General features: G+C 40.4%; 3 protein-coding genes and 1 long non-coding RNA gene across 9 annotated transcripts in view; all 4 read right to left on the reverse strand.

The window, feature by feature from the left end:
- Positions 1-11,617: 11,617 nt before the first annotated feature.
- LOC146559391 (von Willebrand factor A domain-containing protein 5A-like) lies at positions 11,618-46,338 on the reverse strand. 6 transcript variants are annotated; one of them, XR_014888334.1, is made up of 24 exons: positions 46,212-46,338; positions 43,841-44,027; positions 43,630-43,677; positions 43,264-43,466; positions 42,952-43,174; positions 42,472-42,638; positions 42,274-42,388; positions 38,143-38,318; positions 37,974-38,062; positions 36,993-37,137; positions 33,626-33,705; positions 33,435-33,549; positions 31,572-31,730; positions 31,393-31,496; positions 30,457-30,677; positions 28,982-29,023; positions 26,157-26,189; positions 23,991-24,020; positions 23,175-23,195; positions 22,191-22,235; positions 17,241-17,395; positions 16,106-16,274; positions 14,406-14,521; positions 11,618-14,315 (listed from the first exon to the last, which is right to left on the reverse strand). XR_014888334.1 is itself a non-coding variant. In XM_085245314.1 (24 exons), the coding sequence occupies exons 2-24, from the start codon at positions 43,869-43,871 to the stop codon at positions 14,236-14,238; spliced, it is 2,406 nt and encodes an 801-aa protein (XP_085101440.1). In that variant the 5' UTR covers positions 43,872-44,027; positions 46,212-46,338; the 3' UTR covers positions 11,618-14,235. The 6 variants fall into 6 exon arrangements, 1 of the variants encoding a protein (XP_085101440.1); XM_085245314.1 differs by lacking the exon at positions 16,106-16,274 and adding an exon at positions 16,350-16,354 and having other exon boundaries at positions 14,406-14,524; XR_014888330.1 differs by having other exon boundaries at positions 31,393-31,730.
- A 1,156-nt stretch (positions 46,339-47,494) lies between these two features.
- Positions 47,495-49,163, reverse strand: LOC146559392 (uncharacterized). Its single transcript, XR_014888272.1, has 2 exons — positions 48,972-49,163; positions 47,495-48,845 (listed from the first exon to the last, which is right to left on the reverse strand). It is a non-coding gene; the product is annotated as an uncharacterized LOC146559392 (long non-coding RNA).
- Positions 49,164-54,237: 5,074 nt separating this feature from the next.
- LOC146559393 (uncharacterized) lies at positions 54,238-57,843 on the reverse strand. Its single transcript, XM_085245306.1, has 8 exons — positions 57,657-57,843; positions 56,263-56,917; positions 56,091-56,151; positions 55,909-55,989; positions 54,875-55,825; positions 54,707-54,763; positions 54,468-54,596; positions 54,238-54,384 (listed from the first exon to the last, which is right to left on the reverse strand). Exons 1-2 carry the CDS (start codon positions 57,730-57,732, stop codon positions 56,307-56,309), a joined length of 687 nt encoding a protein of 228 aa, XP_085101432.1. The 5' UTR covers positions 57,733-57,843; the 3' UTR covers positions 54,238-54,384; positions 54,468-54,596; positions 54,707-54,763; positions 54,875-55,825; positions 55,909-55,989; positions 56,091-56,151; positions 56,263-56,306.
- Positions 57,844-70,203: 12,360 nt separating this feature from the next.
- LOC146559394 (uncharacterized) overlaps positions 70,204-72,089 on the reverse strand; it is a 2,192-nt gene continuing 306 nt past the window's right edge. Inside the window, exons 2-5 of the mRNA XM_085245323.1 lie at positions 70,803-71,457; positions 70,631-70,691; positions 70,449-70,529; positions 70,204-70,365 (exon numbers count right to left, since the gene is read on the reverse strand). Coding sequence (XP_085101449.1) covers positions 70,847-71,457 — 611 coding nt within the window. The 3' untranslated portion in view covers positions 70,204-70,365; positions 70,449-70,529; positions 70,631-70,691; positions 70,803-70,846. The remainder of the gene's footprint in view (positions 70,366-70,448; positions 70,530-70,630; positions 70,692-70,802; positions 71,458-72,089) is intronic.

Genomic DNA, 72,089 nt, shown 5'->3' on the forward strand with positions numbered 1-72,089 from the left:
GATTCTGATAGTTAGTATGACTCCGGGGTTTTGAGAAGAGAGGCATGTAAGACTGCAAGTCTGCTTCTTGGTCCCAACTCTGGATAGTCATGTTTTTAATATGTGTTTAATAAATTTTATTTAGAAATAAATTTCTAGAAATGAGAGCGGCTCCATCTAAGGAATGTTGTCTCTCCTAACAAGACCGGGTTTCCTCTGGAAAGTTTCCCAATTATCTATGAAGCCCACATCGTTTTTTGGACACCACTCAGACAGCCAGCAAGGAGAACATGCGGCTAAATATGTCACTCCTGGTCTGACTGGGGAGGGGACCGGTGAAAACTACAGACTCCAATATTGTTTCCAAAGTTACACACGATTCAATATTCATTTTGGTGACCTCCAATTGACGTAACTGGGTATCATTACTGCCGATGTGAATTATAATTGTACTGAATTTACGTTTACCCTTAGCCAGCAGTTTTAAATTTTCCTTGGGCAAGACACTTCACCCGTTGCCTACTGGTGGTGGTCAGAGGGCCCGGTGGCGCCAGTGTCCGGCAGCCTCGCCTCTGTCAGTGTGCCCCAGGGCAGCTGTGGCTACAATGTAGCTTGCCATCACCAGTGTGTGAATGGGTGGATGACTGGTTGTGTAAAGCACTTTGGGGTTCTTAGGGACTAGCAAAGCGCTATACAAATACAGGCCATTTGTCATTTGTCATTATTCTACTTTTTGTTTTATTCTGTTGTTAAGTGTCCTTGAGTGTCTTGAAAGGCGCTTTTAAAGTAAATGTATTATTATTATTGGTAGTAGTGTTAGTAGCAGTAACAGTAGTAGTAGTAGTAGTAGTAGTAGTAGTAGTAGTAGTAGTAGTAGACCCCTCCCATGTTTTAAATGTACTTTAGAACAGCAGACAGCAACATCACAAATGAGTGGGCGGAGTGAGTTATGGGGTCTTCACACCCCTTTTCTCTGTTCGCCATTTTGGGCAGAAGGGCTGAGAGGAGAATATATGGATATACTGGCTCACTCCCGGTGGCCCCTGTGGCTTGATCAGGCCCCTTCCGGGATGTGGAGATATTTATTATTTACTATAACTTGTGCTTATGTTGGTTTTTGCTGTGGTTTCGCTACTGTGTTATTTCCCTTTTTTTTTTTTTTTGGCTTGTTTTTATTTTTCCAGCAGGTGATCAAACAGATTCCAATTTTCTCTTATCTCTGTGTCTCTCTTCTCCTATTGTTTTGCTTTCCATCTCCTTCTGTTGAGCATCTTCCCAACTTCTCTTTTCTTCAGCTCAGTGTCCAATCAGGAGTGAGCATCTCTATATATGTATATAGAATATATATATTTCAAGTTTTTGTTTTGAGTTTTTGTTGTTTTTTGTTTTTGTTTTTTAAAGCAAACACTAAAACTGTCACCCACACCTCTGAAGATAAAGATTACTAATCATAAATAAAGGGAATATTATCACGATGAGGACACTATCAGAGGTAGTTCAGGGAACTGTTATACTTCATACCAGAAAAATCTTTTTTCTTTTCTTGTTTTTTTGGCTTGACTTCATGGTAGGCAAAATGAAGAAGAGTGCTTGATTGCGCCTAAGTAAGTAAAAGCTGCATGGCAAAACAACACACACCTTCACTGCAGATGCATGCACAGAAACCAGTATTTTTTGTATCTTAAATATTAAGCAGTGTGTGTACAGTAGTCAATATAATGGGATGTGTCCTAAAGCAGTGAAAGAAGAACTGAGTTCTTGCAGCATTTTGCAATATTTAGGATTTTATTGAAAACTTTTACCTTTCAACATTTGTAACATTAATGAGTAATGAAGCATTGCAGAATAATCCTGTGTTTTTGATTATTTATTGTACACTACAAGTAAACAACAATAAGTTAAACATCTGTCACATCTGTCAGAAGCTTGGATACATTTACTCCTACAAGGATTTTACTCTTATGAAATGTAAAAAGAACACTGAAATTATATTTTACAGTTTTTCACATAAACTGTTTTGCTTTGCTTACAGTTTTATGCATTACAGATGTCATCTTTCACTTGTGTATTTTAATGTGTTTCAGAACAATATTTCTGTTGTGCAGACTTACGGTTGGTAAACAGCAAATATCCAAGTCATTCAAAATAATATCTGTCATGTAGCTCCTGACTCCCTAAGAGTCAAAAGCTTTACAGTATTTTATGAAGACATACAAACGTTTAGCTTCAAACTAATAACTGAGTTACAGGGTCAAAAATAAAAAATTAACAGTCAGTACTTTTGTTGTTCTTTTTGACAAATTCCTGTTAAATGTATTGGACCCTCTGTTTTTAGGTTTCATTTTTTTCATCTTGACTTCCTTGGAAATGCTAGCAAGAAGTCAGTTCAACAGATGTAACTTATAGTGAGATTCGAGGCAGTGCAGCATTAATATCAGAATTACTTAGTTTTGATTATTAATCCTCTGGTTGACCCCATATTGCATTTTTTCATCTTAAAATGATGCACAGTCTTTATGTGAAATGTACTGTCTTCTTGATATTTATCAACCCATCAGTTTGTATTTCTGGGTGTTAATAAAGTTCCAACTTTTGTATTGTAACATTTGTGTGCTTTTCTTTCTTTAGTTTTTCAGACAACTCAAACTTTTATACACTTGTGATGAGCTGAGTGTGTGTGTGCGTGCGTGCGTGCGTGCGTGTGTGTGTAAGAAGTAGAGATGGACCGATCCGTCCGATACTGACGTAAATTACTGGATCGGATATCGGAGAGAAATAAAAAAATGTAATCCGATCCATTAAATATCAAAAAAGCACCTCACAAAACTTGCAACACGGCGTAACTCGGCTCATAACCGTAGCACGTCGGAGCAGTGTGTCACGTGATAGAGCGGCTGTGTGTATTTGTAGCCTCGCTACCAATCCAGCATTTCATCTATGAGGAAGTTATCCCAGAGAGAAGTAAAGCAAGTGTGTAAGTTCATCTATGAATGTTTGTAAAGCATTCCCACGTTAAGCTTAACATCCGATATATGGAGCGACTGCCTCTTCTCTCTCCGTCCTTCTCCTGCTGCTACTTCAATCGTGAAACTGATCAATGATCAGCTGATCGGCTTTTCTGTCGCGAGTCCGTCTCTCTTGTTTGTTTATCGCCCACTTCGCGCCAGAAAGAGGAAACCAGCGGCTGAACAACAGCAGCACGTTTAAGCTTGATAAACTGTTGTTAGAATTTATTTAATATTACTTTATACACCAGGATCCTTTTCTATGCAGCTGATGGCTGGTAACTGTGCAGGGGCGGATCTAGCAAAGTTTAGCCAGGGGGGCAGATAGGACATTAACAGGGAAAAGGGGGCACAAAGACATGCTTTTCTTTCTTATTCTCATTTAAAATGTCTAGCTTTCAATAAAAAATTATCCGAATCTTACACCCAAAGTTTTAATCTGATGTAAAATGTATAGAAGTCCATTACTGTATATAGTAACTATTAAGTCTAATGTACCCTAGTAAGCTATAGTACTTTGGGAAGATACCATCAGTGCAGTCTGCAATTCTGTTGAATAAAGATGTTGAATCTATTTAATTATTCTTGAAAGATAATTGATTTCTGTGCATTTTTTTCACACTGCATCAAATTAAAGTAAAACATCGATTAAGCATCATGAGGTCGAGGGGGGGGTTCCCTATTTTTTTTTTTGCTGGGAGTTTTATAACCCTATTGGTTAGGTTGCTTCTCTTTAAAATACAAGAATAGGGTGGATGGAGTAGGTTTAAGTTTATTAGATTGATCAGTATTGCTGAACTATGAAATTGTCAGGGTTCTGGGTCTGAGCGACCCAGGATCCCTGGGCAGTCATGGACCGGTTATATTATATGTATTTTTGGTGTTTTGTTGCCCCCTCTTCTCCGTCCTTGTAGATATGAATGTGTGTCTGTGTGTATGGGTGCAGGTGTATCTGAACCCTTGTTTACAGGCGCCTTCAGGCATGGTGGGTGTGGCCCCGCTAGGGGACTGGCCACACCCGAAGCCACGCACCTGCTGCTGATGAGGCCTCGTCGAGGGAGCTACTTAAGAGAATCTTGGAGCTCCCACCGACGCGGGATCATTCCATGAGACTCCACGTTAGTCATCCTGTTGAGCTGAGTTAGTGTGTGTATGCCCGCGGTTATATGTGTCCTGACGGCTGCGTCTATTGTGTCCCCACGAGAAGTGTGGAGCGCCAGACAGCAGCCAGCACGAGGAGTGCTGAGACATGGGAGCGGAGAGCACTGAGACACGGACTGTTCACGGAGAGACACGACACGGGAGTCAGGGAAAGCACGGGGATTTATTGTTGTTTTGTACCATGTAACAAACCTGGCCAGAGACCTGGCTTATAAAGTGTATTGTTGCTGACGGCGAATAAAGGTCTGTTATTGGATTTAACCGACTGGCTTCGTGTTATCCAGCTAACCTCCACACCACATGCCCGCTGGACCTGCTAGCCGCTCCTTCCTCGCCAGACTACTGTTACAACCATACACTGTAAATAAAGTGCAGTGTTTGCATCGCAGAGTACCGCGACTGGGTCCTCCTTTCCCCACATCCCCACGGTCTGCCAACACAGACCGTGACAGAAATATTTTGGGTGGAGTGTATTTTTTGCATACAGGTATAACAGAATAGCTTTAGTGTTTTTGTTTTGTTTTTTTTAAAACTTGAGCATAAACTTATACAAAAAGCAGCAAGATATTAAAAAAAATAATTTTATTGATTAAAAAACACTATATCGGATTCATATCGGTATCGGTAGATATCCAAATTTATGATATCGGTATCAGACATAAACAAGTGGTATCGTGCCATCTCTAGTAAGAAGTATCACTTTTACAGTTTTTACCGAATGCCTAAACACTAACTGTGAATCCTGTAGCACAATTTCTAAAACTAGTCAGATGTATAGCAAAACCACTCACTGAGTGTGCAAAACTAAAAGCACAAAAACTGCTTTGCACTCAGTTTGCAATTTTGTAACACACACTTTGCAAGACTGTAGGCACAATTCACTGCACAACACTCAATTACCAAATTTCCAACACACTCCAACAACAGAGGAAGCATGTTCACTGCAGACCACGTAACCCATATAGTCATTATGGCGATTGCAAATAATCCTATACTTGGAAATAAACACTTGTGTTTGTTTTGATGTGTTTGACTAAACACCAGTACTTGAAGTTTGGATCCCTCCATGCTTATGGATCTATGACAGAAGTATGTGCTCAAACTGACATAGCCTACCTTGTGCACAGGGAAGGCAAACGCCAGATGTGTTTTGTATTCATACCATCGGTGTGCAGTTGGCGCATTGTGTGCTTAGTAGATGATGGCTTGTGTGTACTGTTTGATACGGAAACACCATTTTTACGAAGGTGTGAGGGGTTAATCTAGCTGTGTTCGCTTTTGCAAGAGAACTAAAATGTTTGGATAATTGGGTGACAGGTTTTGTTATTTGTGTGTAGAGTTTTGCTAAATTAGCCAATAGTTACATAACATGTGCTTAAGCAATCAGAAAAAACTGTAATAACTTCATTAATATTGTTTTGTATCATAGTAATAAAGGTTAGTTTTAATGTCTGTATCTCCTCCTTATTTAATCTGGGATGTTCTTTTCTAAAAACCTCAGGATTGTGCAAGTACTTGGTGAGTTTAGAAGGTAAGTGAAACGCTAAACAGAAAAGAAAAGAGACAGAGATGTGTGTTTTCTGTTACAGTTTTTTCTGATTGCTTAAGCACATTTTTTGTAACTATTGGCTATTTTTGCAAAACTCTACACACAAATAAGAAAACCTGTCACCCAATTACCAAAACATTGTAGTTCTCTTGCAAAAGCGAACACAGCTAGATTAACTCTTCCCACCTTCGTAAAAATGGTGTTTCCGTATCAAACAGTACACACAAGCCATCATCTACTAAGCACACAATGCGCCAACTGCACACTGATGGTATGAATACAAAACACATCTGGCTTTTGCTTTCTCTGTGCACAAGGTAGGCTATGTCAGTTTGAGCTCATACTTTTGGCATAGGTCCATAAACATAGACGGATCCAAACTGTACTGGTGTTTATTCACACACATCAAAACAAACACAAGTGTTTATTTCCAAGTCAAAACGAAATAGTAATTTCACTGAGGAAAAAAAAGAAATCAGTCTACATCGCGTCGTCTCTCTGGATCTGGCCACAAAATTTTGTCTACATCACATGCAATGTGCAATCCTCCTTGTCCTTGTCGTCCTCTTCGTCCTACTTCTTCACCTCCACGTCCTCCTCAGTCTCCTCTACTTCTCACTCTTCCTGCTCCCTCCATTGTACTCCACACACAGAGCTTACCTGTATGATAGTGCTTAGGCTGATTGCAAAGTGAACTAATTATCTAAAAAAGTTTTCACATGTGACAGTGTGCCAGACAGTTGGCAAAATAGTGTAAAAAATAACCATAAATGTGTATAGTTTTGCTAGGAGTGCGTTGATCATTTGGAAATTGAGTGTAAAGCAGTGAGTTACGTTTACAGTTCTGCAAAAAGAGTGCTGTGCAGTGGATTGTAGCTACAGGTTTGCAAAGTGTGTGTTACAAAATGGCAAACTAAGTGTAAAGCAGTGTTTGTGCTTTTAGTTTTGCAAACTTAGTGAGTGGTTTTGCTATAAGTATTAATAGTTTTAGAAATTGTGCTATAAGAATCACAGTTAGGGTTTAAGCATTCAGAAAAAACTGTAATACCATAATTGCAGTCATCTTAAACAAACACATGACATTTCTTTGGCACGATTGCTTTTTCACTGATTTGAAACTTTAATGTGTGGTACAACAATTCTTCTAGTTAAATAATTCTTGTAGAATTGTGTATAGTTTTGCTAGGAAAAAATACATTGTGTCAAGTTCCCTGGTTAAACGGGCTGTCTGTGTAAAAAGCATAAATGGCTGTTTGTCTTGGTGTATTGGTCTTTTGCCAGCATGGCAAACTAGATCAATCTGCTGGGACATCTGATTTGAGGACAATCACTTGCTTTTCCACAGGACACTGACAACCAGACATTAGATGCCACAGCCCTGGCCTACGGTATTTCCCCCCCCCATGCATGCGGTAGGCCTTCTGTAGCCAATCAGCACTAACGATTAATCAGAGGAAAGAGAGCAGCTTAATGAAGGTGACAAGGTGAAAATAGGGTGATTGATGTGCCGGTGCTGTGAGGGCATGTATAACACCACCTACCCAAGTGTTGAATATAAGGAGGCTTTGAAGAATCTACAATAATTGTGTGTTGTTTGTACATGAATCACAATGTGTTACTTCAGAGGAGTGATGTTTTCAGGGTTTTTTTTTCTGCGCTGCAGAAAATTGAAAAACTACTGTGAACTTGGTGGATCTGTCCAGATCTTTGACTGGAAACTATTTCTATGAATGAGTGGTTCAAAAATGTGTAAGTGAAAAGCTGCCATATTTCAGGTCCCAAAGTCAAACGAACACTGAGGGATCACTGAGAGCTAAAAACGGTCTAACTTCTTTCATCTTTAATAAAATGATCAGCGTTGCTGTTTTACCGGGTTTAACAATTAAGTTTAACATCCAGGCATCCATGAAAACAGAGTTTATTCAATTTAACTGAGTTAGAGGTTAGCAGTAAGTTAGCTCGCTAGTTTCCACCTAAACATGATCATCATAATCAGTGTTACCAATTCATACACTGGTTTATCATCTAGACTTTTTGTCTCATGCAGCACCATGATCAGGTCCAGTTTTTATTTCATCTTTGATTTTTCAGCTGCTGTGCCTGAGCAGCCTCCCAGAGACCCTTTGTTGCAGTTAGTCTTCCTCCAGAAGCCATCTGGCTGCTTGATCCAGCTCTGGCTGCTGCACCGGGAAAGAGCAGTGAGGAGGTGGATTGATAAATGAAATTCATAACAAAAATTCATAATGGACTTTTTCCATTTAGGAATAATAAAAATCAGCTTTGTTTTTAATTGTTATTAACTGACTGCACCTTAAACATCAACTGTTTACAAATGTCATGACACAAACAAACGTTTCAATACCGTAAATCACTTTTTGGACTGCGATCACTTTTTGGCACAACATAACATTTAAAGCGCATTGAAAAACTATTCTTTAATGCTAAAAATCCATTATCAATTGTAATTATTTATTTATTTATTTAAATTTCAGATATCGATCTTCATTTTTGTAAACTGGTGAATTAATGATTGTTTGGCAATATATTTTTTAAAAAGGATGAATAAAACAGTAAAATAAAATGAGAAATATATATATTTTTTAAAAAGCTATGTTAACTCATTCACTGCCATTGACGGCTATAGACGTCAATTGAAAGCATACGTTTGGAAATGGCTGGCAGTGAATGAGTTAATTAGACAAACTTTATTTTAAATAAATAAAATTGATTTTCGGTGGCACTGGGAGTCATGGTGATGATGACGTGTTTGAGTGCAGGTATAAAAGCAGGAGGCAAAATTGGAATTCGGGTTTCACGTTTGAGCGCAAACAGGAGCTTTTTCCCACTAGTGCTGTGAAAACTCGGATTTTTCAAACTACAGCCAACATTTGAAAATCTTCAAGAAGGATTTGCAAAATGACTTCTACAAACTTCAGTCGCGAGATGCACCTGTTCTCCCTTTTCATTGACGAGGTGTTAGATCAACGCTATGGTGAGTACAGCAGGCTAATATGTCAGAGTGCTAGCAAACAAATACAACTTAGATTTTTGTCTTTTATTGTTTGGAAGTAGGACTTCATGAGTGTTAACGTTTAGGATGAGATGTTTCATACTTGAGTAACATCAATTTTAACATGTGCCAGTACACTATAAAGATGGCGCCATGTTTTTTTTTTGAATCTATATGTGGAGTAGACTTTTGGGACAGCTAATATGGGAAACTAGATTAAACATACAATGGAAAACGTAACAGTTTTCATCCATACATGCACCCTTTTTCAAGGCTACACTTAGCTTGTTTGCAAATCTAAATTCTAGGCTCCATTCATAAAATACCATCATGGCTTCTTTAGGATCCATTCATGACTTCCTTACTTAACGACAGAGTATATGAGTCAAAAGGAATCACGTTGTCTGTATGTCACCTGTCAATATCAGCCAACATAAGCACTGATCAGGGCTGGAGCTGCCAGGTCTAATATGTGACATTGCAGCAGATTGTGCTGTGTGGTGTAATTCCTTATTACAGGGTTAGGCCTACTCCAATATACATGGTAGATGGATTCTTGTGTACCCTGCCCTCCCCCCCCCCCCCCCCCTATACTCAACCATCTTTCTTCCTTTTTTTGTGTCCAATTACAGTTGTATTAACCCCATTTCAGGAACCATCAGTCATGTAATTGTCCAATCAGCACGAAGATCAGGCTCCTTATCAGGTTTCCTAACAAATATTAAGACCAACTGGAAACAGTACAGATTCATGAGCCCTTGGGAGAGGGCTCCATACCAGAGACCTGCACTTCACCCTCTTCCCGGTCCTTCTGTGTCTGTCCGCTGTTCTTTATTTTTATCATCTCAGCTCTCTCCATCGTCCTGATTTCCTCTTTTCATTTCCTTATCTCCTTACTAGGATCAGTCAGTCATGTAAAGATGTTGTCCCCCCTTTTTTTTGTTCCCCAAACACTCTTTTGTGTCCTGGATAGCTCTCCTGTTGACCCGCTTTCCAAATCTAATCTCGAGGGTTTAATCAATAACGGAGATGTATTAAAGCCTTTTTTCTTTTATGGGCCTTTCATTCAGCCTCTGTCACAAACACACACACATGCACACACACACACGCACATGCACGCGTCACTGACATCGTCATTAGATAAACATGATGACTGTGTAGATGTAATTACTGTTGAATTAGCCATAATTAGCACCAGCTAAATCCAAGAAGGATTATAGGCACGCACTGCTGTACAAGAATGGTACAGCTTGTACTAGTTTTGATGTAAATGTAGAGCACAGCATGTCCTATTTTTCTTTGCGAGTTTACAACCTCTTAATCTTAGCTCCAGGTGACAGAGGGCCGAGTTAAGTTACAGTGCACCTAATTTATCCAACAATCACCTTTTTTTGTTTTGCAGTTTAAACAACCACTTTATTGTTGTGGATAGATGAATGGCTATTTCACATGTGACTATCCAGTTCTTGGAAGAGTACCCAGACCTCACAGACCCACACAGCTGTTCCTCCCCAGCAGTATTAAAAGAATCTAACAGTGTGGCAGTCACTGCCCATTTGCTCACTCAGAAATGAATGCTGCACATTATCCATGCTAGCTCAGAGCCAGAGGAATGAATGCAATTTGACCCTGTGATCTCACCTATAACAGCCTGTGTGCTTACTTGATAATGTTGTTTCCCTTTCCTTAAACGTTTATCCAAGTGATAGGCAGGAACCTGTCCTAGCTGATACAGGGTGAAAGGTGAGATACACCAAAGCAGGTCAGCGGTCTTTCACAAGGCTAACACAAAGAGACCACACACTGTCACGCTGCCGATTTAGAACCGCCAGTTAATCCAACATGTATATTTTAGACGGTGCGAGGAAGAAGCACAGCTGCACATGCAAACCTATGCAAAGAAAATTCACATTCTAAGCAACACTGCTTGCAGAGCCTTGTGAGCTACCTAACAGGCCCGCATTTTGTTTTTTTAACCACACTGTAGTTTTTACTCTTTTTTTTTTTTACCAGACAATTATTCAGGTATTTAGTTTTTCTTTGACCACAGTTCTTGTTAATTAAAAAAGTGCCTATTCCCAGAATTCTCATCTTGTGTTCATCTTTGCATCTGAGTCACAAAGTTGAATACACAGCAATATTTCCAAAACCTACCAGGGCCTTTAAAAAGTGCCCTAGTTTCTGAAGGAATAACTAGAAATCTCAAAGATTCTTCTTTCAGATTTCCATCCATTGCTTTACAAGATTACATGTTAAATAAAAGTTTCTCTGCTCTATCTTTTTCTGTCTTCTTCATGACAAAGTCAGAGGCTCCAGAGCAGACTTGACAGCTAATAACTGGTGCCAATGCATAATGCTTCCTTTTCTTATATATCTCCGTTTTTATCATTTTGTAATTTCTTCCAGTGCCACTGGAGTCTGTGGCAGCCCACAGAACTGTATAATAGCTTCAACCGTCTATATAAGCCAATCACATGACCACTTCAAGACAAAGCAACAAGGTGATAAATACCAGTTTATAAATTGTGTTGATAGGCCACGTAAAACCAGAGTCATGATAAACAATATATACACGGCATTTTTTCCTCAATAGTTTCGTCATGTTTACTGTCTAAGGACAGAGCAGCAAGCACTCTCTGCTTATGAGCAAAAACAAACTAAACAAAAAAGGGGAACGTTTAGGAGTGACGGCACGAGAGAGAGCGAGTTTTGAGATGTGAGAGATTTGTGACGTTTAGCGTGTTTGGAGTGTGTAGTTAATGTGTTGTCTTGTGTAGCGTAGTTAGTGTGTAGTGTTGTGGATAGTATTGCGTTGTGTGTCAGAACAATGAGGCGACTGCTGTCTCCAGGTAGAAAAAGGAGTGATACACCTGCTGCTGTCAGACCTGCAGGTATCAGGCTGTGATGTTCTCCTTTAGAATAGAATTCAACTTTATTGTCATTGCACATGCACAGGTACAGGGCAACGAAATGCAGTTTGCATCCATCCAGAAGTGCTTTAGTGATATAGATATATTACAATATATATTAGCAATAGTATAGATATGTAAGTATATTACAGAAATGGGTCTATTATGGTATGTTACAATGTACACAGTATGAAGTATGTTGTGAATATTCTATAACTATAAGTATGTACAGGCTGTAGTGAGTACAAGCCATGTACAGGCTATGAACAGGATATAAATATGAAAATGCCAGTCAAACATTCCACTTTATAGTGGACAGAAATAATTTTTTGGAGTGGCACAAATAATTTGTGTGCCATCTTATTGAATGCAGAACAGCTGATTGTTCTGTAAATAGTTTGAAATGGTTATTTAAAAAAATCAAGGTAAAAGGTAAATATAGATAAAAAAATATATAACTTTTTCTACCCTGATTTTAGATCAATTGTGTTAATACAGTGTGTCAAAATGAAAACATGACTGTAAATTCAGACACGTGAGGTTGTGCTGAAAAGGATGATACCAAACAAGGCAAATAAATGTTTTTAAAGGTGAAATGTGGAGGGGAAATCAAAAGTAGTTAAAAATGGCCAAAAAGTAACGCAATAGTTACTTTTCAAGTAATTAATTACTTTTAGAATATTGTAACTCAGTTACTCAGTTAATTTTTTGAAGTAGTAACTAGTAACTATAACTAATTACTTTTTCAAAGTAACTTGCCCAACACTGCTGATTGTAGGGTTCCCCACCTCATGAATCCCACTCTAACCTCTGCCCTACTCATTTTCCTGTTTAGAGGCAAACTCACACTCTACAATGTAGGAAATAGAAAATTTAGATTTTTTAACTGTACTTTTCATCTGCTCCTGTTTTATTTTACTGATTCAAGCTGAACACATTTAGTAGAATTAAAATTTAGACTGAAGTCAAGCTGAAGTAATCCCATTAATTTATATGATTTTATTATTACATTAATATAGCACAAGGCTCACTTAGCTTTGGAGAAAAATAAGTGGTAGAAATGTCCCCCAAAGACCTACTTTTTTATTTTCTTACTTTTAGTACATTTTAGAGCCTCTGCTTTTTCGGTTTTACTTGAATAAAGAAGTTGGATCATTACCTCAACCTTTACTGGAGTATTTTGAGCACTAGTATCTGTACTTAAGCACAGAATCCCAAAAAGTTGATTCTGTTCCTGTGGAAGTAGCATTTCCAGTGGGAGAAACATTTCATCACAAATCCAAGTGACTTCTTCAGCCTCAGCATCCAAAGCCAACATCTGTTTAATTAGCTGATAAATAAATGTTGGCCACTTTCAGTTCCCATTCTAACCTGTTCAGGTCATCAAGGCGCTGAGGTTTTTATATATCGAGTTTCCTGGGATTAGAATCCTGTCTCGTATTGAAATTGTCTTTCCAGTCTTAAATGTCCAGCACTGTTCGCTGTAGTTGTCTTTTATGAAATAATATTCAGTTCTCATGCCAGAGTCTAGTATATAATCTGATGGCTGACCCAGAGTATGTATGATGAATTTCAAAACGCCATAGTCCATATTCCCAGGGTAGAGTGGCACCCCTGTAACAGCTACCAGCCCCAGAGACCACATGTCAGTTGCTTCATTATATGGAATATGAAGCATGACTTCAGATGCCCTTTAATAAACTGTCTGTATACAGGCACTAGGATGATGCAATGATGTAGTAAATCTGTTCCCCCCCCCCCACACACACACACACAATTAAACAGGCATTAATCTTAGCTGACCAACTGTAGCAACTCAGCATAACCATCACAAACTGAACACTTTTGTGTTTACTTCCATTTTGTACACTCAGCCTTTGCAACCAGAAGCTCACACTCTAAAGTAGCATTTACAACCAGATATACAGATTTTTATCTATCACCCTCGATGAATCACTACTGTATCGTGGTGGGGGAATTTGCAGGAGCAAATGAGTCCTAGGTGAGAGACCAGACAAAGAGCAATTCAGAAGTAACTGGCTACAAGACCAAGTGAAGAGTTCACCTCTAAATGCCACCATTTAAAGAGAAAATGAAATGTTCATCCAGAAAAACACATACTGAAACTCTCCTTTAAATTGTACAGTAGATCGTATTATTGTACGATCTACTGTACAATTTAAAGCCCCTTGAGGCAACTGTTTTTGTGATTTGGTGCTATATAAATAAAATTGAATTGAATTGAAGACTTTAATGCAGAGAACCAAGTCTGTGTTACCAAATCATGTGTTTTCTTTGACAGGAGGTTGACAGCAACATTTGACAGGAGGTTATGTTAGTGACAATGAAACAAGTCAATCACATCTAGTGGAAGAGAAAGAATGAACACACCTCTGATTGAGCTTCTACAGTAGATGTCAGAAAGTGTATTTGGAGTATTCAGATAATTCTGCAGACACGTGTTACAGTGTTTAATCCAATGTTAAATACCAATTTGGATTCAAGGAAAATAATGATTTTATAACAATTAAAGGGTCAGACTAAAGAAAGCAACACAGTATAGTGTAAGTCAGTATCCTTCTGCTTAACAGTGCTGAAGGTGAGGTCACTTTAAGAAAACCCTCAGAGTCCCAGAGCTTCTTTCTTCACGCTGCAACCCAGCAGGACATTTCCAGCATCCACACACTCTGACACAAACGGTGCTAAAAACACAAAACACTCAATGATTATAGAAATTGATATGGGGGAAAAAGCTGACTATAGCATTTTATTTTCATTGTGATGATTACTACCTTTGTGAGCTTGGAGCCATGAGGCAGCCTTCACAGCCAGAAGCTCCCACTCGTCCTTTGCATCCATCTTGAAACCATGAAGCCAGATCAGAGCCAGGATGGTGGCCCACACTTCACTGCTGGCCAAGTGAAAGACAATCAGATAAAACAGGAAACATGAAAATTATCATCTTAATTTCTGCAAATAATATAAATGTAAAATAAGACAGTGATATACTTTAAGAACTTCTGATGATGAAAATGATTTCTGCTGCTTTGTGGTTACTGGACAATATCAGACTTTAGTGCAGCTCAGTGGTTGCTCATGAGTGTTGTAACGTGCGGTGGAGATGAAGCCAGCCGCGGAGGTGTGCAGGTGGATAGCGAATGAGCAACAGCTTCTGACTTTCCAAAAAGTACTCATTTATTTACAATATCAAAAATAAAAGTGCTACCTCTACCACACATTACTAAAGAGCACACTAGTCCGCGTACACACGGGAGCAGCCATTACAGGAGGAGTGCGAAGAAGAACAAAAAGGGGGTGACACACCAGTCATGAGACAGGAGGCGACGCCATGTGGCCATACACTGCATTACAATAGCAACTGTTACATAGTCCCCCCTGGTGAGAAAAAGGCTGTCCTCAGCCGTACACAGCTGAAAAAGCACACACCACACCTAACAGTACCCTACACATAGAGGTTACAGCTAAGATTGGTGCACACACACAGGGCAAAAGACCATTTAAAAATGAAATTGGTGAAAATAAGACGAATATGTACAGTGGAAAATCAGTTTTCTTAGTTTTTTTCACTTTTTTTTTTAAAGTAAAGGCCAAGAATGAACCTTAATGCACTAAAGAGCCATAAAACTGGATTAAGTAGAGCAAACAGAAACATCTACATATCACGACTCAAAATAGCAATGCAACAAGACAGCATCAAACAGGTTTAACCAAAACATTTCACTTCAGATCAAGCCTGGTTGTGTGAAAATCATGAGTCCATCTTTTGTTGCTTCAGCCAGACGTAACTCTGGGGCAACGTCTGGGCCTGAAATTGTAATGTCCACTAGCAGCTGGGTGCTGGACAGATCTGGGTGAAAGACTGTCTGAAACAGTGCCCACACCAGAAGAAGAGTCAATGTCCGGTAAATCAAAGGGGAATGGCTCAGAGTCAATGTCAGTGTCTGCAGGGGGGCCAGGGTGGGCCTGAGAGTCAGAGTTCAGATCCTCTGAGGTCTCTCTCTCCCAGCAGGCGATGAAACAGATTGTTCTTTGGAAGTGAGAGAGTCCCAGGTATGGAACGGTTGCATGTTCACAACATGATAAACACCTGCATCCACACCGGAGTCCACCCAAGTGAGCCTGTAATTAACATCACTGAGTCTCTGAGATACACACAATGGTCCCTCAAACAGTGGTGCAAGTTTAGCAGTAAAGTTAGACTGAGCGTCTGACCTGGGGTGTGTCTTAACTCTCACAAGGTCACCAACACGAAACGTGGCATGTCGATGTCTCAAGTCATAGTAACATTTTTGTCTGTTATGGCTATAGTCCAGAGCTCCTTTGGCGTGGTTGTGAGCTTCCTGCAGGGAGGCTCTCAGAGTCTCAGGGTAAGGCACATCCGGTTCATCAACACCTGTTTTAGAAGGCTGAGTGATAAGGTCAAGCGGGGTGTCTAACTCACGACCATAAAGCATCATGGCAGGAGTCATACCTGTACTGTCATGGGGGGCGGTACGCAGAGCAAAGCAAATCTGAGGGAGAAACTTGTCCCATGATGTGTGCTTATCACCAAGTGCGGATTGCAGTTTTCAGAGTCCGGTTGACGCGTTCAGTAGCATTTGTCTGAGGGTGATATGCCGTAGTGAGTCTGTGCACCGAGCCTAAGGCAGAAACAACATGTTCAAAAAGCTCACTCACAAGAGACCCTCTGTCAGAAATCAGGTAAGTGGGTGTACCATGTCTGTTTGACCATGTCAAACAGTTTCAGCTCTTTCAAAGGGTGCAAAGCACATGTGGACTTGGGTTCTCTGTAATACAAAAGAGAGTCATACACAACATACTGTAACAAGGTGGCATTGTCCGAGCTGTTCAGAGAGTCTGCTTCAATGTCTCTGAGGAGTGGACCTGTGACATGATCGTCTAACTGCAGCTGTCTCAATTGTGAACGGTCAGCCAGAATGACGGGGGGCAGAGTACGAATGTCCAGGCTGCCCATAACAGCATGATCTGGTAAAAGATCAGTCGGCCTGTCACAGGTCAGAGGCAAAGGGTTGCGTGAAAGTGCGTTGGGAACTTTGTTTTGTGCACCAGGCTTGTGCACTATTGTGAAATCAAAGTCCTGCAAACGAAGTGACCAGCGGGCGAGTCGGCCCGTTGGGTTTTGACGAGACATGAGCCACCTGAGACTGTTGTGGTCAGTGAAGATAGTAACATGAACACCTTCAACATACGGGCGGAAGTGTTCCAGAGCCCATATCACAGCAAGGCACTCCTTCTCTGAAGTGCAGTAGGGGAGTTCAGCTTTGTGAAGGGAGCGACTAGCAAAAGCCACAACATACTCACGACCCTTGTCATCCTTTTGCATCAACACTGCCCCAAGACCAATGTCACATGCATCGGCGTGAATGGAAAAGGGACGGTTGAAGTCTGGAACTGTTACAGTGTGAGTGTCTGATATACAGATGCTTACTTTCATGCAGCAAGAAGGCCTACAGTTAGTCTGACTTTATTTCCATTTGTTTTCTGTTGTGTTGTAATTCTAGTTTTCATTGAGATCATGCTATGAAATTAGTTATACAGTATTTTACATTTGTGTTACTATTTCAACAGCCAAAGCAACAGCCCACCTTTTCAGGCTTCGACTTTTCCATCTCCTCGTCGGTCTTTCCCACTGCAGCAGCCAGAGCTGGATCAAGCAGCCAGCAGCCAGACGCCTCCTGCAGGGAGACTAACTGCAGCAAAGGGTCTCTGGGTGGCTGCTCAGGCACAGCAGCTGGAAAATCTAAGATGGAATAAAGACAAAACCTGATTATGGTGCTAGATGAGACAACATAAAGTGTATATGACTAACCAATGCACAAACCATTACACCTTAAACAGTTATAAATAACGTCTTATTTGATTAATTTGAATATCTGTCAAAAATGTAACATTAAATCTAATTACCAAAGCAATTCATGTGACAAATTGTGTATTTACAACAGCCTTAAAACTGACAACACCACACACCCCAGCATTAGACTTTATGAATTGAACAGGCGGAAGTTAGTCGGATTTTAATGAATAACTTTTGAAAGTAATCAACCTGATCAGATGAATACTGACGAAATGATGTTATATACAGGGAGTGCAGAATTATTAGGCAAATGAGTATTTTGTCCACATCATCCTCTTCATGCATGTTGTCTTACTCCAAGCTGTATAGGCTCGAAAGCCTACTACCAATTAAGCATATTAGGCGATGTGCATCTCTGTAATGAGAAGGGGTGTGGTCTAATGACATCAACACCCTATATCAGGTGTGCATAATTATTAGGCAACGTCCTTTCCTTTGGCAAAATGGGTCAAAAGAAGGACTTGACAGGCTCAGAAAAGTCAAAAATAGTGAGATATCTTGCAGAGGGATGCAGCAGTCTCAAAATTGCAAAGCTTCTGAAGCGTGATCATCGAACAATCAAGCGTTTCATTCAAAATAGTCAACAGGGTCGCAAGAAGCGTGTGGAAAAACCAAGGCGCAAAATAACTGCCCATGAACTGAGAAAAGTCAAGCGTGCAGCTGCCAAGATGCTACTTGCAACCAGTTTGGCCATATTTCAGAGCTGCAACATCACTGGAGAGCCCAAAAGCACAAGGTGTGCAATACTCAGAGACATGGCCAAGGTAAGAAAGGCTGAAAGACAACCACCACTGAACAAGACACACAAGCTGAAACGTCAAGACTGGGCGAAGAAATATCTCAAGACTGATTTTTCTAAGGTTTTATGGACTGATGAAATGAGAGTGAGTCTTGATGGGCCAGATGGATGGGCCCGTGGCTGGATTGGTAAAGGGCAGAGAGCTCCAGTCCGACTCAGATGCCAGCAAGGTGGAGGTGGAGTACTGGTTTGGGCTGGTATCATCAAAGATGAGCTTGTGGGGCCTTTTCGGGTTGAGGATGGAGTCAAGCTCAACTCCCAGTCCTACTGCCAGTTTCTGGAAGACACCTTCTTCAAGCAGTGGTACAGGAAGAAGTCTGCATCCTTCAAGAAAAACGTGATTTTCATGCAGGACAATGCTCCATCACACGCGTCCAAGTACTCCACAGCGTGGCTGGCAAGAAAGGGTATAAAAGAAGAACAACTAATGACATGGCCTCCTTGTTCACCTGATCTGAACCCCATTGAGAACCTGTGGTCCATCATCAAATGTGAGATTTACAAGGAGGGAAAACAGTACACCTCTCTGAACAGTGTCTGGGAGGCTGTGGTTGCTGCTGCACGCAATGTTGATGGTGAACAGATCAAAACACTGACAGAATCCATGGATGGCAGGCTTTTGAGTGTCCTTGCAAAGAAAGGTGGCTATATTGGTCGCTGATTTGTTTTTGTTTTGTTTTTGAATGTCAGAAATGTATATTTGTGAATGTGGAGATGTTATATTGGTTTCACTGGTAAAAATAAATAATTGAAATGGGTATATATTTGTTTTTTGTTAAGTTGCCTAATAATTATGCACAGTAATAGTCACCTGCACACACAGATATCCCCCTAAAATAGCTAAAACTAAAAACAAACTAAAAACTACCAAAAACATTTAGCTTTGATATTAATGAGTTTTTTGGGTTCATTGAGAACATGGTTGTTGTTCAATAATAAAATTATTCCTCAAAAATACAACTTGCCTAATAATTCTGCACTCCCTGTAAGGTCTTGTTCTCATGCTTTATAATAAAAATATGTCTCCAATTTGCTAAATCCAAGAGGTCAGAAGACACTAAAGCAAAGAAAACTTAATAACAGTAAATCCCCGCTTTTATCTATTTTATTATTATTGTTTTATTATTAAGGGTCCTAAAAGAGTGTGCAGACCAACTGGCTGGGGTCTTCACTAAGATCTTCAACACTTCACTGTCCCAGTCCTGCATCCCGCCGTGCCTAAAGTCAGCCACAATTGTCCCACTGCCAAAGCGTTCTAACATTAGCAGCCTCAACGACTACCGACCAGTTGCTCTAACACCTGTTATAATGAAGTGCTTTGAGAAACTGGTCCGACGTCACATCATGTCCTGCCTGCCTGCCACCCACATTCGACCCGCTCCAGTTTGCATACAGAGCTAACAGATCAACTGAAGATGCCATTGCTACAACGCTCCACACCACCATCTCTCACCTGGAAGTGCAGGGCCGTTACGCCAGGCTGCTTTTTGTTAACTTTAGCTCTGCTTTCAATACGATACTCCCGGACAGACTAATAGTTAACAACCTGTGTGTAGATAACAACCTGGACCTCAATACCACCAAGACAAAAGTCGACTTCAGAAGGAGGAAGTCTGAGCTGCAGCCTGTCAGCATCAACGGGGAGTGTGTGGAAAGGGTCTCCAGTTTCAAGTTTCTGGGTATCAACATAGACACAGGCTTCCAATGGAGCTCTAACACCTCTGCGGTCTTAAAGAAGGCCCAACAGCATCTCCACTTTCTGAGAATCCTCAGAAAAATGGACCTGAAGAAGGAGCTGCTGACCGTCTTCTACTGCTGCTCTATCGAAAGTGTGCTGACATATTGCATCGGTGTGTGGTTCTCCAGCTGCACCACAGCACACAGAAAGGCACTCCAGAGGGTCATTAATATGGCCCCAAAAAATCATTGGACATCCTCTTCCCTCCCTGAAGGACCTATACAGCACTCGCTGTCTCAAGAGGGCACGCAGCATCCTACGGGACTGTAAACACCGAGGACACCGGGTGTTTAAGCTGCTGCCGTCGGGCAGGAGGTTCAGGCTGCTGAGGTCCCGAACAAATAGACTCAAGGACAGCTTTTACAGCAGGGCAATAGCCCTGATCAATGCAAATAGCTGACCTGATTGGCTACTGTAGAAATGTTTAGCTTATTTTAGAGCTTAGAAATGTAGAATTATTGTAGAGACACTGACCTCAATGTAATAAAGGCCTGACTGTGTCATGAACTTAGGAGTAGATTGTAGGAGACCCCTCCCCCAGTTGAACTGTGAAAGGTCTCAACATTTGTAACTGGATAACTGTGGTCTGGAAGGGAGATGGTTTTTTATGACCTCTAGGGAGTCACCTACACCCACAGTGTTTTAACTGTCACGCACTCACGTGCACACACATACATACAGGTATGCGTACACAGTCACACACGAGCACTCACATAGACACAGACACAGAGTTTGCAGCACACTGTGGGGGGGTTTATGATGGGGTCGCCTCTATAAAGCTGGCTGTAACTAACAAAGGGGTGAAGATTTTGCAGAGGGACACACCGGCCTCGTCTTCCCTTCTAGAAGTGCATGCTTAATTGAAGATGAATAAAGGTTTTGTGAAATAACTACTGAGTTCCGGTGCCGTTTCTGGATGCCTCGACGAATAAAAAAACAGGGGTAAAACTGCTTTTGCAACACTACCTCCCTGGACTTTTTTGGGGGGGAGGTAACAATGTTTAAAACAATAACAATAATAATATTTATATTTATAACAAGGTGCAATAATAATTAATGTGCAATAATAACAGTGTTCAATACACACACTTATTCTTCATTTGTTTTATTACTAAGTTATTATACTGTGTTGTGTTGTTTGTGTTGCGTTGTGATGTGTCGTATTGTGTGTTGTGTTATACGTAGTGCCGACGTAGGACAGTTTTCCAATTTCATTGTACTACTGTACTATGTATGACTGTGCAGTGACAATAAAGAGTTATCGCATCTTATTAGAATATTAGACTAATAAATTATTCAGCAGGAGAAAAGTGGATCTTCTGTCAAAAAAGGCATAAAGTAGAACCACCAGCAGCTTAACAGCTCAACATTGCTCATTTGCTGTTGTAGTTTACTGTATATGTCACATATTCTCAAGATTGCTGTAACAATTTCTACATGCAGTAGCTAGAATATAGAATAATAATTTGCTCAACTTCAAAAATGTATTGATATATAGGGTGCCTTGTCCTTGATTTTTATATATTGTGACTGTCGTCTGTCTTAAACTACACTATTAACGGCTTATTACTGAAATCGCATCCATCTTTTTGCACTTTAATAAATATAGTGAGGTATTTTTCCCCAGAGGCACTGCATAATCACTCTGTGATTAAATCTGTCTCAGTTAAGGTAAATGACTGCAGAGAAAGCGTGGGGTTATTTCTGTAGACTCAACATTCTTTTGTCCAAATGGACTCTGCCGTATGTGTCCATGCAAGATGACTGCAGCATGGAAATACAAAAGATGTTTTGCTCTGAAATTCTCAGTCTTACACGAGGCACTCCTGTGGCTGGTTTTTTAGGGGTTAAAATGACCATAGCTTACCCTGGCATTCCTCACAATATCTTCAAGGTAAAGTATGCTGACCACGCCACAGTCGTGTATCTGGAGTGACAGTGGGCTGGAGAACAGCTAAAACCCATCCACTCAAAAATCAAAACTATTGTGATGCTCTCAGTGCAGTCATCCAGGCGTGAGTTGCAGCACTTTTGGGGGATGGAAGGTTAGTGCAGAGGTTTCTGTAAAAGTGTTTCCACTGTCGCTTACTGTATTTACACAAAACACACATCTTTGTTTCTTTTCTGTTTAGTGTTTCACTTACCTTGTGAAGCCATAGCACCGTGCTGGGCTAGTGAGGAAAAATGTTCTAGATTAAAAGAAGAGAAGAAATAAAGACATTACAAATCTTTATTATTTTGAACTTGTATGATAGGTTTGTAGCATAAACATATTTGCTGAAACGTTAAGGACCATTTAATTACACAGCAAACCAAGACACGAGTAGGCAAAGTTCTTTATGTTTCTCGTGCACGGGAGAGAACTGGACAAACGCCGTGTGTGTGTGTGTGTGTGTGTGTGTGTGGGGGGGGGGGGGGGGGGGGGGGGGTTAGAAGACCGATTAAGACTTCCCTAAACCTGCTGGTCTGGAAGTTCAGCAGTTCATCTAAACAAAAGGCACTTTTAGACTAAAACTGACATAGCTACGTTTCTACGTTTATCCTACCATAAAACAAGAGAAGGTACGACCTCTCCCATGCTCCCAGGATGTGGGTGTGAATGCCAGAACACTCTGGAATGCACACAAAGCCTTTGCAGACTCCTAGGGATCGCACATCCTATCACTACACAATCGATTATGCACCTCTAAGCATATATGGTTAAATATTTCTAAGCATAAATGACAACAACAATATAAACCTAACATTGTTAAAATGTAAAGTTTTTAAAAATGCAACTTTTTACACACTGACTTAGAGCACATTACAAGTGTTTAAAATGAGTGAGTCATTTAAAACTACAATTAAAATCACAAAAAGATACAACTTTGAATATTAATGTTGGAACTGTATCCTCACCCAGAAATTAATTAATTAATTAATTAAATATATATATATGCATACTCTTTTTTTATTTTCAGTCCACAAACCACATGTAGATTGGTTAGGCAAACTCCCATGCACACTCAAGTATCGTTGAGAGGATAAAGAGCACTGGTCCAGTGTTAAAACAGAAATGTGTTTGTTTGCGTCTGTGTTTTTGAAAATGCATGAAGATATGTTGTTCTGCCATTTAATTTTTTACTTACTTTTATGCAGACGATCACCAACTGAAGTAAAAACAAAGAAGAAAGAAAGAAAAGGGAGTCAAAATATTTCATAACAATTTGTTAAAGAGAACAATTAATGGATTGACTTCGCCTGCATCCTGTTCTCTGATTGGTTGCTGAAGTATTTCTACCAGTTGCTCACCATCCGCGATTTGCACAATTGTCTATTTCCATTGTTTTCTAGTCTTAAGCTTTTTCATGTTAGTTCTTTTCCAATTACTTGTCCATCCTGCGTCAAGCACTATCTGCCACATGTTTGATTTAGCAGTTAAGACGAGATGATTTGAAAACAAAATATAAATGAAGCTACTGGATTCTGATTTTACTGCAGTACCTTACAGTTCATTATAAGTAGTCTTTCAAGTCTATGTGGTGTTCAATAATATTCTGAATATATCAAAATGTTGTAAAAGTTCAACCTTCTTTAGTCACCATGTGGTGTGAATGAGACACGGCGGGTCCAGGGATCATAGGTTTGAGCCATTTTATTCAATATTTGTCACACCACAACACACACCAACCCCTGAGTCCCCGTGTTTTTAACTAGGCGGGTGTGATTAAGGATGCCGTGCAGGTGCGTCCGCCCTCCTTGCACGGCACCGCAGACCATGCCCCACCACACACCACTTTAAGATACTCTCTGTTAATATGTTAATAATGGCAAACGAAGAAATACAGACAAAGCATTTTACTTTCAACATTTCAAATAAAATTCAAAGAGAAATGTGTTGGTTTGTTTACATTTATTTTTAAACATATGTGCTGTTCTGCCATCCAGCTTTTACTTATACTTACCCCACCGACTAAACTTCTGGAAGGTACCAACTGTGAAGTCAAGAGTTAAAAAAAATAAATTAGGGTTAAAACATTTAACAAGTATTTGCTAAAATAACAACAAAAGTACAGATTTTTAATATTACTGTGGTGATATATACACTCAACAAAAATATAAACGCAACACCTTTGTTACTGCTCCCATTCCCCATGGGATGGACGTAGAGACCTAAAATTCATTCCAGATACACAATATAACCATCCCTCCCAAACAGTGGTCACAAATCAGTACAAATGTGTGGTAGTGGGCACATCTGCTATATTGAGGTAATCCATCCCACCTCACAGGTGTGCCACATCAGGATGCTGATCTGACATCATGAGTAGTGCACAGGTGTACCTCAGACTGCCCACAACAAAAGGCCACCCTGGAATGTGCAGTTTTTTGCACTATTGGGGGTCTGGGGACCCAGAACTGGTCAGTATCTGGTGTGACCACCATTTGCCTCATGCAGTGCAACACATCGTCGCATGGAGTCTATCAGATTGTCAATTGTGGCCTGTGGAATGTTGGTCCACTCCACTTCAATGGCTGTGCGAGGTTGTTGGATATTCGTGGGAACTGGTACACGCTGTCGTATACGCCGGTCAAGCACATCCCGAACATGCTCAATGGGTGACATGTCCGGTGAGTATGCTGGCCATGCAAGAACTGGGACATTCTCAGCTGCCATCTGCCCTGAACAATGTGAACCATGATTCATCCGTGAAGCGCACACCTCTCCAACGTGCCAGACGCCATCGAATGTGAGCATTTGCCCACACAAGTCTGTTACGGCGACGAGCTGGAGTCAGGTCAAGACCCCGATGAGGACGACGGGCATGCAGTTGAGCGTCCCTGAGACGGTTTCTGACAGTTTGTGCAGAAATTGTTTGGTTGTGCAAACCAATTGTTCCAGCAGCTGTCTGGGTGGCTGGTCTCAGACGATCTTGGAGGTGAACCTGCTGGATGTGGAGGTCCTGGGCTGGTGTGGTTACACGAGGTCTGCGGTTGTGAGGCCGGTTGGATGTGCTGCCATATTCTCTGAAACGCCTGTGGAGACGGCTTATGGTTGAGAAATGAACATTCAATGCATGGGCGACAGATCTGGTTGACATTCCTGCTGTCAGCATGCCAATTGCACGCTCCCTCATTGCTTGTGGCATCTGTGGCATTTTGCTGTGAGACAAAACTGCACATTCCAGGGTGGCCTTTTGTTGTGGGCAGTCTGAGGTACACCTGTGCACTACTCATGATGTCAGATCAGCATCCTGATGTGGCACACCTGTGAGGTGGGATGGATTATCTCAATATGGCAGATGTGCCCACTACCACACATTTGGACTGATTTGTGACCACTGTTTGGGAGGGATGGTTATATTGTGTATCTGGAATGAATTTTAGGTCTCTACGTCCATCCCATGGGGAATGGGAGCAGTAACAAAGGTGTTGCGTTTATATTTTTGTTGAGTGTAAATACAACACAAATATTACAAACAGTATTTTAGGTTTATCTTAGCAGTCTAGTTTTTACATCCTGCGAGGACCTGTAACTCATTCAGAAATTATATTCCCAAATACATTAAGAAGGCAAGTGGAAATAATGTCCCCAACTAATAAAAGCAAAATAGTTTACATAAAATGTAAAACACAATTTCAGTTATTTGGACTTTTGACATATCATAATCTTATTTGTGTTATTTTATAGCTCTGAAGTCCTGAATGTTGTAAATGTAGGAAGTAGTAAACACAGTCAAATCCTTCTATGAATAAGTGTAATCAAAGTTTTGACACATAATACAAATTTTTCTTCTACTCCCACTTTTTGTTGCACACTCGTAGTATACAATAAATAATCTAAAATACTGGATTCTGATATTATGTTGTGCCTCAAAAGTCATAACAAAAATATAAATGTAAATATGTTCAATTAAATTATAAATGTTGCAAAATGTTGTACGAACCTGATTTTCTTCATTTACTGATGTAGCATACATCCTGTCTACCAAGGCAAGTACTGCAGCTACACTACATACAATATTTAATATATAAAACTTCAAGTTAAAAGAGAAATATTTTCTTTCTGTGCCTTCATTTGCATAGCTGTGTATGTGTGTGTGTTGATTTGTCATTCAAATTTTACTTACTTATGGGCAATGGAGCACTCTTCTTCATTTTGCCTACAATGAAGTCAAGCCAAAAAAAAAAAAAGTCAGATTTTTCTGGTATTTGAAGTATAACAGCACTAAGTTGATGTTATTTTGGTGATATAACACAAAGGCAAATATTACAATTGGGTTTTAGAGCTTCCTCTTTTCAGTCCGTGTCATTTCAAGACTTTTTCCCTTTCACAGTTCTCTCATCTCTAATTAGTCACTGCAGTATTTACACCACTTGCTCATTACACTTTTTTGGGGTCAGATTTGTCAGATTACCTAGTTCTATTGTTCAACAGTATTTAATTTTTTTTCCCCTCAGTTTATTTTGATTCCTTGAATCATGTGTTTAGTAGTAAATGTCACGTTTTGTTTAACTGCCGTCCCTTTTAAGGAGTCATACTTTAGGATCCATTGAGCTGACTCTAGTATATTCTGCTCTTCACTATATCAAAAAAATTATATGCAAAATAAAACAAAAACCTGCTGACTGTAATAGTATAACACAGTACACTCTTATGCTTTTTTACTCTTAGCATTTTCATTGTGCTGATTTCACTCACACTCAGGTAGATGTTTAAATGTGTTAAATCTCAGGGACACAAGCACACCTCCATGCACACACACAGTTTATATGTAACATAGGATTCTGAACAGCAAACTAATGAAGCTGTAAGATGAAAAAAGGAGATAAAGTATGAGTTCAGGACAGGTTAGAATTTATAGAGTTGCCCTGGCAACAGACTTTTGCGGTGCAGCTCTGCACTATAGACATGCATAGATGTATCTTGTACTACCATTGATCTTTTTAACTTTCTAATGCTACTGACATATGCATTAGAAATGTGCTTTGAACCATCTCTGATGTTGTCCTAATCATGATAATATTCCTTTTATTTATGATCAGCGATCTTTATCTTCAGAGCTGTGGGTGACACTTTTAGTGTTTGCTTAAAAAAAAAAAAAAAAAAAAAAAACCTCACAGGGTGTTGGAAGATTTCTCTGTACAAGAGGTCCAAGAGGAGCATTGCTTTCAGCTTAATGAAGCTTTCATATGCTGCATTGGTTCATTCTAGTTTGTTCAAATAAGCTCTCAAGTGGATCAACTACTCTTGTGCTGTTCGGCAAAAATTTGCTGAACCACGACCTAGGAAGGAGCAAAGTGCAGCCATGTCCTTTGGTGCAGGAGCTTCAGAGATGGCAGTCAGGTGGACAGGGTGAGGACACAAGCCCTTCTTTGAAATGACGTCCCAGGAATGGAATATGCGTCTGCCCGAATGAACTTTTACTGGAATAGATCTGCGGACCAACATCCTTCAGAGGCCTGAGAAAAGCATGCAAACATTCATTGTGTTCTTCTTTAATGCGTCCATTATTACGCTTTTATAAGGTTCCCCCAGATCCACGCAAAGTCTCAAGTCGCCCTTATGTTTTCTTGCCACCACTAGAGGACTCAGCCATTCAGATGTGTCCACTGGTACAATAATGCCTGCTTGGAGCAGATGTTTCAGTTCGGCTGACACCTCTTTGCATATGCTGAGTAGCAGATGCCTCAGTTTTACTTCATTGTTAACCTGAACTTTGTGAATGAACCCTTTAACACATCCAAGATGGTCGGCAGAAACAGAATCAATGTTGTTCACCATGCATGTCTGTTTATACTTTTCCATCTATAATATTAATTTTGAGTGCTTTATATGATCTTTAACTATGTAGAATAATCCTGGCACTTTTTTGTCATCATTTGTCAGCACTCTCTTCTTCATCTGCCTAAATAAATACTGATCCATATGCGATGGGTTATGGTACACATCCATTTTTAAAAGTCCCCCATTACTGATGGTGTGGCAGAGGTGTGGCCTGTGGCTCAGCTGCAGCTGCAGGGGAGGGGTGGGGCAGTGAGCTCAAGGCGGCGGTGCCAGGAAGGCTGGAGGGACAGGTGGTGATGATTGTCCTAACGAGGCTTTTCCTTTTTATAGTGAAGCCGGAGACCAGAGAAGCCAACTGGAAAGTTGGTGGACGGGGTGCCGAACTGTAAAAACCATGTGTGCAACTTCACTCCTGAAAGTGGTCCCAGTAACAGTCTGTTGGGTCCCAGTCTTTACAGATGGAAATCTCAGTCTAAGGCTAGCTGCCCCAAGATTTGATTTTCAGCCAGGTGTCACCCACACACCTATACCAATGGCCCAGTGGTGTTCCAGGGTAGAATGACAGACACTTCTTTTACACTTCCTCAAGATAAAAATGGGCTGCAGTGGGTGAAAGTGGGGAACCCATGTTTCTTCCTGTAGTACTGACACTTGTATGCGAATCCATAATGACATCTTTCACCTTAAACAAAATCCAAGGAGTTCTGGATGTGGTGTGGCTGTGGTGTTTAGGGCTGACTAACAATTTGTTGAAGACCAAAGCCAGAAACTATGAGGCTGACTTGATCATACAGATAGTGGGTCTTAAAAGGTACACCATGTTTATGTGTCTTCTTTGAACCCTACAGACTTTGCGTAGCTTCTGCTGGGTATCACCTGCGGTATGAGGTCAATGAGCTTTCTGGGATTTCTTTATCTGGATGACTAAGCATGCATCAAGATCTTTTTAATAAAATTCAAAATAATAAAAACCTAATTTAAAAAAGATTGCTGATTTTTATAAAACACACTGCCCTTTTGTGTCTCTCTGCACTTTACATTACCATTGTGGTGATGTCATTCACACTCACCTATATGTACAATATAAATTTATTAAATCTCAGAGACACAAGCATGCCTCCATGCAAAAAATAGTTTCCACTGACATTCATTCAGGTTTGTACTTACATGTTCTATATGCTGCTGATGATAAAAAGCAATCCATTGCCACTATATAGGATGAAAAAGACGCGATATCATAGACCGGCAGATGTGTGTTGTACTTCCATTCAGCTTTTTACTTTCTAATGCTCTGTGGAGAACACAGTAGCCCATAGGCATCTACTGCTTCATTAAACTTGTTCACCAATAAGTTGCGCTTTGGTGTTCCTTGGACTAACTCTCATATTCTCCTCATAGCATCATAATAGTATTCCTTTCGTTGATGCTCAGCTATTTTTAGCTTCAGATGTTGGTGACAGTTTTAGTTTTGCTTTTTAACAAAATAAACTGGACGGGGTTTCTCATTGTTATTCTGATTCAGTAAAAAGGGCTAGCTGTTAGAATTAGGGATGCACCGATACCGATCTCGATACCACATTTTCTAAAGTACTCGTACTTGTTAAAAGACCCCCGATACCGAGGACCGATACCACGGTCTGAGACCTGGCTATGTTTGAGCGGCATGTAAGGGGTTAATCACAGGCCCCGAGTGCCCGACCCCAGGCCCCGAGTGCCCGACCCCAGGCCCCGAGTGCCCGACCCCAGGCCCCGGCTGCAGCTCAGAGCGGGGAGAAAGCGAGGCGAGACATATCAGCTGTGTGGAACTATTTCAAAGTGAACGAAGACGCGAAAACAAAGGCGGACTGCAAATTGTGCTCAGCGAAATTGTCCAGAGGAGGCTCTAAAGGTAGCGCATTTAACACAAGCAATTTAATCAAGCAGCTAAAATCCCAACACAACAACGAGTACAAAGAGTTTACCCACGCTTATTTACCCCACTTATTAGCACAGAGGAGCATAGCTGATGCTATAGCAGTGGGACGGAAAATAGTTGGGCATTTTAAACATTCCGCCTTAGCCTACTCCCGCCTCGAGGACATTCAGGGACAGCTCAACCAGCCAATAAAGAGACTGTAGCAGGACGTACAGACGCGCTGGAACAGCACGTATTACATGCTCCAGTCCCTCATTGAGCAAAAGCGAGTGCACGAACTCCCTGACTATCTCACCGCTCACCAATGGGCTCTTATGGAGATGACTGTTGCCATCCTCGCCCCCTTTGAGGAACTAACTAAAAAAGTGAGCAGCTACGACGCACTAGCCTCTGATGTCATCCCAGCTGTGACTGTGCTAGTGAGACTTCTAAACAGAGAAACAGACAAATTTAAAATTAAATTTTGTTTTTTTATAATTATTTATTCTGTAATATGTTGCATACAACATGCTTTTCATTTTAAATAAATGTTCTTAATTCCAAACTAGTCCCTTGTTTGTTTTTTGTTAAATTATAGGACTAAAGCTGTTACCTGCAAATTTAAATCATGTTTTTATTAAGTACTCGGTATCGGCGAGTACTGAAATGCAAGTACTCGTACTCGTTTCCAAAAAAGTGGTATCGGTGCATCCCTAGTTAGAATCCCTGACAATGAAAAAAACCTCACGGGCTGTTGGAATATTTCTCTGGACAAGAGGTCCTTGGATCGCCTCTCCGTTGTCTTTGTTGACAGCAATGAAGGCAGTGAAAGAACTGCTCACTCCTGATTGGACACTGAGCTGCACCACCTTCTCCTTCACTCCTCCACCTTGCTGTCCTCTGTGCTCTCTCTCCTCCATCTCCAGGGAACGAATCAGAGTCCGAGCACCCAACCTGTGGACTGTTAGTCTGCAGACAAGAAGGAAAACACACAGAATGCTTGTCATTGTTAATACTGTGTTATTATAGTATATTAGTTTACCAGTCATTTTACTGTTTTTAACACCACTGTGTCCTCTTCGGGGTCACACAGTGAGGAACATGTAAAAAGGCAGCATCTGATGCAGTCAAAGCAGTCCCTCAGTTGCAGTTTAGTCCAGACTGGAACAACTCATGTTATCTTTCTGTATGGACAAGTGGGGACCAAGTGAATCATACAGTGATCTGACAAAAAAAACAATTAGCTCCTCTGATAGTGCCGTATGTTTACATTTGTTCTCATCTTGTTGGATACTGGAAGTTATTCACTCAGTCAAAGGGTGTTTACTAAAATCTCCCCCCAAAACAGTGGTTCCATTGGAGCATATGCTAGAACATCTATAACCATAAAGATATCTTGAAAAAGTTCTGAGTAAATATTTCAAGCCTTTTTTGCTTTAGCTTTGATGATGTTAGCTCATGACAATCAGAAAACCAGTAGTTTGTGACACCCTGAACTCTCGCCTTCAGCCATGCACCAACTACATGAGGAGAGAGAGCTGTGCTGCTCTTCACAAGTGGCACAGCACCTGAAACCATTCTGCTCCACCTCTCCATCCTACCAACCACACACCCCTGCTGCATTTAGTTTCAATTCATGGTCATGACCCACAGAGCACTGTGCTCTACATTAAACATGTTGTACCCAGCGTCCACTGCAGGTCTGAGACTGAAGTGCAGCTGGTTCTCAGAGGGATGACCTGCCAGGCTGTACTTCACCATCACACAGCCCTCTGCTGCCTCTGCGCTCTGACACAGAATTACAGTGTTAGAAGTCACGATAATTACTGTCATCAAAACAACATGAGAGGCTGCTGCTCCTACCTGTCCAGTGAGCTGGGCATAAATCAGTGACCTCTGACCCTGGAAAAGTGTTGTGATCGGTGGAGAGAGGACAGTGACAGACACTTCCTTTGGTAAATCCCATGTGACTGAGATGTCGACCACAGCTGGCTGCAGAGCAAATCGCAGCGACTGCATCACCTGACAACAACAAGAATTAGAAAACAATTATGCATTTATGTTTATTTGAAATTATGTCTTCTGTCCAAATAATAACATCTAGAGATGGCACGATACCACTTTTTAATGTCCGATACCGATTCCAATATCATAAATTAGGATATCTGCCGATACTGATATGAATCCGATATAGCGTATTTTGTAATCAATAAAACAGTTTTTTTTTTATAAATATCTTGCTGCATTTTGTATAAGTTCATACTCAAGTTTTAAAAAACAAGAGACTGAAGCTATTCTGTTATACCTGTATGCAAAAATACACTCCACCGAAACATTTTATAGTTCAGCAATACTGATCAATCTAATAAACTTAAACCTACTCCATCCTTCCTATTCTGGTATTTTAAAGAGTACTTACCTACCTAACTAATAGGGTTGCCAACTCCCAGCAAAAAATATTAGGGAACCACCCCCTGCCCTTAATCGATGTAATCAACTTTAATTTAATGCAAGTGTAAAACAAATGCACAGAAATCAATTATTTTTCTACAATAATTAAATAGATTCAACATCTTTCTTCAACAGAATTGCAGACTGCACAGATGGTACCTTCCCAAAGAAAAAAGCAGTATAGCTTACTGGGGTGTATATTAGACTTAATAGTTACTATATACAATGATGGATTTCTATACATTTATTCAGATGACCACTTTTGTTGTAAGATTCAGATAATTATTCATTCAAAGTTTTTAAATGACATAACAAATAAAAATATTTCTTTGTGCCCCCCTTCCCTTCCCTTCAACTCATTCATGTCACCTAAAAGGTAAACCTGTTTCTCCATCACCTGTTCAGCTCTGATGATTCAGTAAGGACATCTCCTGGTTTCATCTTCATGTTTCCCTCTCACCAGATATCCAAACCGATATCATGACCAGCAGCTTTTACAGCTGTGGCTCCAGCAAACGTCAGCTGATACTAGAAAGTAATATTAAATACATTCTAACAACAGCTGATCAAGCTTAAACGAGCTGCTGTTGTTTATCCGCTGGTCTCCTCTTTCTAACGCAAAGTGGGCAATAAACTAACAAGAAAGACGGGACTTGCGGTAGAAAAGCCGATCAGCTGATCATTGATCAGTTTCATGTTTGAAGTAATAACAGGAGAGGGAGGGGGAGTGAATGAGAGAAGTAGATACAACTGCGCAGCAAAGACAGAATAACTCCAGCTTTGTGTCTATTTTTTTAATTCTAGCTGAAGTACGGGACAAATCGCTTCCTTTTCACCTCAATATGAAACCAGTCCAGCTGTGGCTCAATATATCAGTTGTTAAGTTTAACGTGAAAATACTATGCAAACATTCAGGGATGAACTTACACACTTGCTTTACTTCTCTGGGATAGTTTTCGCCGAGATGAAATGTCGCGGTTAGGAAGCATGTAGCGAGGCTCCAACAGACCGCCGACAGGTCTCGCAGAAAAATAGCCGCTCTATCACGTGACACATACTGCTCCAATGCGCCGAGCTGGGTTACACCAAGTAGCGCGTTTTATGAGGTGATTTTCTGATACTTCGGATCGGATTACATTTTTTATTTCTCTCCGATATCCGATCCTGTAATTTAGGTCGGTATCGGACCGATACCGATACGTAATATCGGATTGGTCCATCTCTAATAACAACATATTGCCTTTTAATAATTGTTATTATGACTTATTGTCTTACTTTTGGTTGCATCCTGTCAGTCCCTGTGATAAACTGAGCGTGACCTCCTCCTTCCTTGGCCATCCCATTAATGAGAGCAGAGCTGGCTCCTTCCCCAATCCCAAAAGAGAAACACCTGCAACACAACAGCTGTTTTTAAGACACACAGGTTTGGTACGCAGCACATGTCATCATCATTTTTGCTGTTTCACCTGTGGGAGCCTGAGTTCTTCTTCACCAGATCGATCACTTCTTTGGTGTTCCCCACCTCTCCATCAGTAAAGACAAACAGCTAGAGAGGAGAGTTTACATGAAAGGCCAAATTACACAGCTAAAAGTAACACATATACACATAGGACTTTTTTACCGATCGGGAACTGGATCTAATGCTTTTAACGGAAACTTGGCAGAGAGTCGGTGAGTCCAGTTGTTTTACTGAACTTTTACTGCATGATTGTGAGTATCTTAATGTGCCGAGGATGACTGGGCGTGGTGGTGGAGTGGCAGCTGTTTTTAGGAAGAAGCTCTCTTGCAAACAACTCTTAACTGACTCATATTCTAGTTTTGAACTTCTGGCGTTTGAATTGAATTGTATACAGACCTCCAAAATACCACAAGGATTTTATCCAAGACTTTTCAAACTTCTTAGCTGGAACTGTGCCAAGCTACGATCGAATCTTAATCGTTGGAGATTTTAATATTCATGTGTGTTGTCCCTCCAATTCGCTGGCCAGAGACTTTTTAAGCTTGACAGACTCCTTCAGTCTTGCTCAACTTGTGTCTGGGCCAACCCAGAAACAGGGTCATACATTGGCTCTTGTGCTGTCTTTAGGGTTACCGGTCCGAAACATGGAAATATGTGATGCCGTTTTTTCTGATCACTGCCCTATTGTGTTTGACATACTTTTATCTCTCCGCCATTTTACACCTCTTATTTCAACACGTCGTTGTCGTGTTTTTAACCCATCTGCAACAGAACAATTTTCTATTGCTTTTAAAAAAGTTTTAAGATCTCCCCTTGGCTTTGGTACCGAGGAAATGACAGTTAATTTTTATGATAAATGCAAAACTGTCCTTGATGAGGTCGCTCCTTTTAAAACTATAAACTCGAAACCACGACCAGACCCATGGATAAAAAAGGCCACTCGTTCAGCCAGACGAGAGTGCAGGAAGGCTGAACGTAAGTGGAAAAAAGATGGGCTGCAGGTGTCCTTTCTCATGTTGAGAGACAGTCTGTACAGGTATCAGGACATTGTTAAAGCAGAAAAGTCAAGGTTTCTTTCTAATGTTATTGAGAATAGCTCCAATAATTCTTGGGTTCTTTTTTCAATTATTGACTCTGCCCTGAATATTTCCCCAGCTTCTTGTATTAATAGTTCCTCAGACACCTGTGAAAGGTTTTTGAAGTTTTTTATCAATAAGATAAAACAGCTTCGATCTATGATCGCCCTGCCTTCACATGACGTGTCTAAAATATTCACCTGCTCTGCTGTTTTTGATCAGTTTGAGCCTGTGTGTCTTGATCAGGTGGAGGAAGTATGTAGTGGCACAAAGACATCATCGTGTCCAAATGACATTATTCCAACACATCTTCTAAAAAAGATTTTTAAAGTTGTCAGTTCTGACATTTTAGCTATTTTTAATAGCAGCCTTAGCTCAGGTGTTGTGCCAGCCTGTTTTAAACATGCTGTTGTACAGCCTGTACTTAAAAAACCTAATCTTGACTCCTCCGTCCTCACTAACTTCAGGCCTATTTCAAAGCTCCCCTTCCTGTCGAAAATTTTGGAAAAGATTGTGTTTGTTCAGCTGCAATCTTTTCTAAATGGACACAATGTTCTTGAGAGGTTTCAGTCTGGTTTTAAAACTCTTCATAGCACAGAAACTGCACTTTTAAAAGTTCTTAATGATCTTTTATTAGCCACTGACTCAGGTGACTCAGCTGTGCTTCTGCTTTTAGATCTGACCGCTGCCTTCGATACTGTTGACCACAGCATTTTAATCTCACGGTTGGAGCATTGTGGCGTAAAGGGCACCCCATTAGAGTGGTTCAGGTCATACCTGTCTGACAGGACCTTCTCTGTGAGCTTTGGTGATTTTATCTCTTCCTCAGCTCCCCTTACTTGTGGTGTTCCCCAGGGATCTATACTGGGGCCAATATTGTTCTCCATTTATATGCTGCCTTTAGGTCTAATTTTTAGAAAATACAACATTTGTTTTCATTCATATGCCGATGATACTCAGATCTATCTTCAATTGAAGGGAAACAGTCCTGCCTCACTAGAACCCTTACTTCAGTGTCTCGGTGAAGTTAAATCCTGGATGGCCTCAAATTTCCTTAACTTCAATGAGAACAAAACCGAAGTGATAATTTTTGGACCAAGCGGCAATCCCAACACTTCTAATTTTAACCTGCACAGTCTTGAGCCTTTTGCCAAATCACATGCCAAAAATTTGGGGGTTATATTTGACAGCAATTTCACCTTTGAAAAACAAATTAGCTCAGTCGTACAGCGGTCTTTCTTCAAACTGAGGCTTTTATCTAAGGTGAGATCATTTTTATCTTTTAAAAACTTTGAACGAGCGATTCATGCTTTTATTATATCCCAGCTGGACTATTGTAACTCCTTATATGCTGGAGTCAGCCAGACCTGCCTGGCAAGGCTGCAGTTGTTCCAGAATGCTGCAGCTCGTCTTCTGACACGCACTAAAAGATGTGAACACATTTCCCCCGGTACTTGCCTCCCTTCATTGGCTCCCTGTCCGCTTCAGAATTAATTTTAAAATATTATTGCTGACTTACAAAGCCCTGAATGGACAGGCTCCCGGGTATTTGTCTGACCTCTTGCAGACTTATACCCCCCTTAGATCTCTTAGATCAAGTGATCTTTTGCTTTTAGCAGTCGTAGCGCCTAAGCTGTGGAATAATTTACCCCTACACATCAGACAGGCTCATACTGTCAATCTTTTTAAATTTTATCTTAAAACGCATTTTTATTTACTGGCTTTTAATACAGCATGAGAGTTGTTTGTTAATTCATATTTAGTGTTTGCTTTTAATACTCTAAGTTGTTTTATTATGTATGTTGTATTCTTGTACAGCACTTTGGTCAACACTCCTGTTGTAATTAAATGTGCTATATAAATAATTAAACTATTAAACCAGTCAGACATGACATTATGACCACGTGCCTAATGTTGTGCTGGTCCCTCTTTTGCTACCAAAATAGCCCTGACCCATCAAGGCATTGGGTGCACTAGATCCATGAAGGTGACGTGATATCTTTAAGATCCTTTAAGTCCTGTAAGTTGGAAGGTTGCGCCTCTGTGGATCGGACTTGTTTGTCCCACAAATGCTCAATTGGATTGAGATCTGTAAAATTTGGAGACCATATTTCACCCATATTTGCTTTGTGGCAGACCAGGAACACCCAACAATGGCTGCAGATATCATGGTGAATACATAATCAGTGTTATTTAATTTACCTATCAGTTAATTAATATAAACTCATACACTGTGTGTGTGTGTGTGTGTGTGTGTGTGTGTGTGTGTGTGTGTGTGTGTGTGTGTGTGTGTGTTACCTGTCTGGGCTGATTTTGAATGCAGGGTTGGCTGTAAATATGTTTGAGGGGCTCCAGGATCTCTGTTCCTCCAAGATCAGCCTCCATCTCCTTAACTTTCTTCAGAGCCTCCTCCATGGTCTTCTGGCTGTACTCCACACTCTTACTGCCATGAGATACACATAAGTGTCACAGTACTGGCTCTCTGACCCAGTGTTTGTGTTTCAGTTCTTGGTTTAATATTCTTTGATTGTTATTCCTGGTTTCGGTTATCTTTCGTTTGTGCTTAGTGATCTTAGTTCTTCCTCCCTTTGTACGTTTCTCGGTCTGTGTTTAGTCTCTGCCCCCGTGTTTTCTCTGTGCCTGTCCTAGTCCCAGGTCGCATGTCTAATCACCTTGTCTCCATGCTCCATGTCAGTGTATCCTGCTTTGCTTCCTGTGCCTTGTTATGTCGGATTAGCCCCAGCTGTGCTTCCCTCCCGTTTTCCCGTTCCCTCGTTACTCCCCGGTGTATATAAGCCCTGTATTTTTCTCTGTTAGTTGTCGTTTCCTCCGCATTAGCTGCGTGTCATGTTTGTTATGTCGTGCACTCCCAGTTTAGGTCATTCTTCCTAGTTTGAGTTTTTGTTTTATTTCTAGTGCTCATATATTGTGTTTCTCAGTTTGCTTTTGCCAGCGAATAAAAGCTGCTGCCTTCAAGTTAAATACTCAATCTTAGAGTCCTGCGTTTGGGTCCAACCACTACCTGCCACACAGCAAACCTTGACAATAAGTGATTGATGGCTGTTTAGCACTGCCAAATTCTACATTGTAATTTAATGAGTTTCACTCATACACTTTCAAAACTGCCTTTGAGAACCATAACATAACAGCAGCTTACCTAAATGAGCTGTAAGTATTCTAGAAACGCATTATCTGGTGTAACTAGAGCAGATATCTTATTACACACTTTACACACAAGTGACATCATTGAAGCACAGTTTTATGGACTGAATCACTCACGAAAAGATGTGTTCATATCTGGACCCAAAACTGTAAATGTTGAAATAGCAGCCCATTGGTAAGCTCTTCAACAGGAGCAGCAGAGTGTCCTTCAGGGAAGAGGGAGAAGATGGTGAGGCCACTGTGTGAGAGGAAAGGTTTTATAACTCTAACACCACATCATAAATACCCTGGCACTGCTGATCCGAGATTCCCGCTGCTCAGTGTTATTGGTAGCACAGTCCATACTTCCAGATCGATCCACTAAGAACACAAACTCTCCACATGAAGCCATTGAAGACATCACAGACTGGGTGAACTCAGGGTACAGACTCACCATCACCACTGGATCACCCATCAGAGAACCTGAAACACATGAAAGGACAGAAAAATGTCAAGTTTACAATTTTTTATATACTCCAACTGTTGCAGTGTCAGCTTGGTAGTCTGTGTCTGTAAGTTCAGTCAGGGTTTCCTGTTTTACTTTGAAGGTCCGTGTCTTATGTTAATGTGTCTGGTTTTGTCCCAGCTGTGTCTCTCCCTCCTGTCTTCCATTCCCTGATTGCCCCCTCTGTGTATGCAAGCCCTGTGTCTTCTCAATTATCCCATGCTGTGTGTTCCGTCCGTCTGCCTGCCAGTTTAGTTTCTGTATTCCCAGTTTAGCCAATTTTCTGTTTTTGTCATTTAGTAATAAATCTTTGTTTTTAAAGTCTGAACTTTTGGGTCCATCATTCCTCCTATCCTGCCTGCACACAGCCTTCACATGACACCAACATGTTTGTAGTTGTGGTTTATATTCACTTATCATGTGAATGATTGTCATTTGGCTTTTGACTTCCCGGGGGGGGGGGGGGGGGGGGGGGGGGGGGTTTGAGGGTGAAATGAGAATGCAGTCATCTTTGGTGACATTATTTTTGACTTTCTAATTCACACATGGTCAAAATTATGCAAACAGGCTCAGATATGACCAGTTTAAGCATGATGTTACCACCACAGTGCTTGACAGCTGGTACATTGTTCTTATATTTGAAAGCCTCTCCTTCACTCTTGCAAATTTAAGTCAAATGTAAGGGGCTTTATTTTTGTTCCAGAAATGTAAAGTTTATGTTAGGGCTGGGCGATATGGCCTGAAATTCATATCGCGATATAATTTGAAGCAGTAATTTGTGCGGTAACAATATATATCACGATATATTATTTTCTTCTGTATTACGTATTTTCTACAGTATAAAGCACACTTAAAATCCTTTAATTTTCTCAAAAATCGAGAGTGTGCCTTATGTATGAATTCTGGTTGTGCTTACTGACCTCAACCGATTTTGGCGTGCAGAAATCTGTTAAAAAAAAGTTTTAATACAACTTTGGTAAACAGCACTGCTTGATGGATTGTCAGAGCATTATGCATTAGTGAGGAGCTTCGCGGAGTAATCTGGGTCCAAAACTCCGTCCCTTCAGGTCCCAAAGTCAAACGAATACTAAGAGTTAAAAACGGTCTAAATTCTTTCATCTTTAATTAAATCAACAGCATTGCTGTTTTATCGGGTGTAACAATTAAGTTTAACATCCAAGCATCCATGAAAACAGAAGTTATTAAATTTAACGGAGTTAAAAGTTAGCAGGAAGTTAGCTTGCTAGTTTCCACCTAAACATGACACACCATGTTCTGACTGAGAGATTTTTGAAACTAATTAAAATGTACAGCTCTGCTACCACTTCCAACATAAATGAAGACAGAAAACTAAACATCAGTGGCGTTTGTAGGGTTACTGAAGTTGGACTACCTTGTATATAATGTTGTGCTACGTGATTGCTAGAGACACAACTATGTTAGCATAACATTAGCACAGTGAAGCTGGAGGATGGCCAACTTTTTATCCACTCGATAAAAGTTAACGTGAGAGATTCTGGTGGTTAGGGACAAATGCAATCGCATAGCAGGATGCTATACACGGGGCAAACGTCAGTCAGGAGAACAACTGAGATTATTCATCCACAATACGAGGTTAGTTATTAATATACTGCAACAACATGGGAACAGAACAGCTGCGAGAGAATTCAACATTAATGAATCAATGTTACGGAGGTGAAGCAGAGTTTTTGGCTTTCCCCATATTTAAAAAGTGCTTCATCTCTTTGCTATGACTGTCGCCCGGCATAATTTGCAGATGATAACGGTTGTAGCCGCTGCAATAGTTTCGACCAAAACAGGCGCAGCTTGATGACATCATCAACATGCGCCATCTTGATAGAGCGATATAGTCAAAATCTCTATCATTGGCCAAATTTATATCGTTTCTATCATATATCGTTTATATCGCCCACCCCTAGTTTATGTTACAATTGAGAATTAGTGATACTTGTTCCTGAAGATCTCAACCAATTTCTTAAAATTAAGAGTTTGGGTCTTTCTTCGAACTTATTAAAGTGGTGACACATCCAAAAAAAAACTTTACATGTAGTTGTTTGAACCTAGAATTTGCAGGTGTTTCATTTATGCAAATCTAAAATTCTCCTCCTTAGATTTTCACTGACTTTTCTTTGATTTTTTCCCATTGTTATGATTATTGGTCAGGCCAATGAGTGGTGACGTAACAAATAACTTGATGAGAAAGAGTAACTACAGACGTGAACAAAATTGTTGGTACCCTTTGGTCAATGAAAGAAAAAACTCACAATGGTCACAGAAATAACTTTTATCTGACAAAAGTAATAATAAATAAAAATTCTATAAATCCTAACCAATGAAAGTCAGACATTGCTTTTCAACCATGCTTCAGCTGAATTAATTACAAAAATGATGGTGCCCACAACTTAAGATTTTGTTGAACAACCTTTTGAGGCAATCACTGCAATCAAACGATTCCTGGAACTGTCAGTGAGACTTCTGCACCTCTCAGCAGGTATTTTGGCCCACTCCTCATCAGCAAACGGCTCCAGTTGTTTCTGGTTTGAAGGGCGCCTTTTCCAGACGGCATGTTTCAGCTCCTTCCAAAGATGCTCAATAGGATTGAGGTCAGGGCTCATAGAAGGCCACTTTAAAATAGTCCAATGTTTTCCTCTTAGCCATTCTTGGGTGTTTTTAGCTGTGTCTTTTGGGTCATTGTCCTGTTGTAAGACCCATGACCTGCGACTGAGACCAAGCTTTCTGACACTGGCCAGCACATTTCTCCCTAGAATCCATTGATAGTCTTGAGATATCATTGTACCCTGCACAGATTCAAGACACCCTGTGCCAGAGGCAGCAAAGCAGCCCCAGAACATAACCGAGCCTCCCCCATCTTTCACAGTTAGGACAGTGTTCTCTTCTTGATACGCTTCATTTTTCCGTCGGTGAACATAGAGCTGATGTGCCTTGGCAAAAAGTTCAATTTTTGTCTCATCTATCCACAGGACATTCTCCCAGAAACTTTGTGGCTTTGTCAAGTTTAAAGAAATCGCAGAACTTTAAGCACCACTCAGTAAAATATTTTAGTGATTGTATGTACTTAAGCTGTATGTACAGTGGTATGAAAGAGTGTTTGTCCCCTTCCTGAATTCACAGTTGTCTCATATCTCAAATAAGGTCAGAGTTCATGATTTAACAATTTAAAAAAAAAAAAAAAAACTGGTTAAAATGGCATTCACAGGAAAGTTCAAGGAGAAAACCACTGCTGACAAAAAACACCACAAAGCCTCACTGTGGTAAATGGAACCATGAATTCTACTAAAACATCCTGAAGGAGAACGTCTGGACATCTGTTCGTGACCTCAAACTGGACAATGATCCAAAACACAACAGCAAGTCCACCTGTGAATGGCTTAAGGAAAAAAAATGAAGACTTTGGAGTGGCTTAGTTAAAGTCCTGACCTAAATCTGATTGAGATGCCGTGACATGACCTTAAAAAGTCAGTCAATCACTTTATCACACAGGGCGATGTAGGTTTGGGTTTTTTCCCTTTCATATAAAACACGTTTATTTAGAAACTATATTTTTTGTTTACTTCTGTTGTCTTTGTCTAATATTTCAATTAGTTTGATGACCTGAAAGTGTGACAATCTAAAAAATCTAAAAAGGGAAATCAGGAAGAGGGCAAACACTTTTTTAGACCACTGTAAACTTTGAACCATGTATGAATTAGAGAAAATCCAAAATACATTCAAACTTATGCAAGCTTAACAATTCTTTTTTTTCCAAATTCATTAAAGATCTATGCTGGACAATAAATCCACTCATACCCACAACAAGTGTAAATTTCTGATCACAACAATAACTCTTGAGCTGAAGAATAAAATAATGATATTTTTTACTAAAAAGCTAATAACAACACTAATGTTACTCACCCAGCTCAGCAGAGGCCTGTCCTGCCTCCACCACAGCAGTGGGCTGGTGGGCGTCTTTGTAATAAATCAGCAGTTCAACATCTCTGTCAAACTTGTGTCCTGCAGCCAGCTTGACCTGCACACCACAAACACATTCATATTTATTCCTCAGTAATAAGTAACAACCACACACAGCAGACACATCAGCACTCTACCTACCGTGGCCTGGGTTTGATCAGTGTTGAGGTACTGCAGAGGGTCCAGGGAACAGTTGGACTCTACTTTAGAGATTGGACGAGGAGAGGACACTCGGGCAGAAAAAGACAGACTGTAGGGCACCAGAGAGGCTGGAACAGAAGTCACCTGGACACCTGCACCTTCACTACCTGCACACAGCATCAGGTAAAATATGCTGTAATTAATGAGGCTGCTTACACTGAAATCCTTTACGTTACTAAGAACCTCAAAACAGTTACCTGTGCTTTATACTCTAAATGCTTCAATAATACAGAGAAACCCCAACATGACCCAATATGAGCAATAATTTGGCAACAGTGAGAATGAAAAACGGACTTTCAACAGAAAACCTCCAACAGAACCAGTTTCTACCATCTGCCATGACTCGTTGGTGTTGTGGTTTTTCATTTTCAAAAGTGTCATTGAAGCATTTCTGGTCCAAGTATTCTGAAGTTGTCCTACCCTGAGGTTGGTATCGAGGGTTGAGCACAGCAGGCAGACAGAACCTCAGACCATCATCAGCCTGCACAGCCAGCTCAGTGACGTACTCCAACCTGATGGAGGCGCTCTCTCCTGGAGGCAGACTGCCCACACTCAGAGAGAATATATCTGGACTCTGATCACTCTCCTCCAATAGGAAGGCCTGCTGACCGGAGCTCAGAGCATCATCATACTCCTCACGAGCCTGAAGCACAGGTGATGCATGTCAGTGACATTCACTGTGTTTATTTTGAAGCTCACTTATAATCAGGTTATATTTACTGTCCAGCTCACCTTCTGTTTCTCCTTCACCTCAGCTACAATCTGCGTCTGTCCAATCTGAGCACTGAAATGACAGACAGCAGCATCTCCAGGCAGAGGGAAGACAAAAACAGCCTCTAATGGTTTGTCCTCCTTGTTCTCGTAGTTCAGAGTGGAGACCACTGTAGCCACATGGTCCCTCACCTCCAGCTCCACCTCAACGCTCTTCAGAGGAACTGACAGACAAACAGAATTGTGATACAAACACAGCCCATATATTCTAGTGAAAAATGTTACATTTTAGCCACATGAAACTGTTATAAGAAATAAGCATACATGAAGATTTTAATAATGAAGTGAGGTTCTGGTGAATACAGTCTCTTTATTTTCTATCAGTACCTGGTTCTTTCTCGAATGTTAGCAGACCACAACAGTTCATCATCGCACCTGTGAAACAAAAACATTTAAGGAAATGGTGATGCAAACACTTCTATAGCTGCTGTACAATCTTGCCTGTGAAACTCATCAGATAATGTAATCACATCAATGAATGTGGTTATCTTTACTATTCATATAATAATATTATTACTATTATTACTACTATCCTCACAGGAAGAATGTCCTAGGTTTGAATCCACCATCTGGCCAGGGCCCTTGTGATTGAGTTTGCATTCTCTCCTGTCTGCGTGGGTTCTCAACAGCTTCGTCCCACAAGAAGACAACCAGTTAGTGGGGTTAGGTTAGTCAGTGTCAGTGATCATCTGCAGCCCTGCGACAAACCTGCGAGGTGTCATAATCTGAATTGGATACGCGAGAGAGAAGAGATGGACGGATCGATGGATTAGTCTCGTTAGTAGTAATTCTGATTCAGTAAAAGGACTAGATGTTGTTACTAGGGTTGCCAACTCCCTGAAAAATAAATAAGGGACACCTCGTGGCCAGGGCCGGGCGACCCAGTTGTCTTCACCCTTCCCAGTGTGGTGAATTTTCTAGCTCTTTTTTTGTGTGTGAAATTATTTTTTTTAACCCTTTGACTTGAATTTGATTTAAGTAGATGTGTATTCTTTGTGATATGAACACATGTGAAACAAATGATCATTTAGCCATTTATTTTTAGCTCAAAATGACAACATTAACACAGTAAAACAGGTCTCTTTCTTAAACAGAAGCCTGTCATGCTTAACTTTTGAGAATATAAGTAAATCTTTTTTTAAAAGAACTCTGTCCTGCTTAACTTAAAATAATAGAAAACAATAGAAAGAAAAATATTCTTGTAACAGTGCACATTTAGTGCATTTAGTACAATTGGCTTCAGCTGAGGTATTATTTCAGCTTTTCTAATCAGCTGCTCCTGTTTGTAAACCCGCTTGTTCCCATGATTACGCATCTTAACTCATCATCATTATTCATCTATGTATTACTTTTATGTATTAGTCATCTATTTGTTGTAATCATCTATCCTTGCACTCGTTTATTACACAAAATAAATTATATTATCACACTTCTGGCCACATAGCGCTGATATTCACTGCACATGCCCATATTAACTTTTTCCAGCCAGGTGTTTTCCTTTTCCCATTCTTCCCTTTCTCTGAGGGGAACAAACATTGCTGCTCTAACGCTGGGCTTACACTGTGCGGTTTTAGGCCCATTTTGAGCCGATTTTTGAGTGATCGGACCGATTTTGGCCTTCATCGTGCGTCGTGTAGTATACGTGGGGTAACGAGAAGTGATTAACACCTCACGACCAGCTCCCGATCATCAATCGCTCGTGAGCCGCTCACACTGCTCGCGCGCAAACACGTAAACGCCGTGAAAAAGACGGAGCAGCACGGCTGTGCAGCGTGTGATCTGGACACAAGCGATGGAGGCACAACTTGTAGAACTTTGAAAAGCTCATCCGAGCCTTTTCGATGTGGCCTCACAAAATTATCACGACCACAACAACCGTGAAAATAGTTGGATCTACATCGCTGCTAAATCACAGCTGCCTGATCATGTTTTTCATTAGCAATTTAGCAAAGTTGATGGTGGTGGTGTGTCTGTGTGAGTGAAAGACAGAGAGAGCGAGCGACAGATTATCTGTTATAACCTTCATGTTATGGAGGCACAGTGTGAGCACTCAGGTCGCATCAGAGCATCGGGCCGTATAGTGTGAGAGTACATCGTGACCTACCAACTTCTAACCCCTGCGAGTCAATCGTGCAGTTTGAGCAGGAGCTGAATAACGTGACTGAAAAAATCGCACAGTGTCTGCCCAGCTTTAGGTGTACTGTCGTCCGAGACTTGCACCGCAGTGACGGCGTTTGTTTCCCTGTTGGCCATGCTTGTTGTTGTGGTCATCTGTTGTCTTCCGGTATTTTCTCCGTAAGCGACCTTTCCTCGACCAATGAGATGAGCGGTAATCTGAATTGTTATACTCGAATTGTCATAAGTGTGCTGTCAGCTCATTGGTCACAAAGCAGGAGAGGGGCTGGGAATTATGTTTTCAAACAAAGCGTTAATTCCATAAACATTTATAGACTACTTTTGAGTCTCACTGTATTACGGGACAAAGTGCGTCCCTTATTAGCTCAATATGGGACGTGTACTTTTGTTTCTAAATACGGGACGATTCCGTATTTTAAGGGACGGTTGGCAACCCTAGTTGTAGTCCCTGATAATGCTAGACTGCTAGATAGGTACTAGATTGGACATAGTGCTGGTGATGGTGGTGATAGTGATGATCACTATTATTCTTATGGATACGGCTGACAGTGCGACCAGTGTCACGCCCCTCCAACCATGACTTTCACTTTCCTGTGGTCGGAGTTTAAAAACAGCACAAATGTCTCATCACCACATGGATCTATTTCATTTTATAACAGAAACACAGCTCGTACAACTTCACGTGACAGCATCCAGATTGTTGTCATACATGTTAAAGTTGTCATGTCAGTGAGCTGTTGAGCTGCTTAAACAAACGCACACTGGGAACTTACCTCTAAGAACAGACTGTAAGAGCTGTGTCGCTTCACTGGAGTCCTGTCTTGTAAATACGTGGAGAATATTCTGCAAACATGAAGCGCTTCGGCCCACACAGCGACTTTCCCGAAACAGGAAGACTTGCGGGTGTGCTCGATTCGTTAATAAGACAGCACCGAGTGGGTGGAGCTTTACGCTGCCTCTGATGTCTCTCTTTTTTTATATATGTATCTGAAACGCTGGAAACTCTCGCACTTGTAAAATTATACTGTATTTGTATTTTGCTGTTCTCAAACAAACAAAAAAAACGCTGCATCTACCAGAATGGAACAAGCAACACAGTTTTCATTCAAGTCACATCCAGTCTAATCACAGTCATTTCCTTTTGGTGATGAGTGTATGATGATGGGTAGATGTATTATCTATTATGTTAAAGCTGAAGCTTTGGACTGTATCGCTTTCATCTGACACCAAATCTATCCCCATCAATACATATTTTTTCCTTCATAGTGCACCCGTCTTGGATCTGATAGAACAGGCAATATCAAGATATGAGGCTGTGTTTTTTTTCTTTCTATTTTATGCTATGGTTTAATTTTGTTGATGGCATAGGTTCCTGTGGGTTAACTTTTCAGTTATATCTGTCCATATGAGGTATGAGTGCTTCAGATTATCGACTCGTGCAGAAAAATGATCAAATTGAGCTATTCTTGTAAAGTGGATGGTTTATAGTGTGTTCAAGAGCGAGTCAACACAGCACTATTCCCTAAATGTTTTCTCTTAAAGACAAAAATGCAGTGAACCAAGTCTTGCTGTTTGAAAGCGTTAGAAAGCAGCTGAGACAGTAAACATAGTTCCATTTTTAGATTGTGTTTTACATATTCTTTAGAAAATGAAGGATCGTGTGCTGTTGTGGGACCTTTAAGGAACGATCAGCAAACATTAGCAGAATACAAGCATTTTATTGACAAAACTGCCTAGAAGCTGGAATGAACCTGTTATATTAAGTGTTTGGTTCCTTTCACTGTCTCATGAGCCTCCTGAACTGAAGAAAGTGGAATGACTCCTGAAATTGGCTTTGGTTTGCGAAACAAGTCAAAAGTCACAAAGTATGAACATCATCACCATCTAGTGGCAGAGAAAAAGAATGGGCACGCACACACACAGTAGCTGTCCAATCTTTACTGTGTATTATGAGTATTCTACGGTGGCCCTGAGAGGCCAAACGGACTGCAACTTCAGAAAACACTTGCAAAAAGAAAAACGCTGCAAAAAGAAAAACGCTGCAAAAGCACAGAGGTTTATTCGGAGGTTTATTCCCCATTTCTCAACCTTGGCAGCCCCTCTTACAGATCTCACGAGAAAACACTTCTAAAGTGATGTGGAATGATGACTGTGAACATGCCTTCCAATCTTTAAAAAGGCAGATTTCTGAAGCCCCTGTTTTGCAAAGCCCTGATTTTTCCAAACCATTTGTTGGTAAATGCCTCTAATGTTGGACTTGGAGCAGTACTGGCTCAGGGAGAAGCTGGTGAAGCTTTTCTTAAGTAAAAAGCTGTTTGACAGGGAGACAAAATATTCAACAGTAGAAAAAGGACTGGCAATCAAGTGGGCAATTGATTCGTTGAAATATTATTTCCTTGGAAGAGAATTTATTCTTCAGACAGATCACAGACCCCTGGTGTGGATGCCCTCCAAGCAACATCAAAATGCGAGCATACTGCGCTGGTGCCTAGCCCTCCAGCCATACCAGTTCTGATGTTTCCCTCACGACACCTCTCTGCGTAACATTCTACAAAAGCAGCTGTACATGCCCACTCCATTTTTGATGTACCCTCCTATGATGATGAGCCTGTTCCAATACAGACTACAAAACAGAGCGAGGCATCTAAGCTTGAAAGGAGAGTGGATGAGGTTGCAAAGCAAGTAGAAACTGAGCCAAAGGTCCAAGAATCCTCCTCCTGTCAGTGAGCTTAGTGCAGCGTTAAAACAGAGACAAGAAGAAAATGTTAAACTTCAAAATAAGAAAAATGAGTTGTCTAAGCTACTGAGAGCTCGCTCAGAACTAAAAATGTTAAAGAAAATAACAGTGATGGCAAAGATTACTTAATGGCAAGAAATGGCAGTGCCAGGAGACCTGTTAAGGTTCCCTCTATGCCAAAAGTGTGATTCTCCTTTAGATGTGGTGAAGAAGCCTATTACTGCTCGATGTCCAAATGAACCTAACCAGAAAAATGTTGAGTTATTATATTATATATAATTAAAATGTTAATTCATTTAAAACCAACTCATTCATCTTTAGGAAAAATTAATTATTATTTTTTTCCATGTTTACTGTGATGCACTGCATGATGAATTTATTTCATCCGTCAACCTCACCCATCAGAGTTAGGGGGCGGGACTAACAATGAAACGGTTAAAACGCTGCTTTAGTCCAGAGTCGATTCCTTTAGATGGCATCTCTCAGTACCAAGTAAAGAGATCGTACATGCATACTTGCTAGTTCTTATTTGGCACGTTCGCTCACGAGTCCAGACTTCTGTAGATGAGAGGACACAGCAGACAGGGAGACGGTGTTCCAGATCAACTGGCGTTTAGATCAACTGGCGTTGGTCGAACAGATGTGTGGCAGTCTTGCGTTTCAGGAGCTCCTACCGACAAACCAGCAAAAAAACGCCAAATGTGTCATCTGTGACACTTGTGAGGTTGTCTCAAACACACTCCGTCAGTCTTGATGCTGTTGAACAACAAAATGTTTAAAAATGTGGCGAGTTCACCTGGTGATATCCTCATGCGCGACGCGATCGCGAAAACAGCAAACAAGTAACACCACGCCGTTGTTGTTCACAGGACAGCAAGAGTAAACGATCGGGAGACTCTTGTCGTCGTTATCGTTCCACTCGCACGGTTTATGTCACCGAATTCAGCGTTTTTGCTCCACAACTAAAGCGAGCAGTTTGCTCTGTGCACTAACATGGAGTCGAGTCAACCAGCGCCACCTCTGGCCAAGTGCCACAGCCTACAGCCAGATCAACTGGTGACACACATCTGCAGCACGTTTGAATTCGTGTCATGCACATTTGTACCTTTCAATTGTGTGTTTGTGCGTCATGCAAATAAACCTTTGAAATGAATGAAATGATATCATGTATTTATTATCAGCCTACATTTGTACAAAATGCCAAATGACATACACATAAGAATCACCATCCTGATATCAATACTTTTGCCCATACGAAAAATGTCGTGAACACACTGATATTTCACCAGTGTTGTAACATCACATGTCGTTAGCGTAGTCTGTCTGTGTCTGCCCTCTGCAAACAAACATGTTAGAGTTGGTTGTGATATACAGTCTGCACAAGTGTGGTCAATCTAATAAACATTTATAAGGAGATGGCAGTTACTGTGAATGTACAGCAGTTACACAGTGATTAGTAATAAACAGTCAGACAATGACTCTGACAATCTCATTCAATCTTGCAGACTGAATGCACCTTCTGTGGAAAGTGGTACCACACGGTGTGTGTGGACTTCCCCTGTGCAGAAGGCGACTACAAATGTTGTGGGTGCTAAATAAACAGAAACAAATGATCCCTGTTGTCTTTGCTTACTGATTGTTGTCAGTGTTGACAATCCACATTGCTGGCATTGCATCTTTCAACATGTTTGTGGGTAGATTTAGATGCACCACGTGTGAGTGCAGCCACTCAGCCTTTACTCAATGTGATCATAGCAGCAGGTGCAGATGTGTGTCACAAGTTAATCTAGTGGTAGGCTATGGTACTTGGCCACAGGTGGCAGCAGTGGACTGACCTGCATTGGGGACTGGTCCAGCTGCTATGTGGTAGTCAGTAGATGGGCTCCACATTGGGGATTATATGCAAGTTTTGGGGACTGTTTATTGCTGATCACTGTGTGACTGCTGTACATTCAGCGTAGCTGCCATCCCCTTACGGATCGTTATGGGATTGACCACACTTATGCAGACTGTATATCACATCCAACTCTGAAATGTGCGTTTGCAGAGGGGAGACACAGGCAGACTATGCTGGCGACATGTGAGTTACAACACTGGTGAAATATTGGTGTGTCATATATTTGTTCACGACATTTTTCTTATGGGCAAAAGTATTGATATCAGGATGGTGATTCTTATGTGTATGTCATTTGGCATTTTGTACAAATGTAGGCTGATAATAAATACATGATATCATTTCATTCATTTCAAAGGTTTATTTGCATGACGCACAAACACACAATTGAAAGGTACAAATGTGCATGACACGAATTCAAACGTGCTGCAGATGTGTGTCACCAGTTGATCTGGCTGTAGGCTGTGGCACTTGGCCAGAGGTGGCGCTGGTTGACTCGACTCCATGTTAGTGCACAGAGCAAACTGCTCGCTTTAGTTGTGGAGCAAAAACGCTGAATTCGGTGACATAAACCGTGCGAGTGGAACGATAACGACGACAAGAGTCTCCCGATCGTTTACTCTTGCTGTCCTGTGAACAACAACGGCGTGGTGTTACTTGTTTGCTGTTTTCGCGATCGCGTCGCGCATGAGGATATCACCAGGTGAACTCGCCACATTTTTAAACATTTTGTTGTTCAACAGCATCAAGACTGACGGAGTGTGTTTGAGACAACCTCACAAGTGTCACAGATGACACATTTGGCGTTTTTTTGCTGGTTTGTCGGTAGGAGCTCCTGAAACGCAAGACTGCCACACATCTGTTCGACCAACGCCAGTTGATCTAAACGCCAGTTGATCTGGAACACCGGCAGCATCATCTGCCCTTCACTGTGTACTTAAACAACTACCACAGACCTTGCACGGCACAAGAAAGACTGAGTGGACCGACAGTAACAAGTATTAATAACAAAGTTGGCCATCAGATTTCTTGCAGTGATGTAATAAATGATTTTTCCTCTAAAAAAGCTGGAAAACCAAAATGTTAAGAGGAGGATGGAGTATTGAGGAAAAACAAAAGTCAAATGTTTGGATTCCAATCATTCATTTTCAAATGTAGTTCTTCCTGTTTTTACCAAAGAGTTTACACAGTTTTACAGTTTTCAGAACAAATTATTCTACTTAATTATTCGACTGATTTACAAATCATGTTCCCTTATTGCACCTACCTCTATGAATTTACAGCAGGGGCGGAGCGTGGGGGTGGCTTACTGGGCTTAAGCCCGGGTTGTTTTGTCAGAAGCCCGGGGTATTTTGGAGTGTAATTTTTTCATAGTTAGATGCCTGGCTGACAACTGTATAAAACAAAAAGTACACACAATATTCGAAGCACATAGTGCACACTGTGGGAATTTACGACTGTGCGTGAATCCCCCCCTGATATTGGTGTGATCCGAGCTCAGGCACTAAGCGACTGAGCGAGGGGGCGGGGCAGCTGCTGCCCGTGAGTGCGCTGTTGGAGAGACGGAGCCAGCCATACTAAGGAGAGCTTAAGTTTGACCAGGTACCAAAGCAAATCATTCCTACCATACAAATAATGTAAATATGACGGTGCATCACGAAAGATTGATATGAAACTGATCACTTGACCAATATTACGTTACTTGCTCTTCAAGTGAATCAACAAATGGCAAAATGAAAAGCCGAACAAATGCTATTTTTTTTAGAGAGTCTTAGCTTACGTGTGTTTATTTCATATTTTCAGTTCTTACCCTCCCCGACTAAATCGGTTTCAGTTATGTACTGAAACATAAGAATGGACATTCGAGGGTTCTTTCAAAGAAAAAACTCAGGTAAATGTTATTTTATATATTATGCTTTGTATGTTGTTCAGTATATTTCTATGCAAAACAAGAGGGATTTCAGTACACAGCAGGATATTCACATTTGTAACCAGATATTTACATACACTTTAGGGAGAAAACATAAAACATTTTTACTGTACAACATCAATTTAGAGTAAATTTTTGTTTTAGATAAATATTGAAATATATTTTGAATTAGTTAAATTTCAGAATAAAGAGAGACAGAGCTATTTTTATCACTTTCATCAAATTTAGGAGTACATGTACACTAAATTTATTGTTAATTAATAAGAAAACTCCAGACGATTCCATTCTGAGCTGAAGAAGCTTCTGATAGGTTAGTAGAGTCCATGTGAGTAAATTGGTGGCACAGCTGTGGATGCATATAAGGCAAAACACAGAGCCTGTTTCTTTGACATGGGAAAATCAAGAGATATCAACCAAAACACCAGGAAAAGAACTGTGGAGCTCCATAAATGTGGCTCAAGTTTGAATACAATTTGGTGCCATTTGCAATTAAGAAATACAGATAGTTTCTCTCTTTACTCTTAAAGTTAACAAATATGTTTTTATATTTATCAATCTAAAAAATAAACATTTAGTCTGATTTGATGTTACAATTAAAAAAGTGTTTTTATCTGAAGAGTAAATATCTGGTTTCAACTGTATATTTGATGATTGTCAGCACAAAGAGGGAGAGAGAGGAGAACGAGGACAGAACAGATGAACAAGAGCAGGTGAGACACACATGTTAGTCAAATGGTTGTTTACCAAAAGTATCACCGTATCATAGGTCCTCATGTATCTCGTACCTAGTGTTTCTTTTTAGGTTTGTTATTTTTCAAATTCTACATTAATTAAGTTCTGCAGGCTTGTTTGCACAACAAGGCTAAATAATTATATAAACTTTTCTCAATCTAAATAGTGGACTTTGGTAGAATTAAAAAATAAGTGTAGTGCAGGTCTATGATGATTTTTAGTGCTACTATCATCTAGTTCTGATTCTGGTTCTGTCTTGGTTAAGTCCTCAGTAGTCCTGATTTTGAACTGTTGTAGTCCTGTTTTAATTCTGGATCAGTTCTGGGTCTGGTTGAATTGGGGTTTAGTCCTCGTGTCTTGATACAGCCCTGACCTTGTTCTGCCTTGCTGCTTAATTAAAAAACTAGTTTAAGGTGTCCTGCACATGTGATATATATTTTTCCCTATATGAAGTCATTCTTTTTTGAACAGAGCCTATTAATCTTTTAGTCATTTCTACACCCCCCCCCCCAAAAAAAAAAAAAAATCCCACATGCATACTACTCTTTGGGCTAAGCCCCGGGTGTTTCAAATGTCTGGCTCCGCCTCTGATTTACAGTACTGAAGCATTTCTCTGATATTTTTTGTGTTTTATTTAGTAGTTAGAACTTAAAACATATGAACTAGGTACTGTTTTATTTAAGGGATTTTTTCTTTGTTGTTGCACATTGCTCTTACAGTTTATTTAAAACCAGAAATAATAAAGCAGTTGACGTGTTTCAGGCTGTGACTTTTAGTATCTGTTGGTACTTCATCACTTTGAATAAGTGTAAGTCAACACCAGGCCACGCTTTCAGTCTTTCCATTAAACAAATGAACAACAATCCATTATTTTCACCATTAAACAATAAAATATGCTTCTTGACTCCTTGATGCAGGTGCCCACCTACGACCTGGTTTATTAATACTAAGCTAAAGAGGAAAGCAACTCACTGTAGTTCTCACAGCTCAGGACAAGCAGACACCTGATGTTGAGAGACTGAATGGAACTAAAACAAGAATTCATAATTATGTTTGTCTGCCATGAACACGTGATGATAAAACTCTGCATATGCAGTCAGGAGACTGATGACCTGTGAAATGAGCTGTTAGAAATGTGCAGATATGTGTAAACAGTGATCAGCATTTAACATCCAGGATGGAGCAAAACTTCTGACCTGCATGTATGAGAACCTTTAATCACATCATCTTTGTAGTGAAATAGCTGATGACTCATTAAACGTTTCCATATAATTTATCCACAGTGAAAAATATTCACTTTGCTTGATCTGAAAATCACGTGTTCATTTCATTAGACACTAGCAATACTATTAAACTGGACCTTATCATTCTCATATAGCACTAAATGTGAAACTGAGTCATATCATAACAATCTATATATGTAATATGTGTTTGCCTGAATCTTCCAGCACAAACAGAAAGAGGAGCTGTTGTCTGAGTATCAATGCAAATACACACCAGAAATCGTTCAGTAAAGACAAATTTAATAAATGAAATCTGGTGAGAGGGCCTTTGATGTTTCTCTTTGGATCATCCTTCCATCCATTTCTTCAGATTGGAGCCATCCCAGCTGTTATGGGGCCAGAGGCAGGAGTACAACCTGGACAGGTCAGTCTAACACAGAGAAACAGACAACTATTCACACTCACATTCAACCTAACTGCATCTCTCTGGACTGTGGGATGAAGCTGGAGTACCTGGAGGGAACCACAAAGGCGCCAGGACTGTCTTCTCTCAGGTGACGGCCGTTCACGCTGCTCTGAAGACCCTCAGTTGTCTTTGGATCATCCTGTTGTTTGTCTCCCAGTGTCGTTGCTGCTCTTCTCCTTTCAAAGACAAACACCAAATAACACCAAATGAGAGTGAATCACTTCAGAACAACGGGAACACTCCTGGTTATTGTGAGCAAACGTCATAACAAGATGAATATATTTACCATTTTACTGAGGGAACATCTTCTGTGTGGAGTTTCTTCTCATCTTGGCTCTTTTTCCTGACATTTAGAAACAAGAGGCAGAAAAGAAAGAATAAAAGTTAAAACCTCAACGATTTTTTAATGTTTGGGATATTTTAGAAACAACCGTAAACACTATTTACTACTTACCACTTTGTTCATTCTTGCTGACGTTCACTCTCCTCATCTTCTCTCTAAAGGACAAATGACAGTAAAGAGGGAATCGTTTTAGTAACTTTATCAACCAGGTGAGCAGAATTTTAGATATTTATCAATATTCTGATTAAAAGCAGAGTGAATACTTATCTTTTTACGAGAAAGGGTTCAATCCGTCCTGTCTTAGGTCTTAATGTCACCTTGTCTCCTCTCTGTTTTCTCTGAAAAACAAAAGACAAATGGGAAGAAAAAAATTAGTAAATGATTTCAGCAACTAGAGGAAGTGTTCACTGAGGAGGAGCTGTCATAATAATATAAAATCAATATGTACTTATCTTTTTTTTAATGAGAGTTTACAGAGCACGCTGGCTTCGCTCCTCCCTCCGCTCCTCTCTGAAAGTTACCTGGATAAAGGATAATAACAATTAATAGCATCATCAAAACAGACAAACCTGAAAGAATTGCTGATCAGAGTTGTGACAGAGTCGCAGGTTAGATGGATGTATACTTATCTTTCACAATGAGAGCGTTTGCATCTTCCTTTAGAGAGAAGATGAGGAGAGTGAACGTCAGCAAGAATGAACAAAGTGGTAAGTAGTAAATAGTGTTTACGGTTGTTTCTAAAATATCCCAAACATTAAAAAATCGTTGAGGTTTTAACTTTTATTCTTTCTTTTCTGCCTCTTGTTTCTAAATGTCAGGAAAAAGAGCCAAGATGAGAAGAAACTCCACACAGAAGATGTTCCCTCAGTAAAATGGTAAATATATGTGTACTTTGTACTTTAAATGTGTAAAATGAGTTCTTATCTTTTTTTTGTGAGAGGGCCTTTAATGTTTCTCTTTGGATCATCCTTCCATCCATTTCTTCAGCTTATCCAATTCAAGATTGGAGCCATCCCAGCTGTTATGGGGCCAGAGGCAGGAGTACAACCTGGACAGGTCAGTCTAACACAGAGAAACAGACAACTATTCACACTCACATTCAACCTAACTGCATCTCTCTGGACTGTGGGATGAAGCTGGAGTACCTGGAGGGAACCACAAAGGCGCCAGGACTGTCTTGCTCTCAGGTGACGGCCGTTCACGCTGCTCTGAAGACCCTCAGTTGTCTTTGGATGAAATAACACCAAATGAGAGTAAATCACTTCAGAAACACAGGAACACTCCTGGTTATTGTGAGCAAACGTCATAACAAGATGAATATATTTACCATTTTACTGAGGGAAAATCTTCTGTGTGGAGTTTCTTCGCAGCGTGACTCTTTTTCCTGACTTTTAGAAACAAGAGGCAGAAAAGAAAGAATAAAAGTTAAAACCTCGACGATTTTCAAATATTTTAGGACATTATTTTAGAAACAACCTTAAGCACTATTTACTACTTACCACTTTGTTCAGGCTTGCTGACGTTCGACATGCTTCACTGTATATTATAATCTCAAGCGCTTCCTTGCTGGACTCGGGCTCCGGATGCTGCTCTCTTCCTCCGGAGCCTTCCTCTTAGCACGCTTTGCCGACATATTTAGAAAACGGCAGAGCACCGAAGTGAGAACTCTGCCGTCCGCGCTGTAGTCTGTTATTCTCCAGCGGTTCGTCATCTCAGTGTCCTCTGTTCGGTAAACAGTGGAGATGACTCTGGTGACGAGGAGGCCGTCGACAGTCAAGGTGCCGACACGGTTCCTCCGATCTGCCTTCAGCACAGCAAGATCCGCTTTCTCTGGAAGAACTGGAGTCAGGAAGCGTGGATGAGAGCTGGAGCCCGCAGGCGGCAGCATCATGCCAGCTGGTGAGTCCGTAGGAGGAGAAGGAGTGGTGTTCTCTCTCTGGCTCTGCCTCACATGGACAAATGGTGTCGTCACCTGGTCCCGATGGAACAATCCTTTAAAAGGTATGTAAGGAAAGTCCTTGGACCCCGTCACCAGGTTATGGTAAAGAGTGAGGACCAGGTGGGACATGGAGTCCAGTTGGCTGCTGCTCAGTTCACGGTTCCTCAAGTTAATGACGACCATCTGAGGAGCAGTGATTGGACTCACCAGCTCAGCTACGAGAAAGCAAAGCATGCGTGTACGTTAATCATGTGATCACACAAACTAAAGCCTGAATTTAAATTGTCCAGACATGGCTTTACATCATCATAAGCTCTTCCACACACAAACAGTAAGAAGCTCCCAGCAGAACTCATTGTTTATGAAAGCCTTTACCTTTTTTGGTAAAAGTTTTCATGCAGTGTAAGGCTGCATGGACTTTCACTGAGGTTTTAATACGCATTCACATTAAGGAGTAATATCTTCATATTAGTTGAGCATCGATATTTTGAGAATAAAGCAGCTACATTTAGGTGAGAAACCTCCCACCTCCTCATTGCAGGCACACACTGTTTCAATCTCAAACTCATCCAGCGACTCTGTGAACTTTTAAAACTCCATTCTCCAGCTTTATAAAATTCACAATCTATGAAACTTTCACGTATAACTCAGCGCCAGCAGCCCAAACATGTCAACTCAAACAAAACGGCCGCGCGCTGACGTCAGCGTCCTCCAATGCCTTACGTCGTTTCCAGGGCGCGTGCATTCAATTGTTTTTTTTTCCAGCGATTTAAAAAAAAACATGGCGCCATCTTTATAGTGTACTGGCACATGTTAAAATTGATGTTACTCAAGTATGAAACATCTCATCCTAAACGTTAACACTCATGAAGTCCTACTTCCAAACAATAAAAGACAAAAATCTAAGTTGTATTTGTTTGCTAGCACTCTGACATATTAGCCTGCTGTACTCACCATAGCGTTGATCTAACACCTCGTCAATGAAAAGGGAGAACAGGTGCATCTCGCGACTGAAGTTTGTAGAAGTCATTTTGCAAATCCTTCTTGAAGATTTTCAAACGTTGGCTGTAGTTTGAAAAATCCGAGTTTTCACAGCACTAGTGGGAAAAAGCTCCTGTTTGCGCTCAAACGTGAAACCCGAATTCCAATTTTGCCTCCTGCTTTTATACCTGCACTCAAACACGTCATCATCACCATGACTCCCAGTGCCACCGAAAATCAATTTTATTTATTTAAAATAAAGTTCGTCTAATTATCATAGCTTTTTCAAAAATATATATATTTCTCATTTTATTTTACTGTTTTATTCATCCTTTATAAAAAATATGTTGCCAAACTTTGTCGTTTTAATTCTTTAAAAAAATCATTAATTCACCAGTTTACAAAAATGAAGATCGATATCTGAAATTTAAATAAATAAATAAATAATTACAATTGATAATGGATTTTTAGCATTAAAGAATAGTTTTTCAATGCGCTTTAAATGTTATCAGAGCCGATATTGTGCCAAAAAGTGATCGCAGTCCAAAAAGTGATTTACGGTATTGAAACGTTTGTTTGTGTCATGACATTTGTAAACAGTTGATGTTTAAGGTGCAGTTCACGTGGAAGCCAGAGGAGGGTGGTGTTGTGCGCATAATACAAAGTGATGGCGAAACCTAAAAGACGGTGTCATGTCTGCTCCCTGAAGCAATCTCATAACAGTTTCAATCTATTTCAACCCAGTTAGCACATTTCTGTTATGAAGTTTAATAATTTTTTGGCAGTAAACTTTTAAATCCTTTTATTATGAATATCACGTTTTCAGATTTTCAAGAGAGACCAGACCAATAGGGCAGCAGAAATCACAAAAATAAATAAATAAATAAATAAGAGTTTTATAAAGATTAAAACAGTAAAAAAAAAAAAAGAGAGAGACTGGAATGATTATGATGTATAACACAGAATATGTACAATAACAGAGTTATAAACACACCTAGAAAACACATGATACTTTTTATTTCATCTATAACCTCTGTGCAAATTTTGTTGACTGCAAAGTGTTTATGAATATGTTTTTAAAAGCTGGTTATCTGACTGTCAGTTAATAGCAATTAAAAAGAAAGCTGATTTTTATTATTCCTAAATGGAAAAAGTCCATTATGAATTTTTGTTATGAATTTCATTTATCAATCCACCTCCTCACTGCTCTTTCCCGGTGCAGCAGCCAGAGCTGGATCAAGCAGCCAGATGGCTTCTGGAGGAAGACTAACTGCAACAAAGGGTCTCTGGGAGGCTGCTCAGGCACAGCAGCTGAAAAATCAAAGATGAAATAAAACCTGGACCTGATCATGGTGCTGCATGAGACAAAAAGTCTAGATGATAAACCAGTGTATGAATTGGTAACACTGCTTATGATGATCATGTTTAGATGGAAACTAGCGAGCTAACTTACTGCAAACCTCTAACTCAGTTAAATTGAATAAACTCTGTTTTCTTGGATGCCTGGATGTTAAACTTAATTGTTAAACCCGGTAAAACAGCAACGTTGATCATTTTATTAAAGATGAAAGAAGTTAGACCGTTTTTAGCTCTCAGTGATCCCTCAGTGTTCGTTTGACTTTGGGACCTGAAATATGGCAGCTTTTCACTTACACATTTTTGAACCACTCATTCATAGAAATAGTTTCCAGTCAAAGATCTGGAGGAGGACATATTTGTTTAGAACTCTTAAATATGTCGAAGAAGCTCCTTTAAGCAATTACTTTGGTTTTCCTCCACCTCCAAACAAATGTCAGAAGGAGTCTGAACCACAAAAGAAGCACGTATTCTCGTAAAAGTGGTTGCAGGAGGTGAGCTGGCTTCAAACAAATGATGAACGCACAGATGTGGTGCAGAATGTGCCATGAAAATCCCAATCTAGCGGACAAAAACAGTGCCTTTTATATGGATGCAAACGTGCATTGCAACTTCTTATCTGTTGCGCGTCTTTTATTTTGACAGCGAATGCGCACATGCAGACCACTTATGTGCACCCGTGTAAATAACATGATGTTCTGCCGGGTGTGTTGTTGGTTTTCCCTCGATTTCTGAGTCGACAAGCGCCTTTGTTACTGGGACCAGTAATTTTAAGAAAGGCCCCCATTAGAAATGGATTATTGCTCAGTCTGCAATATCTTTCCCAGAACAAACACCAATTGCAAATAATATACTAAAAATAAACCTGAAAAATCTGTTTAGAACAGCATACTGTGTTGCAAAGAGTGAACTACCACTGGTGCAATTTAGCAGTCTTTGCAAACTTCAAAAAGCAAATGGCCTAGATCTTGGTTCCACTTGCCTCTTACTTGTGACTTTAGTGGAAATTTCAAATTCAGTATCTGACACAGACTGATTCATGTTCTACACAGACAGCACTGATGTCTGCATGGTCTTCTAAAAGCAGCTTTAGTCAGCTTAGATGTGAAGTGAGTGAAATATACAGTTGCGTTTTTAATCAATGTATTTGTTCTCTATTGCAGATTGAGAAGGAGTTTCTGCGAATCACCACAAAGCCTCTGCTATCTACTTTCTTTGCCGAGCTTGACCAATACGCGCCACGCTTAATGGAAATCTTTCTGACCAAAGGAGGGACACGTGGAAAGAAAATAAGAGGTCTCATGCTTGCCATCTCCAAGGTTTGTATTAGGATTGAGTAGACTTTGTCATAGGCAGCAAAAATAACTTTTATTTGGAGATGAAGTTGTCAATTTTGTTTCGGCTTAACAAGTGGTACATGCCAGGTTCTAACCTAAAGAATAATTATGCAAGTGAACTGATTACCCTAGCTTTAAGAAAAACAGACTGGTTTTGGCTCATATTATCTCCTCCTCCTCTGAAGCATGACAACATCCATACCAGACGAGCATGCATCTTGAAGTCTTTGTGCATCCACCTAAACGAAGACGTTAATAGAAGTTAATAAAGGAATACTTGGTGAGCCATTGTGACAGCATGTTGTCTGTAACATTCTCATACAAATTGTGACGTTGCCTCATATGCAAATCATTAAAATTACAATTTTGAGATTAGCAACAAGACACCTGGTATTGGGGAAAGGATGTCTTGAATACCAAACAGTATTAAGCGTTGCAATAAAGAATTTCTGGAATTTGGTATTGGAAGGAAAGAAATTTATGCCTAGTTAAACTTGATACACAAACATACAATGCATTTAACATGCATCAAGACAATATTGCTTTTGAATCTGTACTTGGATTAAAACAAGTCCTGTTGTTTTTTTCATTGCTATGGTCATCAGTATTTGTAAATAGAAATGTCTATGAACTTTGAGCTGTTTAGTACTAACACTTCTATACCTGTTTTATTTTAGCAGCTGAGTTAGCCTTTTCTCGAGTCCTGTCCCCCTAAGTTACTCTTGCTACGTCCGACAAACAAATGGTTTCCTCTGCGCACCAATGGGTACCCAAATGTGCAAGCAGACATGCTTCATAATGTTCGGTACATTTACCTGGGAATGGGGCCATACACACTGTTTAATCCATTCACGTTGTTTTTGACTTTGTGAATGGAAAGAACACAACTCCTCCAGACACAATCTCTCGGCGTATCGGTGGGCACACCGCTTCTCCATCTTGCTTGAGGTTAATGTTTGTCAGACACAGTAACGGTTGCTATAATGTGTAATTGGACAATGGCCCTTTCGGGGGAGGGGCCGGTGAGAGGTCAATTATGCCACCTCTTTTGACATGAGAGGTGTATTTTATAATTTATGTATTGGAGTAATTACTAACAACTACTTTAGTGGTGTGTAATTTTCTGTTTATTTCTTTGACTACTTGGATTTTATGAACAGCATAGAAACAGTTGTTTAAACAATCTCTTAAATTTTACTTTGTTGTCTTATACTTTTTCATGTAGGATACGGACAGCGAGGCAAAAAGCTGCATGGAGCAAACTGTGATGGGGGCGTACGTCATCCAGAAGGAGGGTGCTGAACCTGAAGATGACCCAGAGGACGTTGGTGTCCTGATTGAGGGTGTGGAGGCTAACACTGATTTGGGTAACATTGCACAAGCATGTGCTCTGTTGTTTGGACTCATATACTGTTTGAACCTGAGCTACCCACCAGAACTTAAATGCACCTTTGAAGTCCTCCAGAAGATACTTTTAAATCTTGATGGACAAAAGCTGTCTTCAAAGGTACAGTTTCTGAAAAACAAGCTTATGGGGTGAGAGCACTTGAAAATGACTGATAGGTCTTGAATGGTTCATTGGTGCAATGGTGATTTCCAATATATAATGGTAATATTTGAGTTGTTTATATTTTTTTCTTTCATTTAAAATTTTTTTTTTAAGTTTTTGGATTCTCTCTGTTGGGCAATTCACCTTTTATACAGCACTGCAGATGATTTTTGTTTGTCCTTATATAGATGGCTCAAAATGGATCAGAAGTACTGACAGAAGTACTATGTTGTGTTTATGTATCAAAGTCCTGTAAAGTTTAAGACCACTGCCACCTGTTAAGTTCACTGTATTATTGTGTCCATTTTTGCTTGCTAGCATGTTTTAAAACACAGCAAAACTATATTGCTAGCTGTGGAGGACTGCAACCAAAATTAAAAAAATAAATACAGAAATATAAAAATTGGTCAAACTAATAATTATTTCAATGAGATACACCAAACAAATATAGATTTTCATCACCTATGGAATTTTTTGTTGTTGTTGTATTGCCCCCAAAATATTTCTAATTATTTTATTTTATTTTTCCAAATTCACACAATTCTATTTTGTCACATGTTTTAACTTGCCAAGTGGGAGATGTATTTTTATCTTTTAGTTTAATTTTTTAAAATGCAGTCGATATATTGAGCAAATTTTGCATCTGTTTTTAGTTGTGGAAGCTTTGGTTCCAACATATTACCTATGTAAATAAGTATTCTAACGTTTTACCTTTTGAAGTGGCATAATGCTTGCAGGTGTACAAAAATGGTAAGCTTTTATATTGTCCACTAAATCCAGTTAATAAAGATAATGTTATCATAATCTGATTGTGACTTTTTTTTGTAAAGTAGTGGGTTTCTAAATGTGTAACAAATGTAAACAAATCTAATTGAAATAATTTGGTTGAAATTAGTGAAATCATTGCCTTGATTAACAAAGTAGTTGTTGAAACAACAAGATTTAATTCTGTTTTCCTAAACTTTTTAAATTGTGTAGAATGAATTAAAACAAATTTCACTCTACATACTTAAATAAATCACTTCAAATCAATGTAAGTATAGTATGTTGATCCAACGTAATCTGATTACATTAAACCACCAAATGCTAAATGTGTTGGTTTGACATGATCGAAAAGGGTTTATTGTACTTGGTTAAATTGTGTGCAAAAAGGGTGCCATGATTAAATTGTGTTCATCCAACAACAGATTTTTTTGAGTGAAGATGTGTCCCAGAATTCATAGCGCAGCCCAGCTGAGTTTCCAACGATGGCGGCAGCAAGTTAGTTTTAATATTACTCTTATTATTCTTTATGGGTCACAAAATAAACGTTTAACATATTTTCAGGCGAGGCTGTAACTGTGTAAACCTCAAATATCTGCTCAGTTTATCAAGACACCACATATTTTCAAAAGCGCTCCGACGTTGTCGGAGACGTCTGTTACCCACTAGCTCGATAGCTAGCGGGGGGGCAAGGCTCACTAGAGCCCGTGAGAACACCGGACTCCCGCAAATCGTTTTCAAACCCACAGCAGTGTTTCGCTACTCAGGTTAAACATATATAGGTCACTTAGATAACTTAAAAATGTTATCGTTTGGCTTTTTTTTAGTATTTTATTTGTTCCTGAGTAAATCGGTTTGGCTGAGATTAAAGTTATAGTTTCTGTAAGCAAAGCAAAACAGTTTATGTGAAAAACTGTAAAATATAATTTCAGTGTTCTTTTTACATTTCATAAGAGTAAAATCCTTGTAGGAGTAAATGTATCCAATCTTCTGACAGATGTGACAGATGTTTAACTTATTGTTGTTTACTTGTAGTGTACAATAAATAATCAAAAACACAGGATTATTCTGCAATGCTTCATTACTCATTAATGTTACAAATGTTGAAAGGTAAAAGTGTTCAATAAAATCCTAAATATTGCAAAATGCTGCAAGAACTCAGTTCTTCTTTCGCTGCTTTAGGACACATCCCATTATATTGACTACTGTACACACACTACTTAATATTTAAGATACAAAAAATACTGGTTTCTGTGCATGCATCTGCAGTGAAGGTGTGTGTTGTTTTGCCATGCAGCTTTTACTTACTTAGGCGCAATCAAGCACTCTTCTTCATTTTGCCTACCATGAAGTCAAGCCAAAAAAACAAGAAAAGAAAAAAGATTTTTCTGGTATGAAGTATAACAGTTCCCTGAACTACCTCTGATAGTGTCCTCATCGTGATAATATTCCCTTTATTTATGATTAGTAATCTTTATCTTCAGAGGTGTGGGTGACAGTTTTAGTGTTTGCTTTAAAAAACAAAAAACAACAAAAACTCAAAACAAAAACTTGATGGAATATTTCTCTGGACAAGAGGTCCTTGGATCGCCTCTCCGTTGTCTTTGTTGAACGCAATGAAGGCAGTGAAAGAACTGCTCACTCCTGATTGGACACTGAGCTGCACCACCTTCTCCTTCACTCCTCCACTGTGGCTTCTCAGGAAGTCCTGCATTTGGGTCCTGTTATTCACTCAAACCTGACAATAACACATCACCCTGTTTTATCCACAACTGTAAATTTTCGGAGACATCCTGTTACATTTACTGAGATCAGCAACAGACTTTCTGAATTCAAACCTCAATAAAAATGTGAAAATGACTCAGCTTTTCCTTCTTTTGTTTTTACAGCATTATGGACTATAAGTTAAAGCAATAATGATGCAGTGAATGGTGGTCAAAGGGTTGATCTTTACACAGAGCACATCTGTCCCTTTTTATTAGCCCATTACAATTATTCCCCCATCACTTTAAAAAGGCAACAAAACATGCATGTAACATTTCTTCAGAGATGTAATTCAGTTTTAATTATATAGCGCCAAATCAACACAACAGTCACCTCAAGGTGCTTTATAATGTAAGGTAAATACACTAAGTAATACAGAAAAAAAACAACAACAATTGAATGATCCTCTTTGAGCAAGTACCTGGCAACAGTGGGAAATAAAAACTCCCCTTTAACAGGAAGAAACCTCTGGGAGATCAAGGCTCAGAAAGGGGCAGCCATTTGCCACAACTGGTTAAGGGAGAGGGGAGCAGGACAAAAGAAACACACTGTGGAAGAGAGACAAGTTAGTGTCACAATCTAAATGTTGAAGTTGGTCGACATTTTCAGATCAGACTTATGGTCTTTAAGCCAAGTTTAAAATTTGTTTTGAATGTCCTTGGTGTAGTTATTGATGTCATTTCTTTTTATGACAATCTGTTCTTAAATTGTGTTTTATTTCTCACAAAAGTGAAAAGATTATGGAAGAAAGTCGAGCCAAAGAACAGAGTTGGCTCTTAGACTTCGAGTATAGGAGGCCCTCAGCAGAACTTTTAAAGAGAATAAGAAACACAGAAAACCTTAGATAAGGAGGTGTGCTCTGACAGTGCAGCGCAGCACCCAGAAAGCTATTTGGCATTGGCAGAGAAGACTTAGGAAGTTATTCAGGAGCAAAACCCTGGTACTCAACTTTGCTGCTCAAACCTCAAATATATTGATACTTTTACGCCAATATACAATTTATTTCCAAAATTGTTACAACAAAGAAATAAAAAACCAAACATAGATTTCATAACTTTTTATGCTAATTATTATTTCAATCACTACAAAACAGGCAGTTTTTGAAAATTCAGATGTAACTCTAACTACAGTCATGAATAAGCGAACATGAATGAAGACTATGTGCTGTCTTAAGACGTTCAAGCAGGGCTCTAGAGTGCGACCAATTTGGTCGCAAATACGACCAAATTTTTCAGTGGTGCGACTAAAAAGAAATATTTGGTTGCACCTGTGTGACCAACTGTTCGGGTAGCAAAAAAAAAAAAAAAAAAATCTGCAACCTTCCCTGTGGTCAACAACAGACACACATTTTGCCCCTATCGTGGACTAAACCAATCAGAGATAGTAAGGGGCGGGACCTCTCTGATTCGCCGTGGTCCAGATGAAAGTGCAGGTGGAAATGGGAGGTGAGTAGCTTGAATAAAGCGATATCAATTCATTAAATCCTGAATGACTTTTAAATATAACTGTGTTTTGCCAGAAACGCCAGATTCTCAGATTAAAGCTCACAAAACTATTTCAACAACAACCAAACAGCAAATGAGAGCAGGTACACGGATTCCACACAAAGACGTAAACACAGAGCGGACCCGACGCATCAGAATCAGCTTTGTCTTTCTCGGCTTTCTCACCCGACGGCCTTAGACGGACACGCTGTCGGAGCTCAGCGATTCTGATGCGTCCGGTCTGTGATTACATCTTTTTGCGCTGATTCTGAGCTGCAGGTTTTGTCTCTTTCAACCAAAATTCATCGAGCCAGCAGCAAAAGAAGCAGCAAAAGAAGCAGCAAACTGCGCTTCACATTTGATCAATGTCATCATGAATTTTGCTGTTTTGCTTCCACGACTATTAAAATCACACTTCATGCACAGCTAGCTCTCTCTCTATCTCTCTCTGTACTTCAAGAACAGTTTCCCGTCTCCAATCTCTGTTTTCTGTATTATTCATTCGCTTATTACCCACCAGTCTACCGTTGTTTACAGCGCTGCTGTCTTTTTCTTTTCTTTTTCTTTTTTTCACTTAAATGACCTCGGACAAGAAAGCCTATTTTTTTTGTTGTTCAATACTGAAGAAATTTAAACTTTATATGCAGAAAATTGTAGAATATTTTTAAGGTTATCTGCTATAAAAAGCCAGACCAGGAAAATCTCTTTCATGTTTTTCTGTGTTTTATTCTCAGTTACTTTCACACAAAGGCATCTGCTGTGATGTTCACAATTCTGATGAAGTCAGTACTGATAAATGATCAGAATTATAATATTTCTGACTGTCTGAGGCTAAGTTGAATCGAATTGGGACTTTGAGAACTGGAATCGAAGGGATTATAGAAATCAGTGATGATACCCAGCCCTAGTGAGCAGCCTAGGCACGACAGAAGTGGATGTAGCTGTAATAAGAAAATTACTATTGATAACTTTTCTGTTAAGTTAAGGCCTGATCCTTCTGAAATTCATAGCCAGTGCTCTGACACGGTGTCATCAATCTTTGAATGCTGAAAAAGCACAGTGTATCCAGAAAAACACATAATATTATATAAATTATTATAAAATTTGTGTGCGCCTAACTTTTGTGCCGTAGAAAACACAACAATGATATAAAACAGCTCTGTATCAAAGGCAGTGTGGAGTAAGCAGACCTGCTTCTGTTCACTCTGAAGATGAAGCTACTTTAAGAAAACCCTCAGAGTCCCAGAGCTTCTTTCTTCACGCTGCAACCCAGCAGGACATTTCCAGCATCCACACACTCTGACACACACGGTGATAAAAACACAAAACAGATATTAAAATAATGATTGTGGGAGAAAAGCTGTAGAATGAAACAGTTTTTTAAAGCTGTTATTTTATCTGTTACAATCATTGCTAGTACCATTGTGAGCACAGAGCCACGAGGCAGCCTTCATAGCCAGAAGCTCCAACTCGTCCTTTGCATCCATCTTGAAACCATGAAGCCAGATCAGAGCCAGAATGGTGGCCCACACTTCACCGCTGGTCTAATTCCCCAAATCAAAATCAATCAAATAAAACAGACAGAACACACATTTTACTTTCTACAACCAGTAATATTACATATGTTTGTGTACTTCTATGTCACACGGGGTCACCAAGGTGGGCAGCTCTGCATATTTGATTTGGCAGATTATTACACTGGATGCTCTTCCTGATGAAATCCCAAACTGTGATATCATAAATGCTCTAAAATAATGTGCTGACATGTTTTTACAACAACTGATGAGGAAAATAATTTCTGCTGCCGTGTGGTTTCTGGATAATATCAGACGCTGGTGCAGCTCAGTGGGAGGTTAGGAGTGTGATTACCACCAGTGTTTTTGCTTCTGATATGCAGATGTTTATTCTCAGGCTGTGAGGCAGGCCTACGTTTAGTTTGACTTCATTTTATTTGTTTTATGGTGTGTTTTTAATTATATCATGTGTTTTTGTTCAAATTATAGAATCAAATCTGTTTTATCTCACATCATCATTTTGTGTTAATATTTAAATTGACAGCAGTGCATCTTTTCAGGCTTTGACTTTTCCACCTCCTCGTTGGTCTGTCCCAGTGCAGCAGCCAGAGCTGGATCAAGCAGCCAGCAGCCAGACGCCTCCTGCAGGGAGACTAACTGCAGCAAAGGGTCTCTGGGTGGCTGCTCAGGAACAGCAACTGGAAAATCTAAGATGCAATAAAAACAAAACCCGATTATGGTGCTAGATGACAAACAGAACTCTACATGATAACTCAGTGCATAAAACACCGCACTGTAAACTATGCAACAGATAAATATTATGTTTTTCACTTGAAAATTACATCTTAAAAATGTAATCATTACATAAGAGCTCCACATCAAACACATTAATCACATCATCTTTGTAGTGAAATAGCTGATGACTCATTAAACGTTTCCATGCAATTTATCCACAGTGAAAAAAATTCACTTTGCTGGATCTGAAAATCACGATTTCCGAGATCAGACGAGATCGGGCGTGTTCAGGGTGGTGTGGCCGTAAGCGTAGACATTGAGGGCTAGCAGGAGGGACTATGCGCTTACCTGCTGCTCTCTGGCAGGTAGCTCCATGCCCTCCTGGGTTTTAAATGCACCTTAGAACACACATGCATCAACACTACAATGAGCGGGTGGAGGGAGGTTTGGAGTCTTCTCTCACCCCCGTTCTCTGCGGCCCGCTGGAGCGGGGGGGCTAGGAGGAGGAGTTGGCCGTCCGACTGCGGTCTGGAGTGTGGGGCCTCCCTGCTGCTGCGGAGTCGGGGTGGTCTGCCTCTCCCCACCGCAGGGAAAAGGGTAACACCACCTGGGTCTGGGTGCAGTTCCCCCCTTCAGGGGCAAGGGTACCTAGACCCGGTTTGTAGAGTACGCTTGGGGAGTGTGATCGTGTGTACAGCGTCTCTTTATGTCTGTCTCCACGTTGGTTGAGTGTGGAGTAAGTGCATATGAGAGCATGAGGGTGGGAATGGATGTTTGTGTCTGTGTGTGCCTGTATTTCTGTGTCTATATGTCAGGTTGGGTGTCAGGCGCCACCTCTCTGGGGACATCTCAGGCCCTCCAAGGTTTGGAGGCCTATCTCCCCCCACCACCACTTCCCCTGCCAGTGGCGGACTCCCTCAGACATCAGTGCGTTGGTGGTTCTTTGTGTCTGGGGATGGGCGTCCAGGTACACACCGGCTCACTCCTTGGCGGCCGCTTATCGGGGCCTGGAGCCTGGGGCTCGCTCGGGCCACTTCGGAGGTGGGGTGCCCCCGGCCTCTCGGCCTGGGCCTCGGTCACTCAGGCACAGCTGGCTGCCAGCGGAGCTCACGGGCGCGTCACTGCAACTCCCCCTGGCTTCCTTGGTCTCTTGTGTTCTGGGGGCCTCTGGATGTCTGGAGTTTTGATCTCCTCCATACCTGCTTCATGCCCTGAAGGACGGGGCTGTGGCCCCCCCACACCCTCTAGCAGATTATTACATGAAGGAACTTTTTAAAAAAACAAGCGCGTCCATGCTCACAGGTGTACACACGGGTGATCACACCCACAAACTACACCCTTTTTGGCTCCTACCTCAAAGCACACTGTGTTCTGCTGATCTTACGTGCTGCACAATAATGTTTAATATTTAGTATTTACTGTCATATTCCCATATATCATTGTGATGTTGTTTATTCTATTACTCTTGTTCTCTTCTGCTTGTTTTCTTTTGTCTTTCTCAACAGGTGATCCAGGTGATCGATAGATGCATTTTTTTTTCTTTTTCTGCCCATTCTGTTGGGTTTTGTTTTTTGCCCTTCTCCCCTGTCCCTCTTCTCAGCTGTTTCTCTTTCTTTCTCCCCTTCTTTCCCCCAGTCAAGTCTGTCCCGTATTCAGCAAGTGAAAATAAAATAAACAATAAAAGGTGAATCAAATGGACCATTACGGCAAGGCTGGGATGGTCAATTTGGTAAAGTAAATCCGTTGGGCATCTTTCTTTGCCTTTAGACAATAATTCTGATGGCAAAAGAGCCAAACGGGACAGGCAAGAAAAGAAAAAAAAGAAAATCACGTGTTCATTTCATTAGACACTAGCAATACTATTAAACTGGACCTTATCATTCTCATATAGCACTAAATGTGAAACTTAGTCATATCATAACAATCTATATATGTAATATGTGTTTGCCTGAATCTTCCAGCACAAACAGAAAGAGGAGCTGTTGTCTGAGTATCAATGCAAATACACACCAGAAATCGTTCAGTAAAGACAAATTTAATAAATGAAATCTGGTGAGAGGGCCTTTGATGTTTCTCTTTGGATCATCCTTCCATCCATTTCTTCAGCTTATCCAATTCAAGATTGGAGCCATCCCAGCTGTTATGGGGCCAGAGGCAGGAGTACAACCTGGACAGGTCAGTCTAACACAGAGAAACAGACAACTATTCACACTCACATTCAACCTAACTGCATCTCTCTGGACTGTGGGATGAAGCTGGAGTACCTGGAGGGAACCACAAAGGCGCCAGGACTGTCTTGCTCTCAGGTGACGGCCGTTCACGCTGCTCTGAAGACCCTCAGTTGTCTTTGGATGAAATAACACCAAATGAGAGTAAATCACTTCAGAAACACAGGAACACTCCTGGTTATTGTGAGCAAACGTCATAACAAGATGAATATATTTACCATTTTACTGAGGGAAAATCTTCTGTGTGGAGTTTCTTCGCAGCGTGACTCTTTTTCCTGACTTTTAGAAACAAGAGGCAGAAAAGAAAGAATAAAAGTTAAAACCTCGACGATTTTCAAATATTTTAGGACATTATTTTAGAAACAACCTTAAGCACTATTTACTACTTACCACTTTGTTCAGGCTTGCTGACGTTCGACATGCTTCACTGTATATTATAATCTCAAGCGCTTCCTTGCTGGACTCGGGCTCCGGATGCTGCTCTCTTCCTCCGGAGCCTTCCTCTTAGCACGCTTTGCCGACATATTTAGAAAACGGCAGAGCACCGAAGTGAGAAGTCTGCCGTCCGCGCTGTAGTCTGTTATTCTCCAGCGGTTCGTCATCTCAGTGTCCTCTGTTCGGTAAACAGTGGAGATGACTCTGGTGACGAGGAGGCCGTCGACAGTCAAGGTGCCGACACGGTTCCTCCGATCTGCCTTCAGCACAGCAAGATCCGCTTTCTCTGGAAGAACTGGAGTCAGGAAGCGTGGATGAGAGCTGGAGCCCGCAGGCGGCAGCATCATGCCAGCTGGTGAGTCCGTAGGAGGAGAAGGAGTGGTGTTCTCTCTCTGGCTCTGCCTCACATGGACAAATGGTGTCGTCACCTGGTCCCGGTGGAACAATCCTTTAAAAGGTATGTAAGGAAAGTCCTTGGACCCCGTCACCAGGTTATGGTAAAGAGTGAGGACCAGGTGGGACATGGAGTCCAGTTGGCTGCTGCTCAGTTCACGGTTCCTCAAGTTAATGACGACCATCTGAGGAGCAGTGATTGGACTCACCAGCTCAGCTACGAGAAAGCAAAGCATGCGTGTACGTTAATCATGTGACCACACAAACTAAAGCCTGAAATTAAATTGTCCAGACATGGCTTTACATCATCATAAGCTCTTCCACACACAAACAGTAAGAAGCTCCCAGCAGAACTCATTGTTTATGAAAGCCTTCACCTTTTTTGGTAAAAGTTTTCATGCGGTGTAAGGCTGCATGGACTTTCACTGAGGTTTTAATACGCATTCACATTAAGGAGTAATATCTTCATATTAGTTGAGCATCGATATTTTGAGAATAAAGCAGCTACATTTAGGTGAGAAACCTCCCACCTCCTTATTGCAGGCACACACTGTTTCAATCTCAAACTCATCCAGCGACTCTGTGAACTTTTAAAACTCCATTCTCCAGCTTTATAAAATTCACAATTTATGAAACTTTCACGTATAACTCAGCGCCAGCAGCCCAAACATGTCAACTCAAACCCTCTACATGCAAAAACGGCCGCGCGCTGACGTCAGCGTCCTCCAATGCCTTACGTCGTTTCCAGGGCGCGTGCATTCAATTGTTTTTTTTTCCAGCGATTTAAAAAAAAACATGGCGCCATCTTTATAGTGTACTGGCACATGTTAAAATTGATGTTACTCAAGT

Source organism: Mchenga conophoros, linkage group LG14 (assembly GCF_057382185.1).
Source record: "Mchenga conophoros isolate Kocher_MC1m ecotype Shallow Benthic linkage group LG14, M_conophoros_male_GT1.1, whole genome shotgun sequence".
NCBI lineage: Eukaryota > Metazoa > Chordata > Actinopteri > Cichliformes > Cichlidae > Mchenga > Mchenga conophoros.

Coding starts and splice junctions, on each gene's coding strand:
- LOC146559391 (XM_085245314.1), bottom strand. CDS start 43,871: ATGGTGGATTCAAACCTAGGACATTCTTCCT. Junction 43,175..43,263: donor AGGTGAAGGAGAAACAGAAG/GTGAGCTGGACA, acceptor CCTGTGCTTCAG/GCTCGTGAGGAGTATGATGA. Junction 38,319..42,273: donor ACAGGCCTCTGCTGAGCTGG/GTGAGTAACATT, acceptor CATGTGTTTCAG/GTTCTCTGATGGGTGATCCA.
- LOC146559393 (XM_085245306.1), bottom strand. CDS start 57,732: ATGACTTCTACAAACTTCAGTCGCGAGATGCACCTGTTCTCCCTTTTC. Junction 56,918..57,656: donor GGTGTTAGATCAACGCTATG/GTGAGTACAGCA, acceptor GCTTTCTCGTAG/CTGAGCTGGTGAGTCCAATC.